The 72089-nt window shown below is 44.1% G+C and overlaps 1 protein-coding gene and 1 pseudogene across 1 annotated transcript; both read left to right on the top strand.

Annotated features, from left to right (window-relative positions):
* The first annotated feature begins 3053 nt into the window (after positions 1-3053).
* On the top strand, positions 3054-55460 carry LOC115136972 (serine/threonine-protein kinase SIK3 homolog). Its single transcript, XM_065024583.1, is given in 26 exon segments — positions 3054-3386; positions 22493-22609; positions 22819-22882; positions 23160-23321; positions 23450-23574; positions 23883-24006; positions 24136-24254; positions 24404-24514; positions 24624-24758; positions 28220-28297; positions 28974-29083; positions 29203-29359; positions 29449-29598; positions 36724-36797; positions 37288-37422; positions 38595-38736; positions 47910-48029; positions 48293-48351; positions 48586-48689; positions 48889-49231; positions 50572-50955; positions 50957-51270; positions 51462-51631; positions 51903-52032; positions 52470-52596; positions 53166-55460. Coding segments are annotated over 25 exon segments (3882 nt in total). The 3' UTR covers positions 52592-52596; positions 53166-55460.
* A 5281-nt stretch (positions 55461-60741) lies between these two features.
* On the top strand, positions 60742-63809 carry LOC115137639 (transmembrane protein 25-like; annotated as a pseudogene).
* Positions 63810-72089: the final 8280 nt, after the last annotated feature.

The raw sequence follows: 72089 nt of genomic DNA on the forward strand, positions 1-72089 counted from the left end.
CAGGAACAAGAAAAGTCACAGGTCCTTCATATTATTCCCATAATCCTGGAACTAATCCTGTAATTATTGGAACTCTGTTCATGCAACACATGACTGACTGAAGCCTGTGTACACAGGCCTTTCCTGAAAGAAATTAAGCCTTGCCTGGATGCAGGATGGGTCTTCCACCAGCAGAGGCACTGTTTCCAACTGAACTGCCATGTCATGATCAAATCACAGGCTTTGTAAAGAATTGATGTAGACGAACAGTGAAATGTTTACATATGGCTCCTTTTCCAAAAATGCAGAATTAAAGATGAAGATTTAAAAAATACAAATAAAAAATAGAAATAGTGATACGAGGAATAAATACACAGTGAATAACGAATAGCAATAACAACTAAAAAATAACATGGCTATATACAGGGAGTATTTTGTATTTTATTAGGATCCCAATTAGCTGTTGCAAAAGCAGCAGTTACTCTTCTATAGCCTACATATCAATACATACCAACAAACTATCGATATCAAATAGGGGAGAGGCGTTGTGCCGTTTATCTGTTTTTTTAAAACCAGGTTTGTTGTTTATTTGAGCAATATGAGATGGAATGGAGTTCCATGCAATAATGGCTCTATATAATACTGTATTTTTTCTTGAATTTGTTCTGGATTTAGGGACTGTGATAAGACGCCTGGTGACTTGTCTGGTGTTCAACCTTCCCAAGTTCTCTCACGTCACCCCGCTCCTCCGCTCTCTCCACTGGCTTCCAGTTGAAGCTCGCATCCGCTACAAGACCATGGTGCTTGCCTACGGAGCTGTGAGGGGAACGGCACCTCAGTACCTCCAGGCTCTGATCAGGCCCTACACCCAAACAAGGGCACTGCGTTCATCCACCTCTGGCCTGCTCGCCTCCCTACCACTGAGGAAGTACAGTTCCCGCGCAGCCCAGTCAAAACTGTTCGCTGCTCTGGCCCCCCAATGGTGGAACAAACTCCCTCACGACGCCAGGACAGCGGAGTCAATCACCACCTTCCGGAGACACCTGAAACCCCACCTCTTTCAGGAATACCTAGGATAGGATAAAGTAATCCTTCTCACCCCCCCCCCTTAAAAGATTTAGATGCACTATTGTAAAGTGGCTGTTCCACTGGATGTCTTAAGGTGAACGCACCAATTTGTAAGTCGCTCTGGATAAGAGCGTCTGCTAAATGACTTAAATGTAATGTAAATGGGTAAGTGTGTGTGTCAGAGCTGTGTGTAAGTTGACTAAGCAAACAATTTGGGATTTTCAACACATTCATGTTTCTTATAAAAAGAAGAATTGATGCAGTCAGTCTCTCCTCAACTCTTAACCAAGAGAGACTGGCATGTATAGTATTTATATCAGCCCTCGTATTACAGTGAAGAGCAAGACGCGCCGCTCTGTTCTGGGCCAGCTGCAGCTTAACTAGGTCTTTCCTTGCAGCATTCGACCACACGACTGGACAATAATCAAGATAAGACCAAAACTAGAGACTGCAGAACTTGCTTTTTGGAGTGTGGTGTCAAAAAAGCAGAGCATCTATAATAGACATTAGCAGGGTATGTGGTGAGTGTGAAAGTGTGTGTTTGTTTGTGTGTGTGTGCATGTTATGTGTATGTATGTGTGTGCATGTTATGTGTGTGTGTGTGTGCATAGAGTCAGTGCAGGAGAGTTACTGCAGAAAAGTGTACGTGTGTGTTTATGTTTATTGACCTGGAGGCAAAACAGAACTATTTCCACTAGATGGGCCAGCTGCAAAGTCAAATTTGGCTATATCGTATAAGTTCATGGTCTTAATATAAGGTTAGAGTTCGGCATTAGGGTTACCAATGTGGTTAGGGTTAAGGTAAGAAATGTTATGACTTTGTCAGCTAGTGATCACTCTGCAGAGCTGCCTCCAGAGCAAGATTCATGACAAGAAATGGCATCCTGTGATAAATTGGTCTACTAGAGACTTGACTGATCAGCATCCTATTGACAGCCCGAATAGGACAACATCTGAAACTAACCCTAACCTTCTTAACCCTTAAACATACTCCTAACCATAAATTAACCAATTCTGAATTTCAACATTGGTTTTCTGGTCAGTCACATCCCCTTAGTTTTTCCAGAAAGAAATAGTTTCATTGATAGGTAATAACAGTGCTGTGTATCTTTGGCAATTTCTCATCTGTTATAATTCATCAGAATAAATATGTTTGTATTATTTTCCTTTCGTTCTTTTTCTTCTTCTTTCTCAACTTATATTTGCTGCCTCTATAGTTTAACCATCAAAGTAGGAGGTAGCCTAGATGTCCAATTGCCATCAAATTCTTATTCTTCTAATTCTTATTATACAACTATGATTTTGTCTTGTGCAAGGAAACATTGTATAATATTGATAAAGGAAATAGATACATTTAGATTCTGGAAAAGGGAATGGCCCTTGTGTGATCTAACATATAAGGTCCCACAGTTGACAGTGCATGTCAGAGCAAACGAGGTTGAAAGTATATTCAGTATATTGAGTTCGTTCCCGTGTTTATTTTACTCAAGCGGGATTGGACGCCTCGCCAAATATTTGACACCCCTGCTGTAGACGATGGATGAGTCATGACATCAAATCAAGTTAAATTGTATTTGTCACATGCGCCGAATACAAAGGTATAACGTTAGACTTTACAGTGAAATGTTTGTTTACGAGCCCTTCCCAAAAATGCAGAGTTATAGGCCTCCAGGTGTAAACGAACAGAACATCATAAGTGTATTGAGTATTATTTTGCAGACAATAAAGTATTTCAGTGTCCATTAGAATGAGTTGAAGTCGAGAGGTTGAATCCATCCAACCATGTGATGTTACACTCGACAGACGTGTGAAACTGCATCGCTATCTTCCCGGTTATAAACACACACAGACTTGTACTAGTGCATAATGCGCAGTTCTGTCGCCAAGACAACCGTTTCTGTGGATGAAGTCATTGTTACGCTGATAGTTGCTATAGTTACAACCTAGAGAGGGCGCTGCGGAGGGGCTATGTACGTAATATGACGTAGGGTGGGGGCGTGCTCGCGATGCGAGATGCGCAAGGCTGGTTGTTGTTCCCGCAGAGAGGCGAGAAGATGGCGGCCGTGTCAAGCGGAGGTGCAGCTGGGTCCGCTGCGGCCGGGATTACGCACTCTACCCGACCGGCCCACGCAGGCATGGGCGCCCAGAACCGAGCACAGCCATCCTCTGGGATCAGCCACTCCAATCGACCGGCCGCGGGGTGCATCACCAACCCCGGCCACCCCTCGTCCGGCAGGCCCCCCCTAGCCCGAGTGGGCTACTACGAAATCGAGCGGACCATCGGCAAGGGAAATTTCGCCGTTGTTAAATTAGCAACACACATCATCACCAAAGCAAAGGTAGGATGATTAATACAAGGCTTTTGAAGGACATCAATTCCAGGTTGTCAACGATTTGTACTAATTTGACTGTTATCGCTGTCACTCTCATCCAGGCTGAAGATTGGGCCTTCGGGCTGAGAGCGAGTAACGTTATAACGGCTAGACCGCTTTTGGTCGCAGTGCGGGGGTGTAAACATGGGGCATCATAAGCAATCATTTGCCTTGTAGTTTTTCACATGATAGAACCAGTTACAATGTAACAAGGGCAGCGGTGGTGACTTGTCTACGGAGATGAGGGTACCGCTGGGATGAAAGAGAGTAGAGGGGCGCTTCGAGCGTGGACTGCGTTCGTTAACTAACCAGCTATTTTTGGCATTATGTATTAGCTAGGTAGAATCACAAGTATCATGGCGTCAGTAGTTTACACGTATCATTTGCAAGCAACTAGATATACATATTTGGGATATTTTGAAGTGAATGCGCCTTTGGCAAGTTAGTTAAGTTGGCTTGGTAGTTAACTAAAATAACAATCCTGCTTGACAGGCAGTAAACATATTACTGGCTGGCCATATCTCATCCCTAAAAATTTGTTCACTTACAACGTATTTTCTCACTGAAAAAGCTCATGTTTTTAATTTTCTCATGGTGTATTTATTTGATTTAGTGGTATATTCAGGGGCTGGTATTTTAGTTTTAGCCTGGTTTATGTGGCATCTCCATTTGAGTATAGGCAGAGGCTATGGGAAAATTTGCAGCCTCCGATATGTCATAGCTTATTGATATCCCTTTGAGTGTGCCTATGCTGTTGCATAGTGTCGGCGTCTGTAGGCAGATGCATTGCTGGTGGATAGTCACTGTCCGCTTGACACTTGTTTTTCATTATTGAAACAAAAAAACAATCATAGTAGTCGCAACTTTTACCTACATATCATTTCTCATCCTTATAGTTGAGAGACCTTAGCATGAACAGTAAACTACTTTTTTTTTAATCCACATTTTGCCTTTACACAAATTACCATTCCATTTTATTTTCCCAGGTATCTTATTGAGAAGTGGTTGCATCCCCCCGCACCTCTCTGATTCAGAGGGGTTTGGGTTAAATGAAAGACACCTTTCAGTTTAATGCATTCAGTTGTACAACTGACTAGGTATCCCCCTTTCCCTTTCAATGTTTTTCTCTCAATAACGACTTGGGTGGCCAAGGAGTAGAGCGGGCCAATTGATAGCCTACCCACTCTGGCCATACTTTTAAGCCTGTGCCAGTGCCACTAAGCTGACTATCTCCTAGTAATAAGACTGGATCTGCAACACGCTCATGGAAGCGAACTGAGGCCAGTCATCAGAGAGGGATAAACAGAAGGCTACCTGTAAGGGAATCACGATTGTAATGTGTGTGTAGAAGACTGAGAACACGTGACTACTTCCATGTGTGTTGTGTGAAGGAGGCTGACTATTCTGATAGATTAGCTCACATGTTGACATGGGACATATTCAAAAACACATTAGGCTGTAGCCTAAGCAGCTTAGGCTAAGCCACAGAACTTGTGAAAATGTATTTATAGGGAACCACATATTAGTGCTTCAAAGTTACTTTTTGAATTTTTTTTAACCTTTATTTAACTAGGCAAGTCAGTTAAGAACAAATTCTTATTTTCAATGACGGCCTAGGAACAGTGGGTTAACTGCCTGTTCAGGGGCAGAACGACAGATTTGTACCTTGTCAGCTCGGGGGTTTGAACTTGCAACCTTTCGGTTACTAGTCCAATGCTCTAACCACTAGGCTACCCTAACGATTCATTGATAAAACACTAACCACTAAAAACTACAATCTCTCCATTATTAGGTTTTTTGTTGAGTGATTCTTTTGCAAAGGGGGACTCCACACAGGCCCTGATATTTTGCATTCTACTGGATTGGTAGAATGGATTGCATTAGTGCAATTTCAAAATGACCCTTTCTAGGCAGAGGTCATTGTGAGAATTTACATTTGATTTCTCTCATTTAATAAATGTATAATTAAATAGGCCATGCTGAATCACAGGGGCAGGTCAACACATGACTGGGCATTTGGCTAGCTGGCTGTTGCTAGCTAGTTTTTCCTGGTTGATGTACATTGGGTTGTTATTTTCCCTGACATGCATATGGTCCTCTTTTTAGCCGGTTCTTTGTAGAATTTTGACCCAGAGTCGTACAAAATTGGGTGTTACTCTACTCCAACGATTAAGGGAAACCAACTAAAAACAAACTAGGTTTTCCTTAACTAATCTCTCGTCGTTTGTCTTTCAAGCACCCACATGGGTTTGTATTTTCCCCATATCCAATAAGGAGGGGACTTGCAGCTTGTGGAGTGTCTCAAATAGAACCAAGTTCTATTTTAGCGCTTGGCCACGCAGACGCTCTTTCACGAGCGTGATTGGTGGGGGTGAAATTATTGAATAACATGTATGTGTACATTTATTTCGTGGCCAGTGTGGTTTCTGTGTAAGTAGCTGCTCCAAGTATGATTGTTTTGGATTTGGCATTAAATGTACCACCACCCAAAACCTTATTTTTTTCCTATTTTTTTTACCCCTCCAATTGCATCTTATGAACCATGACATGCTTCAGGTTCAACTGGTTTGTATGTACAATTTAAATGGGACTTGATAATGTTTTTTTTATTTTTAAGATGCTCAAACATATGAAACCAGTGCCTTGGTGCTGCCGTCTCACCAACTCGAGATTATAAACACTGATATTTCTGGTCATGTCTATGAAATTCAAAGTCCCAAAAAGGGCACATTATGCAACCGAAGAGCTACTGATGTCCCGATTTAAGAGAAATTGCATGATAATGGAATAATAAACAAACAAAGTTGCCTCTTCTAGCTACATCAACAACATTTCTTCTGAATTCAAACAGTAGCCGATCTATTAATTTTGCTCACACGTATTGACATGACACCCTCCCTAGCAGTCAGTTAGCCGACGTAGAAGTGAGCAAATTCAGTATATTTGGACAGATCTTCGCACTGCACACCTTTTCCACCAGCATTAGTCATGCCTAATCACTGGTGTGAAAGACAGGAGCTATAGCTCAATGCTTCGGTCCGCAAAGCCAGTTAGGGAGAAGGGTTTTGTGGAGCCGTGGTGTTAGACTGAGCCAAGCGTCACAGCTATGGAAGAGGGACTGTCTTAGAGCCGTTAAGGCAGACCTGACAGGCTCGGTTCTAGGGTCAACAACAAAACACACACCTGAATAAAAAAAAGTGTTTCTAAACCTAAATGTGTCTATCAGCTGACTAGCTCCCTCCTCATCAGAAGATGGGGCACCTCCTCTTGGCTCCACTACAGTCAGACAGGTATGGCTAAAGAAGGCAGCCGGCGTGCTCTGGCTTGTCTGCGGTGCATCACACCGTCTCCTCATGTTACACTGCATCTATCCAGACTTACTTCTCCCCCTACCGCCGCCGCCTCAGCTTAGATTTGCATCGAGGAGGAGGAGGAGGAGCAGCAGCCGCCGCGATGGCCAGGCAATGTTAGATAACGGGCCTAATGCACGTGTCATGCGGTGATTTCATTTGCATTAATAATTTCACAATTGTGGTGTTGCTGCTTGACCTACCTTCATGTCCCATAGTTATTGGGTTATGCACAGAGAGAATCTGATTCTGTACGCTCATGTTCTTGTTGGTGCGTTCAGTACTAGCCCTAGTGGTCCTAGTCTGTCCTAGGTCTAACTCATGTCATTTAAAAAAAATCCAAAACCAGTAGTTTTTGACAGGCAGTTTCATACTACGTACAGTGCATTCGGAAAGTATTCAGACCCCTTGACTTTTTCTACATTTTGTTGCCTTACAGCCTTATTATAAAATGGATCAAAAATATATAAATGTCCTCATCAATCTATCTAGAAAAAACAGGTTTTTAGAAATATGCCATATCCATTAAAAATAAAAAAACAAAGTATAATTATTCAGACCCTTTGCTATGAGACTCGGGATTGAGTTCATGTGCATCCTGCTTCTGTTGATCATCCTTGATGTTTCTACAACTTGATACCTGTGGTAAATTCAATTGATTGGACATGATTTGGAAAGGCACACAACTGATGATATAACGTCAGACAGTTGACAGTGGATGTCAGAGCAAATACCAAGCCATGAGGTTGAAGGAATTGTCCGTAGAGCTCCGAGACAAGATTGTATCGAGGCACAGATCTGGGGAAGGGTACCAAAAACTGTCTGCCCCAAGAACACAGTGGCCTCCTTCATTCTTAAATGGTTTGAGTTTGGAACCACCAAGACTCTTCCTAAAGCTGGCTGCCCGGCCAAACGGAGCAATTGGGGGAGAAGGTCACTCTGACATCTCTGCAGCACTCTGCAGCACTGAAGAGTGGCCAGACGGAAGCCACACAGTAAAAGGCACATGACAGCCCGCTTGGAGTTTGCCAAAAGGCACCTAAAGAATCAGACCTTGAGAAGCATTTTTCAGTGGCAGGGACTGGGAGACTAGCTGACTGGGGCAAAGGTTCACCTTCCAACAGGACAACGACGCTAACACACAGCCAAGACAACATTTAGGCTTCGGGACAAGTCTCTGAATGTCCTTGTCCTTGATCTAGCAACCTTTAGGTTACTGGCCCAATGCTCTATCCACTAGGCTACCAGCCACCCCATGCTTTTAGCGTCATACCCTAGAAGACGCGGCTGTAATCGCTGCCATTGCTGCTTCAAACAAATTACTGAGTTAAAGGGTCTGAATACTTATGTGATATTTCAGTTTTTTATACAAACCTGTTTTTGCTTTGTCATAATGGATTTTATGTCATAATTATTTTAGAATAAGGCGGTAACGTAACAAAGTTGAAAAAGTCTAGGGGTCTGAATACTTTAGTGTATCTATGTTTGGGCTGTTTGGTAGTAGCTTAGATAGATTATGGTGACTAAACATACTCACTCATATACAGTAGACCAGCCATACTCAACTGGCGGTCTAGACCCAGAACGGGGTTAATACGGACCACGGCTCCAGAGTAAAACTAGGTCAGCTTTCGACCCCTGGTATCATATAAACACACATAAGACATGGATATTTTTTTTTGAATTGCAGGAAATTAGCTTGAATCAGAAAAAATCTCTGGCCCATGCAAAATGTTTAGAATTGTGGGAAATTAGCTTTAAAACTGCCACATTTTCTCTCCGCCAACAACAGAGCTGTGAACAGTTTGGGGTCACGAGGTGGGGGTTTGTTAGTATGCCGATAATTGACGATATCCATCCGAGCCTTTGCCACCTAGGTCTGATACCATTGTCCAAACTCACCCCCTTTTACCACAGAAAGGTTCCTCAGTAAGCATCCCCATAATGGAAACTTTCACCTACATTCAGGTCTTACTGACTGTATGGTTTGGGTCCATGCCTTACAACACTGTATTATCAGCTATATTTAGCCCCTTGACAAATAGCCCCACGGCATCGCCTTCCTGCGTGTGCCAGTCCGGCCAGTCCCCCTCGAGAGTCAGTTGGCAACATTGACGACATGATGCGTCTTTCACAGATACTTACACATTGGAGTCACTTAACTTTAGTGAGTTATCAACGACAGGTGCCCCGGGAATGGTAATTCCATTGGAATCTTGTTGGTATCCATAGAGACATTGGCCATGTGTTGGTGAGAGATGGAGGACTACGGAGACTTGACCCCCTCCATGTATGGAGCTCAGCTGCTGCAAGGGGACCTCAGTCATTGGTTGATATCAAGATCCAATGCAAACTCTTGTCTACAGAAAAACTGTCAGATGGGCTAAACCACCCACATAACCGTGGACATTAAAGCAATAAGGCACTAGACTGTGGTATTGTGAATAGGCTATATCATGATGATACACACGACTGGATCACGAACTCAGCCAATCAGCATCCAGGACTGGAACGACCCATTTTTATCATACAGATTATCCTCTGTGTTGTATCTGTTGGTGTTTTATGCCTCTTTGCTCATCCCGGTTTTGTTTGTTTGCTTTGGTTTTTTAGAAAGACTGCGTCTTCTTGATTTTCTCCATTGTCCATTTAGGGTATTGGCTGCCTCATTGATGAATGAGACCTATTCACAGTTAAAATAGCACGTGCACTCCTGATCCGCACGTACATGAATAGGCCCATAATTTGGTGCACACACTCACTCTACAGTACAGACACATACAGGAACATCTGAACGTAGACTTATGACTTAGCTGAGTCACCCACACACACACACACACACAGAACATTGTCTTTCGCTCTCCCTGGGGGAGTGTGTAAAGCCTGTGGCTCCGCTGTGTGGTTGAAGGGCAGGGAGAGCGTTTTGTTGTTAGCTGGGTGGCAGGTAGCCTAGTGGTTAGAGCAACCGAAAGGTTGCTGGATTGAATCCCTGAGCTGATAAGATAAAAATCTGCCGTTCTGCCCCTGAACAAGGCAGTTAACCCACTGTTCCTAGACTGCCATTGTAAATAAGAATTTGGTCTCAACTGACTTGCCTAGTTAAATAAAGGTTAAAAAATTACTAATAATATGACGATACCACACTGCTCCCCCCCCAGGTCAAAGTCTGAGTCTCTTATTACTGGTAACCTTGCAGCGTTGAACTTTCACCTTGTGTGGTGACCGCCTCCAGATGATGAGAACGTTGAGCAGCAGGGGTGAGGACCTCCCAAATGCAGCGGTGCGTAGTGTTGCCGCTGAAAGGAACACGCAAAGAAAACCAACAACATGGCTTGAATAAAAAAAGATGCAGACTTATTTGTGTGATCATGTGACGCTCACTGCACACGTTAACCTCCACATAAGGGAGCTTGATTGGAGTAGAAGGTCAACCCTCTACAACGGGGAACCCAGTTTGCTAAGCTGATAGAGATGACGTTGTGATGATGATGATGTCATTTCGACCATCTTTAACTGGTGAAAATGTGAATGTTTTTGATCTCAGTGTTGGCAAGTGCCCCCCGCCTCCCCATACTAGAACAATGTCACACTGATCATCTCTTGCTCACGCACAGCAGAATACAGCCACGTGCATGCTTCACGGTCACTCACATGCACATGCTTGTTAGCACTCTGTGCACCCAAACCAACCCTATCCACAATCCCACTCATGCTGACTCATACTGACTGTTATATGTTTAGATGCACTTTGTGTGTGTGTGTGTGGGCTAGGTTTCTATGTAAGAGTATGTTTGAGTGTGTCTGAGGAGGGGGGGGAGGGGGGTTCTTGGTCTAGTCTCCTCTCAGATGAGGACACAGCCCTGGTCTCTGTTGGTTAGCATTGCTCCTGAGCCAAGTGGCTTTGGGCCTGACTGACTAAGGCAGTAAAGATTAAACTTAGACTATCCTCATTGCAGACGGCTGAGATGGTGTCTTTATGGCTGTGTCTTTTTTTTAAAGGCTCTCACCTGTTAGACTACTTACTGGTATCCCACGTGATATTGTTAGAGGTTAGGCTAAATCCACACATGACACCATCACCAATGTGTTACATTTGGTTTGTTAAACTCCTTGTTTTGTTCTTAACTTTTATTAGACTCTTTGAGCCATCATTTTTATTCCATCTTCGATCTCCAGACTGCGTTTATTTTCTTCCATATTTGCCTCTCTGAGCTCTCCGCAGTCATACGCTGTTCTGTAAAACATAAAAGGAATTTAATGACGGCAAAGTCGTCATACCAAACTTGAAAAGTCCTCTTGTCCGCATTCCTTTTGATGTAATTGTCAGCAGCACAGTCGTGTCTTTTAGAGTGCCTTGCCCCAAATAATGTCAGTTTACTGGTCTGCTTGTGTTGGAGGCCTTTCTATCTCTCCTGTTCATGTTGTAGGCCACTTGTCTGTTCCTGGTTGCTAAGTATCAGCAGTGGCGCGGTGCTATGGTTAGGTCAACAGTCGTGTGATCGCGGGGGGCTATATGACACTTCAGCTTAACTGACTCTCTGTATCCATGTCTTTCAATGGAAAATTCCAAGGTAATGCAGGCCAGGCACGTCACTCCTCCAAGTAGATTACTGTAACTATAACTGTACATTATAAAACCAGCCAATAGTTCCAACTACAACTGGCCATTTGAATTGTGTGTGTGAGGAAATGACTTGTGCTAGTCATTCGGATAGCTTGTCCAAACTCCTCTGTGTGCTCAGCTTATCAGGCCAAATTATGTTCTATCAAACATGATGCTGGCACCAGCTTTTATAGGCCAGCATAGCTCTCCCAGTTTTGATTTCGCACCCGATTTCCTTATTTTCAGTCCATTTGCATGGAGATGGACTTGATGTTCCCAACGAATATGGGTTTGTGGCGTGAGACCGGGAGTGTGAACTCAAGGCCTCATGACCTTCCTCCCTCATTTGGGCCTTTCTGTTTTTACTGTATAGTACGTAGTGTGTGTTTTTCAAGTGTCTCCCTGTTCCAGATGTTGTCCATCGTACCCACGATGCGGGGGGGAGTTTACATCAACACAGCTGGATTACTGCCAGAGCAATAATAGCCCAATGAAGCTTAAAATACCACGGAGATGGACATGCACACAGGCCTAGTGAGGAAGATGGACCCACCGCACACACACAGGGTTCAATGTTAGAACACCATGTGCCTGGCTCTTCCTTTTCCTGTCCGCTAGCCGGAAATGGGCCGCAGCTTGCTTTCATATGGTCCCATTCTATTATCTCGGCCAAGAACAGAGAGGGGGAAGAGTAGCTTCAGAAATAACTAGTATTCCCAGAACGCGAAGCCAGCTCACAAGGAGGTTTAGGCTTGTGTAAGAGCAGGTTATCGTCTCATTCTAAACCGATCACCCCATTACACTCATTACACTCATTTATTCATTAGCCTAAAACCTGACGTCGAGCTGACACGTCACAGTTATTGGTAAGAGAAAGCACCGCCAGAATTGGTTAGATCAGCATGGTGTCAAACTCAATTCCTGGAAAGTCGTGCGTTTGCGAGTTTTTGCACCTCCCTTGTACTTGATTAATCAATTAAGGTAATTGATTAGTTAGGAACCCCTCACCTGGTTGTCTAGACCTTAATTAGACACAAAAGGAAATAACAAAAACAAGCAAACACAGAGCCTTCAGAAAGTATTCACACCCCTTGACTTATTCCACATTTTGTTGTGTTACAGCCTGAATTCAAAATGGATTAAAAAAAACTATTCTCAGCCATCTACTCATAATAGCCTATAATTACAAAGTGAAAACATGTTTTTAGAATTTCTTGCTAATTTCTTGAAAATTAATTTACATAAGTATTCACACTAGAGGTCGACCGATTTATGATTTTTCAACTCCGATACCGATTATTGGAGGACCAAAAAAAAGCCGATAACGATTAATCGGACGTAATATATATTTATATATATATATTTATTCATTTATAATGACAATTACAACAATACTAAATGAACAATGAACACTTTATTTATGTGTTATATTAAATTCATCTATTTAGTCTCAAATAAATAATGAACATGTTAAATTTGGTTTAAATAATGCAAAAACACAGTGTTGGAGAAGAAAGCAATATGTGCCATGTAAAAAAAAAAAAAATATTTAAAAAAGCTAGCGATTAAATTCCTTGCTCAGAACATGAGAACAGCTGGTGGTTCCTTTTAACACGAGTTTTCAATATTCCAAGTTAATACGTTTTAGGTTGTTGTTATTATAGGACTATTTCTCTCTATACCATTTGTATTTCATAGACCTTTGACTATTGGATGTTCTTATAAGCACTATAGTATTGCCAGCCTAATCTCGGGAGTTGATAGGCTTGAACACATAAACAGAGCTGTGCTTCAAGCATTGCGAAAAGCTGCTGGCAAACGGAGGAAAGTGCGGTTTGAATGAATGCTTACGAGCCTTGCCGCTGCCTACCACCACCTCAGTCAGACTGCTCTATCAAATATCAAATTATAGACTTAATTATAATATAATAAACACAGAAATACGAGCCTTGGGACATCAATATGGTCAAATCCGGAAATGGTCATTTCGAAAACAAAACCTTAATTCTTTCAGTGAAATACGGAACCGTTCCGTATTTTATCGAACGGGTGGCAACCCTAAGTCTAAATATTGCTGTTACATTGCACAACCTTCAATGTTATGTCATAATTATGTAAAATTCTGGCAAATTATTTACGGTCTTTGTTAGGAAGAAATGGTCACACAGTTCGCAACGAGCTAGGCGACCCAAACTGCTGCATATACCCTGACTCTGCTTACACTGAACGCAAGAGAAGTGACACAATTTCAGGCACCGCATTGATTATATGCAACGCAGGACAAGCTAGTTAAACTAGTCATATCATCAACCATGTGTAGTTAACTAGTGATGATGTTAAGATTGATAGTTTTTTTATAAGATAAGTTTAATGCTAGCTAGCAACTTACCATGGCTCCTTGCTGCCTGCCCTCGCATAACTAGGGGTGGGCAGCCTGCCACGCAGTCTCCTCGTGGATTGCAATATAATCGTCTATAATCGGCGTCCAAAAATGCTGATTAGTGATTGTTAGGAAAACTTCAAATCGGCCCTAATTAATCGGTCGACCTCTAATTCACACCCCTGGGTCAATACATGTTAGAATCACCGTTGGCATCAATTACAGCTGTGAGTCTTTCTGGGTAAGTCTAACAGCTTTGCACACCTGGAATGTTCAATATTTGCCTGATATTCTTTTCAAAATTCTACAAGCTCTGTCAAGTTGATTGTTGATCATTCATAGACAACCGTTTTCAAGTCTTGTCATAGATTCCATGTCGCCGGAGGAGATGGCTGCCGTTTTTCTATTTAGTGTTTTTTTTCTCTCGTTATTTTTAACTTATTTTGTACATAATGTTTCTGCCCCCGTCTCTTATGACCGAAAAGTGCTTATGGATATCAGGACAGCGATTACTCACCTTGTACTGGACAAATATTTTCTTTAAAGAGTCTGACGCAAAGGATTTACTTCAGACACCCAACAAGGCCCAAATCCCAGTCATTCGCATGAAGAAGAGACCGAGATATCAGGGACGTAGGTCGGGTGCCTTGTAAGGATCCGACGGCGTGTGTGTAATCCCTCTCTACCATCAGTCCTATTAGCCAACGTGAAATCATTGAATAACAAATTGGATGTGCTCCGATCAAGATTTTTTTTAAATGGTACCCGCAAAACACGAGTCTCAACATCAACAGTGAAGAGGCGACTCCGGGATGCTGGCCTTCTAGGCAGGATTCCTTTGTTCAGTGTCTGTGTTCTTTTCCACATCTTTTAATATTTTATTTTTAATGGCCAGTCTGAGATATGGCTTTTTCTTCACAACTCTGCCTAGAAGGCCAACATCTTGGAGTCACCTCTTCACTGTTGACGCTGAGACTCGTGTTTTGCGGGTACTATTTAATGAAGCTGCCAGTTGAGGACTTGTGAGGCGTCTGTTTCTCAAACTAGACACTAATGTACTTGTCCTCTTGCTCAGTTGTGCAAGGGGCCTCCATCTCCTCTTTCTATTCTGGTTAGAGCCCGTTTGTGCTGTTCTGTGAAGGGAGTAGTACACAGCATTGTACGAGATCTTCAGTTTCTTATTAATTTCTCACATGGAATAGCCTTCATTTCTGAGAACAAGAATAGACTGACGCTCCAGATAGTCAACTAGTCTAAAGAAGGCCAGTTTTATTGCTTCTTTAATCAGAACAACAGTTTTCAGCTGTGCTAACATACTTACAAAGCGTTTTGTAATGATCAATTAGCCTTTTTAAAATGATAAACTTGGATTCGCTAACACAATTTGCCATTGGAACACAGGAGTGATGGTTGCTGATAATGGGTCTCTGTACGCCTATGTAGATATTCCATAAAGAATCTGCCGTTTCCAGCTACAATAGTCATTTACAACATTAACAATGTCGACACTGTATTTCTGATTAATTTGATGTTATTTCAATGGACAAAAAAAATAGGTTTTCTTTCAAAAACAAGGAAATGTGTAAGTGACCCCAAACTTTTGAACAGTAGTGTGTGTGTATCATATATATATATATATGTGTGTGTGTGTGTGTGTGTATCATATTTGTGTGTGTGTGTGTGTGTATATATATATATATACACACACACACACACACACACACACAGTTGAAGTCGGAAGTTTACATACACCTTAGCCAAATACATTTAAACTCAGTTTTTCACATTTAAAACTTAGTAAAACTTCCCTGTCTTAGATCAGTTAGGATCACCACTTTATTTTAAGAATGTGAATGTCAGAATAATAGTAGAGTGATTTCTTTCAGCTTTCATTTCTTTCATCACATTCCCAGTGGTTCAGAAGTTTACATACACTCAATTAGTATTTGGTAGCATTGCCATTAAGTTGTTTAACTTGGGTCAAATGTTTCGGGTAGCCTTCCACAAGCTTCCCACAATAAGTTGGGTGAATTTTGGCCCATTCCTCGTGACAGAGCTGGTGTAACTGAGTTAGGCTTGTTGGCCTCCTTGGTCACACACGCTTTTTCATTTCTGCCCACAAATTTTCTATAGGATCGAGGTCAGAGCTTTGTGATGGCCACTACAATACCTTGACTTTGTCCTTAAGCCATTTTGCCACAACTTTGGAAGTATGCTTGGGGTCATTGTCCATTTGGAAGACCCATTTGCGACAAAGCTTTAACTTCCTGGCTGATGTCTTGAGATGTTTCTTCAATATATCCACATAATTTTCATGCCTCATTATGCCGTCTATTTTGTGAAGTGCGCCAGTCCCTCCTGCAACAAAACACCCCCACAACATGATGCGGCCACCCCTGTGCTTCACGGTTGGGATGGTGTACTTCGGGTTACAAGCCTCTCGCTTTTTCATCCAAACATAACGATAACCGTTCTATTTTTGTTTCATCACACCAAAGGGCATTTCTCCAAAAAGTACGATCTTTGTCCCCATATGCAGCTGCAAACCGCATTCTGGCTTTTTTATGGTGGTTTTGGAGCAGTGGCTTCTTTCTTGCTGAGCGGCCTTTCAGGTTATGTCGATATAGGACTTGTTTAACTGAGGATATAGATACTTTTGTACCTGTACCCGCCAGCATCTTCACAAGGTCCTTTGCGGTTGTTCTGGGATTGATTTGAACTTTTCGCACCAAAGTACGTTCATCTCTAGGAGACAGAACGCATCTCCTTCCTGAGTGGTATGACGGCTGCATGGTCCCATGGTGTTTATACGTGCGTACTATTGTTTGAACAGAGGAACGTGGTACCTTCAGGCATTTGGAAATTGTTCCTAAGGATGAACCAGATTTATGGAGGTCGACAATTGCTTTTCTGAATTCTTGGCTGATTTCTTTTGATTTTCCCATGATGTCAAACAAAGAATCACTGTTTTTGAAGGTAGGCCTTGAAATACATCCACAGGTACACCTCCAATTGACTCAAATTATGTCAATTAGCCTAACGGAAGCTTCTAAAGCCATGACATAATTTTCTGATTTTTTTTCAAGCTGTTCAAAGGCACAGTCAACTTAGTGTATGTAAACTTCTGACTCACTGGAATTGTGATACAGTGAATTATAAGTGAAATAATCTGTCTGTAAACAATTGTTGGAAAAATTACTTGTTTCATGCACAAAGTAGATGTCCTAATGGACTTGCCAAAACTATAGTGTATGTAAACTCAGAAACATTCACTGTCTTCTTGGTAAGCAACTCCAGTGTAGATTTGTCCTTGTTTAAAGTTATTGTCCTGCTGAAAGGTGAATTAATCTACCAGTGTCTGGTTGAAAGCAGACTGAACCAGCGTTTCCTCTGATTTTGCCTGTGCTTAGCTCCATTCTGTTTTTTTTTTTATCCTGAAAAACTCCCCAGTCCTTAACTCTTAGGGAAGCTGCGAATTTTCGCAGCTTTTTGTTAAAAATCGCGCAACATTTCAGCGCCCTGCTATTCATGCCAGGAATATAGTATATGCATATGATTAGTATGTGTGGATAGAAAACACTCAGACGTTTCTAAAACTGTTTAAATCACGGCTGTGGCTTTAACAGAACGTGCGTTTCATCGAAAAGTGCAGGGAAATCTGTTCACTGAAAATGTAAAAATATATCCTTCCGCGACTTCAAGGAATTGTTCAAAGTGAACCGAATTAAATAGGGCCAAGGTTACAGTTCCTACAGCTTCCACACGTTGTCTAGAGTCTTGTCATTTGATTCGCAATTGATTCTTGGTCTAACCGAATCAAGGGAACTCCCTCCCTCCGGTCTCCGACCGGATGTTTTGATCGAGCTCTCTTCGGACATGTTTTATACACGGACAGCAAAAGAAATTACATCGCCTCCTGATGAATTTTATCGCTTATTAGCGTGTACTAATACCTAAAGTTGCATTAGAACAGCATTTCGAAGTGTTTTGTGAAAGTTTATCGTCGACTTTTTGAATTTTAAAAAATGACGTTACGAAACGCTATTTTTTTCCGTTTATCACACAGTATTCTTAGATCGATATCTAGGCTATATATGGACCGATTTAATCGAAAAAAGACCCTAAATGATGTTTATGGGACATCTAGGAGTGCCAAGAAAGAAGCTCGTCAAAGGTAATGAATGTTTTATATTTTATTTCAGCGTCGTGTTAGGTGACGTTGCAGTATTTTGAGGGTGCATGGTATCAGATAATAGCTTCTCATGCTTTCGCCGAAAAGCATTTTACAAATCTGACTTGGTGGATAGATTCACAACGAGTGTAGCTTTAATTCAGTATATTGTATGTCAATTTTAATGAAAGTTTGAGGTTTAGCAACCTCTATGGGTGGCGCTCTTGAACATTTCCGCTGATTGTGGTCCCCACCTCGGTACCACGTCCTTAAGAAGTTATTAACTTAATGATTACAACCATATCCATAACATGGTGCAGCCACCACTATGCTTGTAAATAGGGAGTGGTACTCCGTAATGTGTTTAATTGAATTTGCCCCAAACATTATACTTTATATTCAGGACAAAAAATGAATTGCTTTGCCACATTTTTTGTAGTATTACTTTTTTGGGTAAGATTATTATATATATTTTTGCAATACAAAGCATACGCGTACAAACAACAACATACAGCACACAAACATCCACAACATAACCCCTGCCCAGAACCAACTGCTCACACCACCATCTCCAGCGCCAGTATCACTCTGTCACATGACCTCAAACCGCACCATTTAGTTTCTGTCTGTAGCCCATGCACCTTCAACATTTAGATAATAAAGCATTTGACCTTTCCATTGTGTTAATGATGGCGAATTTGTTGATGTCCATTTTTTAGGTAAATGTTTTTTCAAGATGATTGAAGAGAAAAGTATTGCCCAAACCCATAGGGTATCTCACTGCACCCTCATGTGCCATGTCTTGAAATATGCAGGAAGACGTATTAGAAGTACATTTACATTGTAATACTTCTGACAGCCAATGTTGTAACTCCGCCCTTAATTGTATGATTTTATAGCATTCCAAGAAGCCATGGGTTATCAGTGTTGCCATGTTCTCGGTTTTCCAGACAAATTGGCCTACTTTGAAAACGATGTCCTGGGTGTTGGGTTTTTAGGCTACTTCTAAATTGCACCATTGCCACCAATGTATTTCTTTTAGAAATATATATATTTCACGGTGACCTGCTGCTGCTGACTATCAGGCTGTGAGTGAGTGAGTGGTGGAGAGGAGGAGGGCCGGAGCAGTGTGTGTGCGTTGAGAGAGTGCTGCAGCTGAGTCACGGAGACAAAGCAGCAAGCGCACACGTCGTGACAACTTTTTTTTTTTACCAGTTGCAGGTAGGCTATTTAGGTCGTTAAGGAGACACCCTTTTTCCATAAAACATATTACCTCGGTAGAACTTATGTAACGGCGACAAAGAATTGGAAAAGGATTTTAGGCGCACAAGCTCTTTAGATCAGTTCGCTCAGAGGTGGTTTAAAATAAACTGCTTTCTAATGTCTACTTTTCTTATGGATAACCGTATCAAGCGAACGGTTTTACTCATGCTCATTTCTAGGGGTTGGAGCGCTGCGCCAGTGGACATTTGAGATGGATGTTGTTCAACTCCACCGCCTGCTTGTGTGGTGGGAAAAAGTGGACAATGAACATGACATTAAATGTTTCGAGGCTAAATTTGCATATTGGCCATCAAGTAGGCCATTAATGTATATTCCATTATAGGCTACTGTAGCCTACCATTTGATATAATATGTTGAAATGACGATATTACTGGAGTCATTGCAAATACATTTTGTGGCACTTGTGTAGCCTACCTGGAACCGGCAAACGGGTTAAATAGCCTATAACTCAGTTTGTTGTTGAAGCCTTGTGTTATTATGCAATTATTAATGGCCTTGTTTAGTTAATTTAAATTGGAAGTTATCAATTGTGATCACTGTCACAGCTCATTCTCCACATTTCTTAATGTCAGTTTCATTGTGAACTTTTCCCTGAAATGAGATGTTGGCCTATCTGGCTGTAGGCTACTTGCATCTAGCTCAGCAAACCATGGCAAAATAGAATTACAATTATAAACCCGGATTCTACTCAGTAGCCTATGCCTTTTGAAATAAATCAATTTAGCAAATAGGCCATTTATAACGGTTTTTAGTGTTAACATTTGACGTCGGGTCACATGATAACGCCAGAAAATAGCCTCACATTTAAGTTCGTCAAAGTGTTTCTTGCACAGAGATTGAGATCCTCTGTCCAATTTACATCAATCAGACTCCCCTGTCATATTTATCTATACATGGGCAATCAGGATTTTATTAACAATTATAAACTGGGTGGTTTGAGCCCTGAATGCTGATTGTTTGAAAGCCATGGTATATCAGACATGTACCAAAATGAAAAAAAAAACGTACTATTTACTGTTCTAATTAAGTTGGTAACCAGTTTATAATAGCAATAAGGCAACTTGGGTTTGTGGTATATGGCCAATATAGGGTACCACGGCTAAGGGCTATGTCATAAGAACAGCTCTAACTGTGCTATATTGGCCATAGACCACACCTCCTCAGGCCTTATTGCTTACTCATAGCAGTCAAAGAAGTTAAATCGTTGATATTCCTTCTTAATTCACTTGATAACGTTACGGGACAAAGGGTTTATTGGATAAATGTGTCAACTCCTTTTTTTCTAAGAGATTGTCCGTTGGATAGGCTCTCTGCAAGGTTTTGTACGTCTTACCTATCATATGAACATCATTTTCTGACTCAAAAAAAGGTTCCCTCAAGATGATTCTGTTGTCCAAAAGATTTCAAATATACATTTCTTGATATTAAACTTTGAAGTTGCGTATATTTTAAAATATCTACATTGGTCAGCCCACAATTGCTTTTCAATTCTGTCATGGAAATACATTTATTTCCTATTACCAATTAATTGACGGTTTCTATGTCTATAGTTTTCCCATGTAGACCAATTTATCTGTGAACTCTGAAAAGCTATCCAAATATTGTTCCATAGGGTTGTTTTTTTAGGGACTGATATTGGTTCTTGTAGAATACGTTCAATTTTCTTCCATATGGTTATGTTTTTAACTTTGAATTTGTTCTTAGACACGTAAAAAATATTCTGAGGATGAGCATGCTCATCTTCAATATGTACCCATTGTTCCTCTTCAGTGTATTTAACTATATGTTGCAAGTAAAATCCCTAGGTGGGAAGTTGATACAATTCCAAGTCTGGAAGGTTAAAACCAGACTCAGGAACAGGTCTTGTATTTTTATTCAATGACATTTATTTGTCCATTTAAAGTCTGTTATGACTAAGTATACTTTTTAAAAGAATGTCTTCGGTGGGGTAATTGGTAGTGCCTTGTTGCAAACAGGATGAATGTTTTGGAATATTTTTGTTCTGTACAGGGTTCCTTCTTTTCACTCTGTCAGTTAGGTTAGTATTGTGGAGTAACTACAATGTGGATCCACCCTCAGTTTTCTCCTATCACAGCCATTCAACTCGGAACTGTTTTAAAGTCACCATTGACCTCATGGTGAAATCCCTGAGTGGTTTCCTCTCCGTCAACTAAGTTGATACACTATCCAGAGTGTAATTAATAACTTCAACATGCTTAAAGGGATATTCAACGTCTGTTTTTCCCCCCTTCAATTTTCCCCATCTACCCAAGGCATTGGAAAACCTCCCTGGTCTTTGTGGTTGAATCTGTGTTTGAAATTCACTGCACGACTGAGGGACCTTGTATGTGCCGGTACAGAGATGAGGTAGTCATTCAAAAATCATGTTAACACTAGTATTGCACACACAGTGAGTTCATGCAACTCATTATGTGACTTGTTAAGAACATGTTTACTCCTGAACTTATTTAGGCTTGTCATAACAAAGGGGTTGACTACTTATCAACTCTATGCTTTTCATTTTTAATGAATTTAGAAAAATATAATTCCACTTTGACATTATGGGCTTATTTAGTTCAATTTAAATTCAGGCTGTAACACGACAAAATGTGGAAAAAGTCAAGGGGGTGTGAATACTTTCTGAAGGCACTGAAGCACTAAAGGAATTGAGTTTTGCACCCCTGGATTATATACATGGACTTGGTATTTTAGTGGCGTTATGTAAATGATCCCCCGCCCTAAGGTCACTGACATCTGAGGCATTGTCTCTATGTCTGATTAGCTGTCGGGTTCAGCTTGGTTGTAGGAGCGTGCCCTCTTTGGGTCTTTGACGAGCGCGAAGCTATTTATAAAACCCATGTATTATATGATGAACCTATTAGGCTAATTCTTAGGATCCTGGCTTTTGCGGATGGTGTGAGATGGGTAGGAGTCTTGGCTTTCTATGTCCCAGTCTTGGTGTCCAAGTGGTTCTTTATCTAAGCCAAAGGAAGTAACTGATTGTTCATATCTGACAATCTTGTCTGAGTTCCAAATTGCACCCTTTTACCAAGACAGTGACCTTTGACTAGAGTCCTTTGAGCCCTGAACAAAGTGAGTGGAGTAAATAGGGAATAGGGTGCCACTTTGTCCCTGATCAGTGCTCTGACTTTGACCTCCTGTTGTTGAGTCGAGTATGGTCACTCGTTGATGAATCATTTCGCTCAAATGGTTTTGGTTTGCTTGAAATGGTTCAATTAATATCTTGTCCTACCCCCACTCCATTGGCTTTCTGTCTCTGTTCAGGTGGCCATCAAAATAGTGGACAAGACCCAGCTGGACGATGAAAACCTGAAGAAGATCTTCAGGGAGGTGCAGATCATGAAGATGCTGAGGCACCCCCACATCATTCGTCTCTACCAGGTCAGTAGATCCAAAGCTCCGGGGTGGAGTTTGCAGATCTAGGGTCAGCATCCCCTCCCCCAACCACAACCTTTACCATTTGTATGGACAAAGCAAATCTGACCCAAGATCAGTGTCTATCACCGGATCCACACCGCTGATACCTTGTGTTTAGTATTGTTGACTGCAGCGGTTATATTGTCAATGCAAATGTCTGTCCGTGTCATCAGGTGATGGAGAATGAGAAGATGATCTACCTAGTAACAGAGTATGCCAGTGGTGGGGAGATTTTCGGTAAGTTTCTTTTGTAGTGAGCTAGTGTCTTTTTTTGTATGCTCACATTGTCACATTTGACCTCTCCTCCTGCGTCCAATTGTATGGCTTTGCTACCTATGTCAATGGCTCTGACTAGTGACGATCTGTTTCTCTGTGATCCTGGGTTTGACGTCGTCATTGTTTCAGTGTTGATTTATGATGTGAAGTGGTGGAGCTCGGGGAAAGGCAAAGCAAACCTCCTCCTTTCAAAGGAAAATGAACTGAATTCGAACTTTGACCTCTGACCTGTCTTCAGACCACCTGGTGGCCCACGGCAGGATGGCGGAGAAGGACGCTCGGCGGAAGTTCAAGCAGATCGTGGCGGCCGTCCACTTTTGCCACTGCCGCAACATCGTCCACCGAGACCTGAAGGCCGAAAACCTGCTCCTGGACCACAACCTCAACATCAAGATTGCAGGTATAGTACAGTGTGTGTGTGTTCGAGTGTGTGTATTTTTTCCACTGGATTTTTAGGAGTGACCAGGTTGATTTTCCCTGACCCCCCCCCCTTTCTGTACTTCCCTGCTCCTCCTCTGTCCGTGGTAGATTTTGGCTTCAGTAACCTGTTCTCCCGAGGCCAGCTGCTAAAGACCTGGTGTGGAAGTCCTCCCTATGCAGCCCCAGAGCTCTTCGAAGGGAAGGAGTACGACGGACCCAAAGTGGATATCTGGGTCAGTAACCTAGTCTTAGCAATCCTAGTTCCTATAAGGAACAACCACAGCTGCCCCTCATAGCATATCGTGGACCATGGCTAGGTCCCAATTCTCTTGCACACTTCCCGGCATGGATTTAACAGTGGTGGACTGCCCCTCCAGCCAAATACTTACACCCCAATCCAGTGCTTTCAAATCAATGACAGGGGAGTGTGCATGTGCCCACTTTTGAGAAAGGGTGGAGAATCTCACCTATGAGGATTACTTCTCATCCTTCTTTTCCCCCATTTCTTTCACTCTCCCTCTATCTCTCTCTCTCTGTGTAGAGTTTGGGTGTGGTGCTGTATGTTCTGGTGTGCGGTGCCTTGCCTTTTGACGGCAGCACCCTTCAGAACCTGAGGGCCCGGGTGCTGAGTGGGAAGTTCCGCATCCCCTTCTTCATGTCCACAGGTGAGACCTGATGCCAGTACTAATACCTTGTAAGGTGAAACAATGATGTCTTCTACAGGGTCTGACTGGCTGCTATGAAGTGTGTCGCTAGCGTCAGTGTTGCTTCTGCCCTTGTGTTCTGTCTGACAGACTGTGAGTACCTGATCCGACACATGCTGGTGCTGGAGCCCAGTAGGCGCCTCTCCATGGAGCAGATCTGTAAGAACAAGTGGATGAAGCAGGGAGACCCCGACCCAGAGTTTGAGAGGGTGAGTTCCCAAACTCTTGGTCCATCGAGCTGCTTTTGGATGATCTGGCAAGTCATCTCTGGTCTCCATGAAGAATGGACCCAGCGTTTTAATGTATTTTCTCTCCCTGTCTCTCTCACTCGTTCTCTCTCGCTCTCTTTCTCTCTCAGTTGATCGTGGAATGTGAGCAGGTGAAGTCTGAGCGGGAGACAGAGCTCATTAACGAGCAGGTGCTGATGGCCATGTCTGAGATGGGACTGGATCGCGAGCGCACGCTCCAGGTGGGACCAACACACATTAGACACATTGTTGCAGTGGACAAACGCTGTAGTGCATATGAAATGCCATTGGCTTACCTCTGCCTTGGCTTGTTTCACCCTGTCTCTCCAGTCTCTGCACACTGATGCGTACGATCACTACAGCGCCATCTACAGCCTGCTCTCTGACCGCCTGAAGAAACACAAGACCCTGCGCATGGCCCCGCCAACGCCCCGCCCCATTGTCTACCCTCTCAACGCTGTACAGGTAACCTTTGCCCCTCAGATCTACAGATTCTAAGGAATCGGATTGGTTACTAAGATTATATGAAACAGATACCATATCATGGTTAAATTAGGTTTCTTTTTTTGGGGGGGGGGGTTAGAAATATGTCATGTGTGGAGCAAACTGGCCTAATATTTAGTTTACTTAATAAAAATACAAAATAAATAAATGGTTATTTCCCTTCTCCACTTTGCATCGGCTCACTCTCGCTCCTTGCTCCAGTATCCTCTGCCAGTCACTACTTTTCCTCAGATGCCAACGTACGTCAGTGAATGGGGAAGCCTTCCAAGAGAGGAATTGCAATGTCTCGTTGCAGCCAAGGACCCATCACTGACATTATATAGCAATGTTTTAACTAAGTTGGATTGTTGTCTTTGATGACGAACGAACTGAGTAGACGGCTTGAGAAGGAAAGAAATGCTGCGGTTTAAACAAATACCAACCCGGAGAGTGGGACAAGCGGCATAGCTGCTCTACTACCAACAACGTTACCGGTCAAGCCCAATTGTTTAAATATTTAACTAAACCCGTGCCGTCTGAGGTGAAGAGTAGGGTGGCAGATATGTGCGCAAAAGACCTCCGGCCATTTAATCTGGTTTGGGGCAAAGGTTTCGAAATTGTGGCCCAAAGGCCAGATCTATGAATTCATCCGACTCTGGGTAAGTAGAAGGCTGCCTTCATTGCCAAAACCTCGTAATGTGGTTGTTATTATCAGCTGTGTGTGCAGGCAACTGTCTCGTGAGCGCTGAGCAACAGCCAAACGGAGCAGTTGCTATGGCTACTCACACGCAGAGCGGCGGGGGGACAGACAGACAAGCAGCAAACGGGAGGAAGTTCTTTCTTATTTCTGCACTTAAAAATGAGCCCGGACTGGAGTGATTTTTATCAGGACGGGACAGGAAAGTTCCGAGGTTATGGGACAGGAAAGTTCCGGGGTTATAGAACTGTTGCGGGATCAGAACAGTATAGAAAAGAATTGACAAGACTGGACAGGAATTAATTTTCACTCCCTTGTCAACCTTTAAAAGACAGAAGCGAACGTGACTACTAAGTACACTGAATTCAGAGCTCACACTTGTTTAACCTATGTGAGAGATTTGTGACTTTTCATATTTAGTAATTTAGTGTTTTAGTGATTAATACGTTACTGTCATCTCCAAGATTTTGAGGGTATTTAAAAAAATATTTGTAGTCAAAAATGCTTGATTTTGCCGTATCCCATTCTGACATTTTGCATGGCAATATGCAATGATTTTGTCCAATTTAGAGCGGAAATGCACTGACAATGGGAAAAAAAAATGTTGACTCATTGCTTGATTGAGCCATATTATGTGGTGATTGGTTGAAAATGCAAGGCCTATTTTTGTACTATGGTGGTCAGTTTTATGCAAAAATATTGTGATGATTTGACTGTTTTATGTGGAAATAGTGCAGTGATTGGTCAAATTGTCATGCCCTCGCATAATATGCGGCCAATTGTTGACTAAATAAATATATAAAAATGGAATCCTGGAGGGACTAACTTTATTACTTTAGTGGTCCTCTGTTGCTCAGTCGGTAGAGCATGACACTTGAAACACCAGGATAGTGGATTCAATTCCTGGGTCCACCCCTATATAAAATGTATGAACGCATGCAAGTGCCTTCAGAAAGTATTCACACCCCTTGACTTTTTCCACATTTTACTGTGTTACAAAGTGGGATTAAAATGGATTTAATTTACATCATTTTTTTGTCAACAATTTACACACAATACTCGGTCAAAGTGGAAGGAAATGATAAAATGTGTAAAAAATAAGAAAAACATAAGAAAATGCTAATATATCTTTATTAGATATGTACTCAAAACCCTGAGTTAGAATCACATTTAGCAGCGATTACAGCTGTGAGTCTTTCTGGGAATGTCACTAAGAGCTTTCCACACCTGGATAGTGAATATTGCTGAATATTTTTTTTTTTTTAAGTAATATATAAAAAAAAAAAAAATTCTTCAAGCTGTTGATCATTGCTAGACAACCATTTTCAGGTATTGCCATAACTTAAATCTGCTTGAAATCTAACTGTAACTCGGCCACATTCACCGTCTTCTTGGTAAAAACAACTCCAGTGTATATTTGGCCTTGTGTTTTAGGTTATTGTGCTGCTGAAAGGGGAATTCATCTCTCAGTGTCTGGTGGAAAGCAGACAACCAGTTTGTCCTCTAGGATTTTGCCTGTGCTTAGTTCCATTCGGTTTCTTTTTTTATCCTGAAAAACTCCCCAGTCCTTAACAATTACAAGCATATCCACAATATGATGCAGCCACCACTATGCCTGAAAATATGTGGAGTGGTACTCACTAATATGTTTGGGGAAAATCCAATACAACACTTTGTATTCAGGACAAAAAGTGAATTGCTTTGCCACATTTTTTGCAGTATTACTTTAGTGCCTTGTTGCAAATAAGATACATGTTTTGGAATATTTGTATTCTGTACAGGCTTCCTTCTTTTCACTCTGTCAATTAGGTTAGTATGGTGGAGTAACTACAACGTTGTTGAGCCATCTTCAGTTTTCTCCTATCACAGCCATTAAACTCAGTTACTGTTTTAAAGTCTTCATTGGCCTCATGTTAAATCCCTGAGCGGTTTCCTACCTCTCCAACAACTGAGTTGGGAAGGATGCCTGTATCTTTAGTGACTGGGTGTATTGATACACCATTTTAAAGTGTAATTAATAGCTTCACCATGCTCACAGTGATATCCAATGTCTGCCAATAAGTTCCCTTTGCGTATCATTGGAAAACCACCCTGGTCTTTGTGGTTGAATCTGTGTTTGACATTCACTGCTCGACTGAGGGACCTTACAGATAATTGTAAATGTTGGGTACAGAGATGTGGTATTCGTTCAAAGATAATGCTAAACACTATTATTGCACTCACATTGAGTCCTTGTGACTTGTTAAGCACATTTTTACTCCTGAACTTATTTAGGCTTTTCATAAAAAAACGGGTTGAATACTTATTGATTCAATGCATTTCGTCTTTTTATTTTTTATGAATTTGTAAAAATGTCAAACATAATTCTACTTTGACATTATAGGGTGGGCCAGTGGCAAGAAATAGTTCAGACTGTAACACAACAACATTTGGAAAAGTCAAGGGGTGCGAATACTTTCTGAATACTTTCTGAATACTTTCTGAAGGCTCTGTGTGTGGCTTTGGATAAAAGCGTCTGCTAATTGGCATATTATTGTAAAAAGGCACGTTTTGAAAGAAGGATGCCTGTGAGTGACAATCCTCATTTCCATATGTTATGTTGAGGTGAACTGAGTGACCCACATCCACTTAGCAGCAGGCCAGAGCAGATTGCGAGCCAATCAGTTCAATCCTTGAGTAACCTCACCTGTGTGTGTGCGTCGTGTGTGTGTGTGTGCGTGCGTGCGTGCATGTCCTTTTCCTGCAGACGGATCAGCAGGGTAATCCTGTTAGCATGAATGTCCCACACGTCCAGCTGATCAACCCAGAGAACCAGATCGTTGAGGTTAGTGAGTCCACCCACATCCATTACACAATCCTGCAATGCAGCTGGTCTAGTGACACTGACATGCTGGCCTGTTTGCTATTATCGCTTTAAGCTTAGCCTCCTAGCACACTTCTTTAAGGTTCAATGACATTCTGGGTAACAATTAAGTACCTCACTGCGATTTGTTTTCAATTTAAAATAGCCACAAAAAAAAAATCTAAAATAGCTACAAAGAGCAATTTCTCAAGCAAGAATTTTGCTTGGACTGTGGTCTGATTGGGGAGGGGAAAACTAGCTATTGGCAGAGAGGTTTGGAGCTCTTTTTATGATATTAACAAATTTACCAGGCAGGCCTAGACTCTATCCCACTAAAACACACTGAAATTTCAGGCTTTTTTTCCAAACCGCTCTTACACTTAAAGGGCATTATCATAATTTTCACAATTTCACAGTATTATTCCAGTCTCATAGTGTGGAAGTATATTAAACTGCACTGGGACTTTTTAATTTGGGAACATTGTATCTAGGCAGCACAGCAATTGTTTTGTAATATCCTACACTAATATATCCCTGTGATTTATATATATCCAACTCTGAATAAACCAGACACACAGGCATACACATACCACATACACAAATGTAGAAACAAATGCATTTTTACACATACAGATATTGTTTGTCGTTTGCTGTGTAGCCGGACGGAAACATGGCCCTGGACAGTGATGACGCCGAGGAGCCGTCTCCAGAGGCCATGGCTCGCTACCTGTCCATGAGGCGTCACACTGTGGGCGTCCCAGACCCCAGGTACTGGATACACCTTGTCTGTCCGTCCGTTTTGTCTGTCTCCCTGGCTGTTTGGCTGTCTCTGTCTTGCCATCTGTGTGTGCTTGCATCTCCTTACTGACGGTGTTCTTCTCTATCAGGACTGAGATGCAGGAGGACCTGCAGAAGCTGCCCCCTGGGTTCCCCCGTGTGGCCCCGCAGCCCCCCTTCCCCATGCCCCCCACCATGGGCCACATGCACACACTGATGCCCATCCAGAACCCACACCTGCAGCCCACACAGCAGCTGGAATACAAGGTGAGGGATCGGAAGGGATGTGTGTGTGTTTGGTATGACAGAGTATAGTTACATAGTCCTGACACCTCTCCCTCTCTCTGTCCCTCCAGGAGCAGTCCCTGCTGCAGCCCCCCACCCTGCAGCTGCTGAATGGCATGGGACCCCTGGGCCGTAGGGCCTCGGACGGCGGGGCCAACATCCAGCTGCACGCCCAGCTACTGAAGAGGCCACGTGGACAGTCCCCTCTGGTTGCCAACCCTGTGAGTCCCTGCCCCTCCCCCCAACCCCCAATGTGTGTTTGTGTTTAAGAGCCAGAACTTCATTCAAATATATGTGTATTTGATTATTTGTTATTTAATACTTATTTTCTATGTATAATGTAAATATAAATAAATAATATAGCCGGAATCAACTATTTACAGTACCAGCCATAAGTTTGGGACACACCTACTCATTCCAGGGTTTTCTTTATTTTTACTATTTTCTACTTTGTAGAATAATAGTGAAGACATCAAAACTATGAAATAACACACATGGAATCATGTAGTAACCAAAAAAGCGTTAAACAATTCAAAATATATGTTATATTATATGTTTCATTCTCTCAACCAGCCTCAATCTACCTCAATCATGAGGTAGTCACCTGTAATGCATTTCAATTAACTGTGTTAAGTCATTTGTGGGTTTTCGTTCCTTCTTAATGTGTTTGAGCCAATCAATTGTGTTGTGACAAGGTAGGGGTGGTATACAGAAGATAGCCCTATTTGATAAACAGCTCAAATAAGCAAAGAGAAACGACAGTCCATCATTACTTTAAGACATGAAGGTCTGTCAATGGGGAACATTTCAAGAACTTTGAAAGTTTCTTCAAGTGCAGTCGCAAAAACCATCAAGCGCTATGATGAAACTGGCTCTCAATAGGACCGCCACAGGAATGGAAGACCCAGAGTTACCTATGCTGCAGTGGATAAGTTCATTAGATTTACCAGCCTCAGAAATTGCAGCCCAAGTAAATGCTTCACAGAGTTCAAGTAACAGACACATCTCAACATCCAACTGTTCAAAGGAGACTGTGTGAATCAGGCCTTCATGATCGAATTACTACGAAGAAACCACTACTAAAGGACACCAATAAGAATAAGAGACTTGCTTCTGCCAAGAACATGTGGAAATCTGTGCTTTGGTTTGATGAGTCTAAATGTGTGATTTGTGGTTACAACTGCCATGCCTTTGTGAGAAGGAGAGTAGGTGAATGGATGAACACCACATTGTTTGGTTCCCACCGTGAAGCATCGAGTAGGTGGTGTGATGGTGTTGGGGTACTTGTTGGTGACACTGTCAGTGATTTTATTTAGAATTCAAGGCACACTTAACCAGCATAGCTGCCACAGAATTCTGCAGCGATACTCCATCACATCTGGTTTGCGCTTAGTTGGACGATCATTTGTTTTTCATCAGGACAATGACCCAACACACCTCCAGGCTGTGTAAGGGCTATTTGACCAAGAAGGAGAGTGCTGAATCAGATGACCTGGCCTCCACAATCAATCAAATGTATTTATAAAGCCCTTCTTACATCAGCTGATGTCACAAAGTGCTGTACAGAACCCAGCCTAAAACCCCAAACAGCAAGCAATGCAGGTGTAGAAGCACGGTGGCTAAGAAAAACTACCTAGAAAGGCCGGAACCAAGGAAGAAACCTAGAGAGTCTAGTGAACAGGTCTGGGTTCCATAGCTGCAGGCAGAACAGTTAAAACTGGAGCAGCAGCACGACCAGGTGGACTGGGGACAGCAAGGAGTCATCAGACCAGGTCGTCCTCGTAGGGCTCAGGTCCTCAGAGAGCGAGAGATAATTAGAGAAAGCATACTTAAATTCACACAGGACACCGGATAAGACAGGAGAAATACTCCAGATATAACAAACTGACCCTAGCCCCCGAGACACAAACTATTGCAGCATAAATACTGGAGGCTGAGACGGGAGGGGTCGGGAGACACTGTGGCCCCGCCCGACGATCCCCCCCTGACAGGCCCAAACAGGCAGGATATAACCCCACCCACTTTGCCAAAGCACAGCCCCCATACCACTAGAGGGATATCTTCAACCACCAACTTACTATCCTGAGGCCGAGTATAGCCCAAGAAGATCTCCCCCACGGCACGAACCCGAGGGGAGGGGCGCTAACCCCGACAGGAAGATCACATCAGTGACTCAACCCACTCAAGTGACGCACCCCTCCTAGTGACGGCATGGAAGGGCACCAGTAAGCCAGTGACCCAGCCCCTGTAATAGGGTTTGAGGCAGAGAATCCCAGTGGAGAGAGGGGAACCGGCCAGACAGAGACACCAAGGGCGGTTCGTTGCTCCAGTGCCTTTCCATTCACCTTCACACTCCTGGGCCAGACTAGACTCAATCATAGGACCTACTGAAGAGATGAGTCTTCAATAAAGACTTAAAGGTTGAGACCGAGTCTGCGTCTCTCCCATGGATAGGCAGACGATTCCATAAAAATGGGGCTCTATAGGAGAAAGCCCTGCCTCCAGCTGTTTGCTTAGAAATTCTAGTGACAGTAACGTACGTGTAGGTATGTACGGCAGGACCAAATCGGAAAGGATGGGTAGGAGCAAGCCCATGTAATGCTTTGTAGGTTAGCAGTAAAACCTTGAAATCAGCCCCAGCCTTATCAGGAAGCCAGTGTAGAGAGGCTAGCACTGGAATAATATGATCAAATTATTTGGTTCTAGTCAAGAGTCTTGCAGCCGTGTTTATCACTAATTTAAGTTTTAGTGCTTTATTCGGGTAGCCGGAAAGTAGAGCATTGCAGTAGTCTAACCTAGAAGTGACAAAAGCACAAATATGTTTTTCTGCATTTTTGGACAAAGTTTCTGATTTTTGCAATGTTACGTAGATGGAAAAAGCTGTCCTTGAAACAGTCTTGATTTGTTCATCAAAAGAGAGATCAGGGTCCAGAGTAACGCCAAGGTCCTTCACAGCTCTATTTGAGACAACTGTACAACCATCAAGATTAATTGTCAGATTCAACAAAAGATCACTTTGTTTTTTGGGACCTAGAACTAACATCTCTATTTTGTCCAAGTTTAGTAGTAGTAGAACATTTGCCGCCATCCACTTACTTATGTTTGAAACACCAACTTCCAGGGAGGGCAATTTTGGGGCTTCACCATGTTTCATCAATGTACAGCTGTGTGTCGTTCGTATAGCAGTGAAAGTTAATAATAAGTTTCCCAATGAGATCAGCAAGAGGTAAAATATATAGGTAAAACAATAGTGGTCCTAAAACGGAGTCTTGAGGAACACCGAAATGTACAGTTGATTTGTCAGGACAAACCATCCACAGAGACAAACTGACATCTTTCCGACTGATAAGATCTAAACCAGGCCAGAACTTGTCCGTGCTGACCAATTTGAGTTTCCAATCTCTCCAAAAGAATGTTATGATCGATGGTATCAAAAACAGCACTAAGGTCTAGGAGAACGAGGACAGATGCAGGTCCTCAGTCTGAAGCCATTAAAAGGTCATTTACCACCTTCACAAGTGCGGTCTCAGTGCTATGATGGGGTCTAGAACCAGACTGAACCGTTTTGTATACATTGTTTGTCTTCAGGAAGGCAGTGAGAATGCTGCACAACAGCTTTTTCTAACATTTTTGAGAGGAATGGGAGATTCGATATAGGCTGGTTTTTTTTATATTTTCTGGGTCAAGGTTTGGCTTTTTCAGGAGAGGATTTATTACTGCCACTTTTAGTGAGTTTGGTACACATCCGGTGGATAGGAAAACGTTTATTATGTTCAACATAGGAGGGCCAAGCACAGGAAACAGGAAACTCTTAAAGACCTAGTAATATTTTACATCAATAGCAGTCAATATTTATCGTCACCTTAATTTAGTCTCATCTGAAAGTTGTAAATTCTTGGTTATCTTCACGAACCCTGGCTAACAAGTTGAATCAGCAATACAAAATTGGGATTCATTATTTATTTTCTAAATACCTAACTAATCACACAGAATTACACATACACATAATTAATCATAACTTGATTACAAATTCCGTCATAAAGGAAAACATCCCTAGCGGGTGGAACATATATGACAGCTTGTTACACAAAAGAAAAGGGTCTGGGTTTGAATGAAAGAGCGGGAAGATTGAGGAACAAGGGGCAAAGCTGTGCTATCGTAAATACAGTATCTTATGCATTCTAAATTACCACCCATTTGGAAAAGGAAAATGCAATAAATATTTACTCTGAGCTGCGCTTCAGTAGGTTGGTGGTAGATGGAAGGCCGTATTGCCCAACCGAGTCCTTTGAAGAATATCTCTGCTGGTTAATTGGATACGTTGTAGTAACGTCGTTGTGTGGTTGACGGGATACTCTGTCTGTTCCTTCCTAACCTGCGTTTGCAGCTGCTGTTGCTAACTCTACGGCTAGGAGGTATCACTTCTGTAGTGAATAAGAGTTCAAAGTTCATACCATTCGCAACCAAAGCTCACGCTGATGTTGGCTTCGTTCTGTAGTTATTATCTGAACCATTCTGACATCGGACCGTCGTCCTCACATCCTCGGAACAGGAAGTTATATTGTCGTCAAGGCTTTATATAGGAGGGGAGAGGAGGGAGTGTTTGAAATGTTTTATAGCCCATGTCCCTTCACAGGGGCGGGCCACTGATTGAGCAGAGCCCTAACCAAATCTCACATTTTAGAAGCTAAAATCGCATTTCATCCCATCACATTCAAACATTTAAATTGAACAACAATTCCATGTGAATCCGATAACTCTGATGTGTAGGCTTTCCACTGTAGAGTTTGTCATTTTATCATTGACGAGATGATGTCTCAGATGACAACCGAACTGACATCATATTCATTAAGTACCACAGCATATGTTCAATTGGTCGGATTACCAGAATATAGTTTATTTCCCCCCACCTTCTGACGTTCCCAGAATCTCTATGTTAACCAAGGTGTTTGCAAATGTAACATCAGTAGGGTAGAGGGAGGAAAAGGGGGGGAAGAGGTATTTATGACTGTCATAAACCCAGGCCAACGTCATGACAGCAGTGAGTAGGTCCGGAGACATGTTGGACAAAACCCGAAAGCTTTTGGAGTGGCTCTGTGGACTTTTCCATGTGAATATTAAAGTCTTTTTAAATTTTATTCGAATTTACCCTGTTTTCTCCCCAATTGTTTAGTAGCTACTATCTTGTCTCATCGCTACAACTCCCGTACGGGCTCGGGAGAGACGAAGGTTGAAAGTCATGCATCCTCCGATACACAACCCAACCAAGCCGCACTGCTTCTTAACACAGCGCGCATCCAACCCGGAAGCCAGCCGCACCAATGTGTCGGAGGAAACACCGTGCACCTGGCAACCTTGGCTAGCGCGCACTGCGCCCGGCCCACCACAGGAGTCGCTGGTGCGCGATGAGACAAGGATATCCCTACCGGCCACGCCTTCCCTAACCTGGACGACGCTAGGCCAATTGTGCGTCGCCCCACGGACCTCCCGTTCGCGGCCGGTTACGACAGAGCCTGGGCGCGAACCCAGAGTCTCTGGTGGCACAGCTGGTGCTGCAGCACAGCGCCCTTATCCACTGCGCCACCCGGGAGGCCCCTTGAATATTAAAGTCACCAAAAATTTGAATATTATCTGCCATGACTACAAGATCCAGTAGGAATTCAGGGAACTCGGTGAGGAACGCTGTATACGGCCCAGGAGACCTGTAAACAGTAGCTATAAAAAGTGATTGATTAGGCTGCATAGATTTCATGACTAGAAGCTCAAAAGACGAAAACAGGCTTTTTTTATGAATTGAAATTTGCTATCGTAAATGTTATCAACACCTGCCTTTGCCTTTGCCACCTGCCAACACCTGCCACATGCCTTTGCGGGATGCACGGGCGATATGGTCACTAGTGTAACCAGGAGGAGAGGCCTCACAGTAAATTGATCAGGCTTAAGCCATGTTTTAGTCAGGCCAGTCACATCAAGATTATGATCAGTGATTAGTTCATTGACTATAACTGCCTTGGAAGTGAGGGATCTAACATTAAGTAGCCCTATTTTGAGATGTGAGATGTCACAATCTCTTTCAATAATGACAGGAATGGAGGAGGTCTTTATTCCAGTGAGATTGCTAAAGCGAACATTGCCATGTTTAGTTTTGCCAAACCTAGATTGAGGCACAGACACAGTCTCAATGGGGATAGCTGAGCTGACTACACTGACTGTGCTAGTGGCAGACTCCACTAAGCTGGCAGGCTGGCTAGCAGCCTGCTGCCTGGCCTGCACCTTATCTCATTGTGGAGCTAGTGGACTTAGAGCCCTGTCTACATTCATAGATAAGATGAGAGCACCCCTTCAGCTAGGGTGAAGTCCGTCACTCCTCAGCAGGCCAGGCTTGGTCCCGTTTGTGGGTGAGTCCCAGAAAGAGCGCCAATTATCTACAAATTCTATCTTTTGGTAGGGGCAGAAAACTGTTTTCAACCAGCGATTGAGATGAGACTCCGCTGTAGAGCTCATCACTCCCCCTAACTGGGAGGGGGCCAGAGACAATTAAAATCACCTGACCTCACCCCAATATAGATGGTTTGGGATGAGTTGGACCGCAGAGTGAAGGAAAAGCAGCCAACAAGTGTTTAGCATATGTGGGAACCCCTTCAAGACTGTTGGAAAATCATTCCAGGTGGAGCTGTTTGAGAGAATGCCATGGGTGTGCAAAGCTGTCATCAATGCAAAGGGTGGCTAATTTGAAGAAATATAAAATATATTTTGATTTGTTTAACACTTTTTTGGTTACTACATGATTCTGTATGTGTTATTTAATAGTTTTGATGTCTTCACTATTATCCTACAATGTAGAAAATAGTAAAAAATAAAGAAAAACCCTTGAATGACTAGGTGTGTCCAAACGTTTGGCTGGTACTGTACATTGGAAGTTTTTGACGTATTTTCAAATGTCCTATTATTTACAAATCCATTATTTCAAATACTTGGTTCAAATGCATGGGAGTATTTATTTGTATTTACACTGTGTATTTGAGTATTTTTAAATACATGCCAGTACTTTCCCAGTGTATTTCCAAATACATTCCAATATACAACTACTTGTTTTTTCAAATTAAAAATATCAAAATAAGTTCTTCCAAATGTCTTTGAAGGTAATTGAAATACCCTAAATTTGAATGCAGGTATGTTAAGAGCATAGTTTTTTTAAGTCCAGTCTACGATGCCATGTTCTGTCAGTGCCAATGTACCTACTCTGTCTACTGAGTTGACAGTGGTTTTATACATCACCCACCTGTTTTCAGAGTTTCGCTGTCCAACATTTTTTTCCCTCATCATGTTCTCTCTCTTCTCTTCAGCACCCAATCCCGGCTGTGGCTCCGGTGGATGAGGAGGGTTCTGACGGGGAACCCGACCAAGAGGCGGTGCAGAGGTAAGCCTGGGAGGGGCACAGGGGCTGGGGGGCTTTGAGGCGTGACTGTAGAAGCGCTAGTGTTCCTGGGTTACTGGGAGTCGAGGTGCAAGTAGGCTGCAGCACTGCTTTCTGCCACCGGGGGACTGGGCCACTGTTGTTCCGGTGCCCCCCCCCCCCCTCTCCATCACGCAACTGGCTTTCATTAGGCAATCAATCAACTCTTCTCCAACTTCTACCAAATCTACCTCTCTAAATATCCTCTTAAAATATGTCTATCTCTCTCATTTCAAATTATGCCGCCAAATTATCTCGCCACGGCTTCGCTTACACTAAGCTTGCTCAAACAATCCAATCCTCAAATTGGAACGGGGGGTTGTGGGAGTTATCTGATATGTGATTCGTCCTGCCTGAAGGAAGGGGAGGGTGGTTTTGCCCCTTCCCCACGCAAGGGCCAATGAGGACAGAGAGCTGACCAGTGCTGCTTCCTGTCTCCCTCCCCGCGGCCCAGGTACTTGGCGAACCGCTCCAAGCGGCACACGACGCACGCGCTCATGAGCACAGCGCACGGCGCTGAGCCACTGGCAGACTCGCAGAGGCCCCAGGGCTCCCGGCAGAGGGGGTGGGTCCCGGAGCAGCACTGCCGGTGAGGGTCCCCACACTGAGGCTGACAGACACCCCAGGCCAGGGGGGGCATGCATGGGCCCCAGCACACAGGGACAGTAATAGAGATAGGGACACGAGCACTAAGATGCACAGACACACATACACCCCCTTCACTATGCATGGGCCCCATCATTCAGCGAGGCAGGGATAGGGGCATGGGAACTTTTAGGGGCATTCACCGAGACACATGTTCTCACTTTATAATGAGGCGAAAGTCCACACCGGGAGGGGGTTATGCATGGTCCCCAGCCAGCACGCAGGAGCAGGGACACCAGTGCACCGTGCAGGTTACACTATCACAGTCACCAGCTTGGAGCACACGACATGAGGACTTCTAGTGATCCAGGGGTAGGCTAGGTAACAGAACAGTTATCAGAGCCTTGCGCCGGGCTCTGAGATCTCCTCCTGAGCTGCAGGTCAGCCATTGGACAGTCTGTTGTGGAGAAGCTGCCGTCTCATTGGATGAGGTCTGTCTGTCTATGTATCAAGCGTCTCAGAGTAGGAGTGCTGATCTAGGATCAGCTCTCCATCTGATTTCATTCATTGTGATATAAACTTCAAAACTGATCCTAAATCAGCACTCCTACTCTGAGACGCTTGATACATATGGCCGGCCGCTGGTCTTCTGATACTGATTGAACACGTTCAACTCTGTTTCGGAGAAACATCTTTATTATTCCAAACGGTTCATTCTACAGCCAGTTTAAGTTAGCCTAGCTATTCTCTGATTTCTCTAGCTTGCTATTCTCGATATAGAAAAAAATAAGATGTTTCGTTTTTGACTGCAGCTGAAGGACGCTTAGATGTTACAGCCAGGTATGGGATTCTCCAAATGATCCTGTCGATCAGGTCTACGTTTGGATTGGGTATGATGACACAGTGGTGCATTCCTGCTGTGTATCCTGTGTTCACGGCTCTAGGATCAGCTCTGTGTTTACAGTGACATTCGGATGCAGAGAGTGCAGACTAGCTCATGTAAATGATTTTTATTTTATTTTTCCATCTGTGTATGACTGTGTGTCTGTGTGTGACTTCACCTCTGTATCCATTTCTGCGACCTCACCTGCGTATCCATTTCTATCTATATCTGGTTCCTGTCTATACATCTGGATCGGTGTGTCTGTATGTGTGCGGCTCTGCGCACCTCCCCAGGTCCAGCTACAAGGACTGTAACACCCTGCACTTGCCCATGGAGCGTTTCTCCCCCGTGAGGCGCTTCTCCGATGGGGCCACCACAATCCAGGCCTTTAAGGCCCACCTGGAGAACAGCAGCCTCATCAGGCAGCTCAAACAGGTACTATACACCCCCACCTGGCTCTGTACACCCCCACCTGGTGTTGTAAACCTACACCTAGGGCTGTTACGGTGACCGTATGTATTACCACAGTCAAATTCCACGTGAGCGTTTAGTCAAGGTAACTAGGCTTGTTGCACAGCATTTCTATGCAACTGTATTTTGAATTATGTTATTTCTTTCTGTATAGACAGGAATAGGCTAATTTGGCAATATATTTGTGGCAATTTAATTAAATTTACTTTAGGGAAATCTTAGCTTCCACTAGCCTTATTGGAGAACTGCCTATGCTAGCATATTAAAAACTTATCCGCATGTAACCTCCATTCGCTATTCGAGTGCAGGCCACAGATGACAAGTTTTCTTTTTTGTGGGCTATTCTAAATCAAAAGTAATTCTACACTCTCGCTGGCACGAGAATAGGCATGAATGATCAGTTCCCAAAGAAAATTGCAGCGCGGCACAAAGTTTTGTACCAATCCCCTTCAAGGAGAATAGATTAAAAGGGAAACATGTAGCCCTTGTAGTCGATAAACTGTATTGATGACCAAATGTTCCGAGACATGAAGACGGTAACTCTAAATATTACAACGTTCCCGTAGAGGAGTCGAATAATAGAACACCCAATACTATCCGTGGTAGGGATTGTAATAACAAAATATATAGGAAAGCAATCAAATACAACAATTGATAAAGAAATAAACCACAACTACACTATACCATTCAAGATGGTAGGGAATGTTGTAAAATAATTAGTATTCAACTTTCTATTTATAGTATTTTATAAATAGATAAGACAGCATTAGACGAAATGATAATTAGCTAAATAGTACATCTTCAAAAATAAGGAACTGGAAACCTAAAAGTACTCAATCAACATGGTAGAGATAAAACACAGAGGACATAGAAGGCACAGTATGTGGGTATGTGCAGGTGTATTGTGGTGGAAGGGCTGGGGTTTGTGTTTGGGAAAAGTGTTAAGTGAGTGAAAAAGGAAAATGGTTGCAAATCCCAGAGCCCATGTGTGTCTGCGAGCAGGGGTTGTGAGAGAGAGCTTTCAATCTTGTGCAGATATGGGATATACATTTTAAAACAAATGTATAAATCTAGTTTATTGATTTGTTGGCCAATCATGATGAGACGGTCCCCAACCCTATATCCTAGACACCCACCTGAGCGACCCATACACTAAGGAGGAGTCCTAATCTGTTTCAAGAGCCTACTGTAACTAGCCTATACGCAGCCAAATCAGAATGATGAATACGGTCGGAGACCCGCTAAAGCGGCGCCGCCCCTGCTCTCTGATGGGTGAGCATAATATACAAAGACTTTCTCCATCAGCTAGGACTTGACATGGGTTAATCAAATCTCCCCATTTTTGCATGCCTTCTCAAACATCTGCAACTGTATTTGCATTTGCACATCAAGTCCTTTCTTGAGTTGGGCTCGAGGATGGAGCAACTGGAACAACATCTGAGCTTGTGGTTGTTTGAGGATGAAACGGTTGAAAAGTGGAGAACAATTGGAGGTTAACTTAATAGCAATGCAGATATCATGGTACAGCTATATGGACACTCAGTCACTATGGTACTTTTTAATGGTAAGTTGACAAACATATATTAGGATAAATTGAATTGCAACTTGTATCTCATTATGGTAAATGGTGAAATAAGTGTAGGCAATTATAATTGTAATGTCTTAGCAGATAATAAGAAAAGACTGTCAGTATTTACCTGGATAAAAGAAAAGTAATATAATATGTATTAACAGGAAACTCCTTCAACAATTTGGTGGGTGGGGGGGTATATTTCTTCCATGGGCAAAGAAACTCGAAAGGGTTGATGATCTTAATCAACACTAATTTAGTAATTTTCAACATTAACAATGTCTACACTGTATTTGAGATCAATGTTATTTTAATGGACAAGAAAATTTGGTTTCTTTCAAAAACAAGGACATTTCTAAGTGACCCCAAACTTTTGAACGATAGTGTGTATGGGGGATACAACCATCCCAGCTCTGTAGATTTTGCTGTGAAGAGACAGGATCATTTGTTTTGGTATTGTCCATATGTAGCTTGTTTTTGGTCGCAGGTCCAGGAATGGCTGAAGAATTGCATATTTACCTGGAGCTAACTGTGCAGGTAGCACTACTGGGTGATTTGAACAGTCATAGTCAATCGATCAATTATATAATAATACTTTTGGCAAAAATGTTATCTTTAATTTAAAGTCGGTCAAACTATGAGAATAGAAATGTTCAGGACTTTTGTGAAACAGCACAGTTTAAAAATATATGGCAAATTGAAATGGAATATATTACTAGGCTATATGTAAAGACCAGATTACATTGAGTAGTCTGATGGGTGAGAATATTGTCAAGTGCTTGTCAAATTGTGACTGAGCGATTGATGAAGTGCGTACAGCCTGCACAAGAAACTGCAGAGCTCAAGCGTTTCATGTGACTTAAAACAAAACGTGTCGCATTATGCAGCCGTAGAATGTGTTAAAAATCAGAACATATAAGCTAATGTTTGCATCACACCTAAAGTGGATTTATTGTGATGGTGTAGGCTATATTACATGGATTTATTAGACTTGTAGATGTTCCAAAGGTCTGCATCAGTGGCTTATAGGTTATGCGTGGAAGCCAGGAGATGCTAAAAATGTTTGTTAATTACGTTCAATTACCTGAGACCGACAGTATACTTACATGACAATCACTGGCTGACAAAATGTCATGAGCGCCACAACCCTACCCCCACCTGGTTTATACGCCCAAACCTAGTACTATAAACCCCCACCTGGTTCTATACACCCCCATTTAATGTGTTCTTCTTTCCTGATTTACCTCTACCTGCTGCTCCTAAGCATAGCCCTGCCTTACCCCGTACCTGCGCCAATGTATCTACCTGCTGCTCCTAAGCATAGCCCTGCCTTACCCCGTACCTGCGCCAATGTATCTACCTGCTGCTCCTAAGCATAGCCCTGCCTTACCCCGTACCTGCGCCAATGTATCTACCTGCTGCTCCTGCCCTGCCTTACCCCGCCGCCAATAATGCCTTACCCCGTACCTGCGCCAATGTATCTACCTGCTGCTCCTAAGCATAGCCCTGCCTTACCTGCAATGCTACCTGCTGCTCCTAAGCATAGCCCTGCCTTACCCCGTACCTGCGCCAATGTATCTACCTGCAGCTCCTAAGCATAGCCCTGCCTTACCCCGTACCTGCGCCAATGTATCTACCTGCTGCTCCTAAGCATAGCCCTGCCTTACCCCGTACCTGCGCCAATGTATCTACCTGCTGCTCCTAAGCATAGCCCTGCCTTACCCCGTACCTGCGCCAATGTATCTACCTGCTGCTCCTAAGCATAGCCCTGCCTTACCCCGTACCTGCGCCAATGTATCTGTACCTGCTGCTCCTAAGCATAGCCCTGCCTTACCCCGTACCTGCGCCAATGTATCTACCTGCTGCTCCTAAGCATAGCCCTGCCTTACCCCGTACCTGCGCCAATGTATCTACCTGCTGCTCCTAAATCTACCTGCTGCTCCTAAGCATAGCCCTGCCTTACCCCGTACCTGCGCCAATGTATCTACCTGCTGCTCCTAAGCATAGGCCTGCCTTACCCCGTACCTGCGCCAATGTATCTACCTGCTGCTCCTAAGCATGCATGCATCCTACATCGGTGCCCGGACTGCCCACAACCCCTGGGGCGCAAGTGTGAATGCCACACAAGCCTCCCTTGACGTTATCCACTCACTTTCCATGTAATTCCTCTTAGTTTGTTTTCCTACACAGTGAAAGGACAGGCGTGCTGGGTTAGATTTAGATCCTGAGCCTCTTTAGACGACATAGATTCAGTGTGAACATCTCCACCTGGTATTGTACTGGTGTTTAATGCCTGGCCCCTGACGTCCTCTAGCGTCATACCAAACAGTCTGGCGTCACTGGAAAGTCTTTTATAAATGCATTCAGTGAAAAGAGCGGGTCTTACCGTGATTCAATTAATTCCTTTGTCACAATACAACCACTTGCGTACGCACGCAGCTAGATGGCTTTCCAAGTGCTTTACTTGGACCCCTGGAGGGTCCAGGTGGTGTGAAACATGGACTGGCTCTTCATTGAGATCCCATCGATTTAATTCTCATTCTGTCACATCCGTGCTGGTCCTTATTTACCCTACCCATCTGATCCTGCTGGTCCTGCCTTACAATGGAACAGGTTGGTACGGGGTATAACCAGTGTAGAGAGAGGGTGCAGACACTAAAACGCATTTTGGTTCTTGTTTAGTCTGTTTACTTAAAGATCCCTCTCTTCCATCCATCTTTTTTTTCCAGAAACCATACCATTTTAGTTTTCCCAGAAACCAGACATTTTTAATTTTCTGCTTTTCATTCAATATTTTTCCATGTAAAGAACAAGTCATCGACGCACTTTTCCGGCTTCATTTTTTTCATCTTTTTTTGTCAATTTTTCCCCCTACATTTTCTCACCTGCACAACTCCAGGGCTGGCTGAACTATATTGAAATATGTAAAGACAAACTTGTATTTTTGGCGTTGATCTGCGGTCTACAATACTTATTTGGGTAAGCCCTGCAGTTCCTAAGCATTGTCCTGCCTTACCCCGTACGCTTCTGTCTCATTTTATCTTCCTTCTGCACCTAAGCGTGCAGGCAGCAGCCTACAGAAATGTCCATGCTGTAGAAGTGTGAACAAGTTTCCATTGATCTCATCCACTTACTCCCACTTAACCTTCAATTAGTTGGATTCCATACACATTTTAAGGACTGATTGTGCAGCGTTGGATTGAGACACTGAATTGTTTTAGCCAAAGAGTCGCTTTGTCATACAGTACGAGTCAAAAGTTTAGACACACCTAGTCATTCAATGTTTTTAACATTTTTGTATTACTATTTTCTACATTGTGGAATAATAGTGAAGACATCACAACTATTAAATAACACATATTGAATCTAGCTTTGTACACTCTTGGCATTCTCTCAACCAACTTCACCTGGAATGCTTTTCCAACAGTCTTGAAGGAGTTCCCACATGCTGAGCACTTGTTGGCTGCTTTTCCTTCATTTTGCGGTCCAACTCATCCCAAACCATCTTAATTGGGTTGAGGTCATGTGATTGTGGAGGCCAGGTCATCTGATTAAGTACTCCATCACTCTCCTTCTTTGTCAAATAGCCCTGGAGCTTGGAGGTGTATTGGATCATTGTCCTGTTGAAAGACAAATGTTAGTCCCACTAAGTGCAAACCAGATGGGATGGCATATTGCTGCAGAATGCTGTAGTAGCCATGCTGGTTAAGTATTCCTTGAATTCTAAATAAATCACAGACAGTGTCACCAGCAAACCTCCATGCTTTACGGTGAGAACCACATATGCAGAGATCATCCGTTCACCTACTGCGTCTCACAAAGACACGGCGTTTGGAACCAAAAATCTCTCATTTGGACTCATCAGACCAAAGGACAGATTTCCACCGGTGTCATTGCTCGTTTCTTGGCCCAAGCAAGTCTCTTCTTCTTATTGGTGTCCTTTTAGTAGTGTTTATTTTGCAGCAATTCGATCACGAAGGCCTGATTTTCATCTTAACAGTTGATCTTGAGATGTGTCTGTTACTTGCACTCTGTGAAGCATTTATTTGGGCTGCAATCTGAGGTGCAGTTTTATATAATGAACTTATCCACGGCAGCAGAGGTAACTTTGGATCTTCCTTTCTTGTGGCGGTCCTATTGAGAGCCAGTTTTATCATAGTGCTTGGTTGTTTTTGCAACTGCACTTGAAGAAACTTTCAACGTTCTTGATGTTCCGCATTGACTGACCTTCATGTCTTAAAGTAATGATGGACTGTCATTTCTCTTTGCTTATTTGAGCTGTTCTTTCCATAATATGGACTTGGTATTTTACCAAATAGGGCTATTTTCTGTATACCACCCCTACCTTGTCACAACACAGCTGATTGTCTCAAACACATTAAGAAGGAAAGTAATTCCACAAATGAACTTTTAAGAAGGCACACCTGCTAATTGAAATGCATTCCAGGTGACAACCTCATGAAGCTGGTTGAGAGAATGCCAAGACAGTACAAAGCTGTCAAGGCAAAGGGTGGCTGCTTTGAAGAATCTCAATTATAAAATAGATTTTGATTTAACAGTTTTTGGGTTATTACGTGATTCCATACATGTTATTTCAAAGTTGTAATGTCTTCACGATTATTCTACAATAGTAAAAATAAAGACAAACCCTGGAATGAGTAGGTGTGTCCGAACTTTTGACTGGTACTGTAGATCCAAGGTGGGGGCACCGAGGGGGGTATCAAGAGGTTAGAGGTCCCTGGCCAGGGTAGGATGGGTATAGAGGGTTTAAAGGCAGGTTGAAGGGGATATTGGGATTGGCCACGGGTGCTGATGTAACTAGTGGTAATTAGGAGTAATCCCATAGACTCAAGTTTCAATGGTGACGTGGTCGGAGTAAACACTAAGCTGCTGGGTTACGGGGGTGAGGCAACACAAAACAAGCTGCCGTTGATGTTGACGGCACCTCTGCCCTCGGTCAGAGCTAGAGTTATCTCGGCACCCAAAACCACTTCAGCTATCCTTGTGCCAGATCTGTTTGTGCTGTCATGTCAACTCTTTGTCATGCCGAAAGGATAGCACAAGCAGATCTGGGACCAGGCTAGATATCAGCTAATCGATTTAACAGTTTAATGTCAAGGCTGGGATGAGAGGTGGCGGAGGGGTCTCCAAGGTCATTGTAACAGTGCACAACAAAGCAATAGCGAAAATAAACATTTGACAATTTTAGAACTGGTCTGTATTATGGAGTCAACAGCGATTTTAGAAGTGTAAGGAAGGACAACATGCCTTATATACAAACCTCATGGACTCTGAAATGTATTCAATTTAATTCAAAAAGCTTTATTGTCCATCAAATGTACATAAGAAGAAAATGGTCTTTTGACATCAAATCTTATTTGCCACATGCGACAAATACAACGGGTGTAGACCTTGCCGTAAAATGCTTACTTACAAGCCCTTAACTCTTATTTTTCTTAATACTGCATTGTTGGTTAAGAAAATATTGACTAAATAAACTAAAGTAAAAGAGCAACAATAAAATAACAGTAACGAGGCTATATACAGGGGGTACCGGTACCAAGTCAATTGTGTGGGGGTACAGATTCGTCGAGGTAATATGTAAAGTTGAAGTCGGAAGTTTACATACACCTTAGCCAAATACATTTAAACTCAGTTTTTCACAATTCCTGACATTTAATCCGAGTAAAAATTCCCTATTTTAGGTCCGTTAGGATCACCACTTCATTTAAGAATGTTACATTTCAGAATAATAGTAGAGAGAATGATTTATTTCAGTTTTTATTTATTTCATCACATTCCCAGTGAGTCAGATGTTTACATACACTCAATTAGTATTTGGTAGCATTGCCTTTTAAATTGATTAATTTAGGTCAAATGTTTCGTGTAGCCTTCCACACGCCTCCCACAATAAGTTGGGTAAATTTGGCCCATTCCTCCTGACAGAGATGGTGTAACAGAGTCAGATTTGTTGGCCTCCTTGCTCGCACATGCTTTTTCAGTTCTGCCCACAAATGTTCTATAGGATCGAGGTCAGGGCTTTGTGATTGCCACTCCAATACCTTGACTTTGTTTTCCTTAAGCCATTTTGCCACAACTTTGGAAGTACGCTTGGGGGTCATTGTCCATTTGGAAGACCCATTTGCGACCAAGCTTTAACTTCCTGACTGATGCCTTGAGATGTTGCTTCAATATATCCACATAATTTTCCATCCTCATAATGCCATCTATTTTGTGAAGTGCACCAATCCATCCTGCAGCAAATCACCCCCACAACATGATGCTGCCACCCCCGTGCTTCACGGTTGGGATGGTCTTCTATGGCTGGCAAGCCTCCCCCTTTTTCCTCCAAACATGACGATGGCCATTATGGCCAAACAGTTTTTTGTTTCATCAGACCAGAGGACATTTCTCCAAAAAGTACGATCTTTGTCCCCATGTGCAGTTGAAAACCGTATTCGTTTTTTTTTAATGGAGGTTTTGGAGCAGTGGTTTCTTCCTTGCTGAGCGGCCTTTCAGGTTATGTCGATATTGGACTCGTTTTACTGTGGATATAGATACTTTTCTACATGTTTCCTCCAGCATCTTCACATGGTCCTTTGCTGTTGTTCTGGGGTTGATTTGCACTTTTCGCACCAAAGTATGTTCATCTCTAGGAGACAGAATGCGTCTCCTTCCTTAGCGACATGATGGTCCCATGGTGTTTATACTGGCACACTATTGTTTGTACAGATGAACTTGGTACCTTCAGGCATTTGGAAATTGCTCCCAAGGATGAGGTCTGTGGAGGTCTGCAATTTTTCTTTTCTGAGGTCTTGGCTGATTTCTTTTGATTTTCCCATGATGTCAAGCAAAGAGGCACTGAGTATGAAGGTAGATCTTGAAATACATCCACAGGTCCACCTCCAATTGACTCAAATGATGTCAATTAGACTATCAGAAGCTTCTAAAGCCATGGCATCGTTTTATGGAATTTTCCAAGCTGTTTAAAGGCACAGTCAACGTAGGTGTATGTAATATTCTGACCCACTGGAATTGTGATACAGTGAATTATAAGTGAAATAATATGTCTAACAATTGTAGGAAAAATTACTTGTCATGCACAAAGCAGATGACCTAACCGACTTGCCAAAACTATAGTTCGTTAACAAGAAATTTGTGGAGGAGTTGAAAAACAAGTTTTAATGACTCCAACCTAAGTGCATGCAAACTTCCGACTTCAACTGTACATGTAGGTAGGGGAAAAGTGACTTTGCATAGATGATAAACAGTGAGTAGCAGCAGCCTAAACGGGGGGGTTCAATGCAAGTAGTCCGGGTCGCCATTTGATTAGCTGGTCAGCGGTCTTATGGCTTTGGGGGTAAAACCTGTTAAGAGGCCCTTTGGATCTGGACTTGGATTGATTTGACCCTCGTTTATCGTTGCATTCTATTGTCATTGGATGGGGCTATTCTGAGTGAACGTGACAGCAAATAATGCTATTCCTTATATTCCGGGTGCCACCGTCTTTCTTTGTGTGGTCTCTAACGACAATATGTTTGTGTGTTTGTGCGCGTATGTGTACCAGGAGTGTGAGCAGCTGCAGAAGATGTACGCTTGCCCCCAGGACGAGAGGCTGCTTGAGCACACACAACAACAGCATTTCCTGTACCAGCAGGAGCAGCAGATTCTACACCAGCAGATACAGGTCACTGTGACACACACCGACATGGACACACACACACACACAGAGAAGCATGGTTTGTATCAGCGGGAGCAGCGTTTTCTACACTAGCAGATGCAAGTCACCATGACCCATGACCCTAGCCTAGACATTTCTGTCCCCATCTCTTCTCTCTCTGAAAGACACCATGAAAGGCTGGTCGATGTGACACAAATACAGTAAACACGTGCCATGATGTGTTCCTAAATTGTTTTTCCATTGTCTGAATCTTTCTCCCCCTTCTGCAGGCCCTGTCTTTGGGACACGGAGAGTGCCAGCCCAGTCACCTTACCCACCAGCTCCAGAGGTGAGAACACCACACACACAACAACTCTGAGCGAGAGACTAATGATAATCATTAGTGACTAAAAACAATAATTTATTTTTAGACACCTTGGTTCAAAATAACCACACTCAATGGCAATTGTCTGCTAAACACATGTAGTGCAGCTCAGAGAAGCTCCACCAACAAGCCAGGCTTTTGTGCCGCTCTATTAATGAGTGTTATTTACATCCCTGTCTGTTCTCTCCCTTCCCTCAGGTTGCGTATCCAGCCCTCCAGTCCACCGCCTACACATGCCAGCAACCACTTGTTCAGACAGCCCAATCAGAGTCCCCCTCCAACAGCGATGATGCAGGGCCATGGTGAGTTCTAACTCCACTTGTCTTTCTTACTTGTCTTACTTGCCTTACTTGTCTTTCTTTATTAGACTAAAGGACGATACAGGTCAATATGACTCAATTGTTAATGATCCCTTATTAGGACGAAGTGATGGTTGAAATAACCCGTTTGTAGGTACAGTAGCTCTCTTCTGACTGACTGATCTCTCCCTCCTTCCCACAGGTGTGCCATCAGCGGTTCAGTACCAGCACGGCCCCGCCCTCTATCAGCCCTCCAGCGGGAGTCCTCCCCCTTGCGGCCTGCGCCCCGTCACCCTGCCTCCGCAGCAGCAGCCCTGCTCCTCCTCCTGTGGCGGGGGTGTACCCATGCCCCAGCAGCAGCCCTGCTCCTCCTCCCGTGGGGGGGGCGTCCCCATGCCCCAGCAGCAAGTGACTATCCAGGTGCAGGAAGTGGAGCTGGGAGGGGGCGGGGCCCAACAGCGCCAGCAGCATGCCTTCCTTTCCACACCGTGCGCCCACCGGGTCCTGGGGAAGCAGCTGAGTGCAGACAACGCCGAGACCCACAGGTGACCCTCACACCGCTGCTCACTTTGTGCCTGAACCGGCATGCCTTTGCACATCTTTTTCTGCCAGCACTTTTCTTCAACTTTCATGTTCTTCAATTCTGTGTTTTGGACTTTCTTTGTGAATTTCATTTTTCTCCCCACCTTTTTTATTTTTCATTTTCATAATGTTCACAGTTATTGTAGATTTCAGTCTCTCATACCTCAGTCAACCCTAGGAAACCATGTTCCTGAAGCCAAAAACTCACTCATAGTACAGTTTTATAAACTGTGTTGCCTGTGGCACCCTATTCCCTATATGGTGAACCATTTTAGACCATGTGCCCTGATCAAAGTACTCTATGTAACAGGGGTGTCAAACATATGGGCCCATCAGCCCATTCAATCCGGTCCTTTTAAAAACAATCTAGACAGTCGGGGATCATAGAAAATCCCAAAAGCGATAGATAGATGCTTATGTTATGTTTTGCACATTTTGACTGTGAGGAAATATAACCGACGTTAGGTGTGGCCCTTGGGACCTCGGGGAAGACTGAATGCGGCCCGCAGGGAAAATTCTTTAGACAGCCCTGCCATTTAGTGACACACAGAGTCTTACACCTGATAGGCTAGTGGACTTCAGACACATCCTTGTGGGTTTTTACATTGAGAAATACCGTTGATAACGGTATTATTATTGATAACCCAAAACAACGTACTTGGCTGAAGAAGAAAAGACGTCACCACCTGAATCCTCCACTGAGATTGGCTGACTAAAATGGACGTAGGTGGTGGGATGACTACTAACGGCAGTAGTGTCACCATACTGTAGGAGCTATAGGCAGCTCTGCACCTACCTGTCTGTGTTGTATTTAGCCAAGCTTGGCAGTTACCTCATCCTTTGATTTTCTTGTCATTTCCTCTGAAACAGCTACAGCATTTGTGTGTATTTTACTGCTTGCACACCCCTCAGTGGACTTGTGACCTTTGAAACCGTACGGGTTTCTGTGCTGATTTTGACCCATAATAGCGGGGTTGCAACCAAAGTGTTGCAGTTAAAAGTGTAGAAGAACATGTCGAACTGTATTGTCACTGTATCACGTAGACATATTTGTGTTTTGTGACATACTCCTCTCATACTGTTCATAAATAACTCCTTTCAGTTCTATACTACTAATAATAAGAACTGTCATGTTTTTCTTGTATAGTTCCTTAATCCAGAATACTATCTCAATGGTGTATTAGTTTTTTTCCTCAAAGAACTCTCTGAGTATTTGCTGGAGTTTGTGTTGGATGGTACATTTGGTTGCAAATGGCATTAGCTGACTATTCTCCCTCTCTTCCCTGGGTCCTTAACTCCCCAGTCGCAGCCTCGGACGGTTCAACACATACGACCAGGCCGCCTTCAACAACCCCCATCTGTTCAGTGAGGGATCTCGGGCCTCGGGGGTGGTGGGTGGCTACAACCCCTACCTCCAGGGGACCTCTCTTAAGGTGCCAGGGATGGAGGCCTACCAGGGTGGGGTGGTCGGTGGGGCCGGAGGCGGGGGCTACGGGAGCCCCTCTGCCCTGCAGCAGGCTCTCCTATCCCCCACCCCCCTGGAGTACCGGCCCCAGCAGCACGTCACCCCCACCCTACAGGGTCTCCTCTCCCCCCGCCACTCCCTGACGGGCCACGCCGACCCCCGCCTGCCCCCCCAGGACCTGGCCTCTTTACTGAAGAGGCAGAGCCCTCGACCGGCACCCCCACGCCCCCAATGTGCCCCAGGACTACGGGGAGATGCTGCTGCGCCAGCTCGGCCAAGGGGAGTCTCTGGAGCCGGGGAGCCCCTACCAACACCTCCTCCAGATCATGCCCCTAGACGTCCAGCCCCCCAGCCTACCCCACTCTGAGAGCATGGAGGAGGATGACCTGCCGCCCGGCTACCATGAGGGCCTCCTGGCCAAGGCCCAAGGCTGTGGGGACGGCCATGACCTACTGGGCCCCCCCCGGGGAGGGACGCCCCCCTACAACTCCCCCACACACAGACACGGCTACATCAGAAGCACCACCACGACCAGAGGTAATGGCCAAGCAGGCTCAACCACAGACGTAGAACCTAGTCATTCTATTTCTGTAGTCTCAAACAGCTTTCACGTCACTGTATGTTAATATTCGCATGCGTTTTACACGCTCTCCTGCTTCGGTCGCACAAGCTACAGTCTACATTGTTAACTTCAGTAATCCCTGCCTCCTTCTCTCCCCCCTTTCCAGACAATGAGCATGTTGACTGCAGGACCCAGGGGCAGCAGGTTATGGAGCAGGGCGGCGTGCCTGACCATAATGGAGTGGGCTACTCCACCAGGGTCCCCCAGGGGGACGGCTATCGGCCCCGGGGCCAGCTACAGCGCCACCACACCATCCAGACCAGCGGCGACGCCTATGTGAGTTTCTCACGGTGCCATAATGTGCTCTGTTTGGGACCATAGAAATAGAATGTACAGAATTTCTCAGCCTCTTATGTAGATCTCAAACGATTGGATAGTTTCAATGGATAGGTCTTAATTTACCTATCAGAGGGCACGATGCACCGTGTTGCTCATACCTATATTTTCAGATCTGTATGGCATGCCTAGGGGTAGGGACGAGGGGTTGATTTGGAATTGAACATTGCGTGCATTTATGAACTTAACGTGTCTTTCTGTACCTCCTCAGGACCAGGCCGAGCCCATGACTGGGATGAGCCTATTGGCTGGCAAGGCTCTGAGCTCCGCCCGCATGTCTGACATCCTCAACCAATCACCTCTGACAGGAAGCCAGCAGCTCCACCAGCGGGAAGAGTCGGGTCAGTGTCACACACACACACACACACCAAATGGGTTAAAGTGAGTGAAACATGGCAGACTCGGTCAAATGTGAACTATTTAAAATAATTTCTATCACATGACTAATGTATAGTGTAATATATGCCATTTTAGCAGATGCTTCTATCCTAAAAACAACTTACAGGGTCAGCCATAGTAATACGCCGCCCCTGAAGCAAATTAGGGTTAAGTGCCTTGCTTAAGGGCACACCGACAGATTTTCACCTCGATGGCTCGGGTATTCGAACCAGCGGCCTTTTGGTTATTGGCCCAACGTCCTAACCGCTAGGCTACCTGCCGCCCAACTGAGCCACGGAGGATCATGCTCATGCACTCACAATACCCTCCAAATACCTGCCTTGAACATGGAGGAGTTCTTCCTTCTGAACGGCTGTGTGTGTGTGTTTTCTCCTGGCAGTATGTGACGTGGAGGGAGAACTCCACGCTGGAGCCTGCTACCCGTCGTCCTGCACCAGCAACATCCTTCACAGCTACAAACCCCCAGACCTTCAGTACAGCATGGAGCAGGCCGGGGTCTAGCACGGGTACGCACATGCACTTAGGCTGCGTCCCAAATGGTGCCCTATTCCTTGTGTAGTGCCCCTACTTTTGACCAGTAGTGCACTATATAGGGAATAGAGAGCTATTTTGGACAACCTTACAGTATGACTCTGTACTCCGTCTACAGTGAGTGAATGTCTTTAGCCAGAATCATGTCAATGGTTGTCCATACTGTTGCCACTGTTTGTTAATGCTGTTTTTAGATCAGCTGTCAGTTAGTTAAACCTTCATTTTGCCAGGCAGTTCATTTTTAGCCTAATTCTCATTCACAGTACTGACTTTGTTGGTCAAGAGGTGAACATGATAAAGCACAGTACTTGAACTATTAGTGCTCCTAGCTAGGGGATATCGAGGGTGAATCTCAATAGTATTACCTTGGTTCCTCACCTCCTCTTTCACCGCCTTCTCGAAGTGCACTGGAGGAGAAGGACCGTGGGGAGGAACCTCAGATCTGCTCTTTCAATGTGTTTTGAGATGAGGGCAAGATGAGGGAAAGACAATTGGGATTCACCCCTAGCGTTAACTCTGTCCCTCTGTGTTCTCTCTCTCCTAGGAGCGTGTCCTGTGTATAAAGGTCCACATCAGCCACCTGTGTTGAGCAGCATCACGCCAAACCGCCATTGTCTGTCTGGAGGGGGCACTCTTTGTCAGTCCTGGGGAGGGCAGGCTGCCTGCAGGCTGCAGTCCGGGGTGGGTGGGAGGGGATTGGCTGGGTGAGGGGAGTGGGTCCAATGCCAGCATTCTGTTCTGCACAGCCATCTAGCAAGCATTGCCATCATTGGCTCTCTCCATTTCTGCTCTTCCATCCGATTGGATAGATTGGGCTCTGCCACCCCCATTCACTTCTTCCTTCCTACCCCTTGTGGTCCCCCTCCCCCAACTGTTGCCATAGCAACACACTCATGCGCCTCAATGTCCCAGGCAGTCATACAGGCAAAATATATAGATCACATAAACATACACGTGCAAACACTCAGCCACAAACCCAAAGTATTCACACCAAGTCTGTGCGTGGGGATTCCTGTGAGGTTCTGTCCGCTCCTCCCTCTCCCCTCCGCTGTATTCCGGTGGACCATTCCGGAGCGGACTGTGATCTCAGATCCTATGAGGCTCTCTCTCAGAATGACCCATTACGTTGGGCTTGCGGGGATGGGTTTGGTTCAGGCTCAGGGGTGCTAAAAAAACAAACATTGGAGCTCAGTGACATCGAGGATTGCACAGCACAACCAGCTCTCCTTTTTACATTTTATTTTCCTGTTCTGTCATTCTTTTTCTTAATTGTTTTTAAAATTAATTTTTACGGCTAATGTTCATCTAGAAGTTATGATCATTATTGTTACTATTATTGTTATTACTGTTTACTGTAAAATAAGTTTTTATTGTTATTATGATTATAATGACAATTATTATTAAAGTAAAAAAAATGTTCTGTGTTGCAAGGAGGACAACATTTTAGTTTTGATTACTTATGTAATTCTGCACTTTCAGTTCAATGCTATCTTTTATTCTTCTCCCTGTTTACCCTCTCATACTGCCTGTTCCTTTTCTCGCTCCCTTGTTCTCTCATGTTTTATGCCCCCCCCCCCCCTGTTCTTCATTCCATCCTTCCTCCCTCTTTTTCCACTCCCCATCGCTCCCCTGCCCCCTCTTGTGACTGTGGCATTGTGGGTAGTTTTAACTGACATTCTTCCCCTTCCTCCTCTGTACAGCGACACCATGTATAGATTGTATCATATTTTTGGGGGGAGGTGTTGGGGAGGCATTTTTATATTGTTATTATTTTGTATTTTTGGATGTCTTCAGATGTCATATTTCTTTTATTTCTTTTATTTGGGGGGGAATATTGAGATTTTTAGCCAAAAGAGTACAGGGAGAAGTCTCCTTCATTGTCATAAAAAAATATTGTTCTTATTGTTTTATTATCGAGACACTTGAAGAGGAGAGTGATTATTTGTGTTACTTTTTATCATTTCAATCATTGTTGCCGTTGCCATTGTTATCGTTCTCTGCTTTTTGGGGGTAGATTTTGCAGGCAAGGGGTTGTAGGGTGGTTCGGTGCTGGGAGTGCAGTAAATGAAATGGAGGGGAACTGTAATATAGCTGACATATCATCCCCATCATCATCATAAGACATTTAGAGGTGGAGAGAGAAAGAACCCTTCTCTCCTCACTCCCCCAATCTGCAGTGGTACCCTCCGTCTCCGACCTCATCGCCCCCCTTATTGGCCGACACACAATGGACATTGCTTCTCCTCCCGACTCTGGCCCCGCTACGGCCACATCTCCAGGAGACTACTACTCCGCGCACATGCTGCCTCCCTTTTCTATCTCTTTCTCGCTCTCTCATTCCCTCCCTTTGTCACATGATCAGCAAGGGAGACCTACTCCAGCCCCAATACTGGATTCAGTCCTCCATCGCTTCAGAAGGAGAGAAATGAGGAACTGACCATAAGCTGAGCGGTCTCGAGTTTTGACCCCAACGCAGTATGTACAGTTCAGATAGTGAGCGTAGGGTTTGGGAGAATGATCCGCCCACCTATCCTCCCCCTTGTCCGCAAGGACTCCCAGTGCATCATGGTCCAGCGAGGGACTGTGTGTGTGTTGCTGATGAGGGACCACCTCCTCGTTTTCTTCTTCCTTATCTGTTTCTGCCTGACTTCCCCCTCATCGTCTGTAAATCACCTCTCTGCTCCTCTCTGTATCCTATGTTCTCTTTTTCTATCCTTTCATTTTTTTTATTTTATTTTTTAGTACAAAAATACTAAAGTGCAACAATGATTAAATAGAATTCCAACCAAACTGAGATGAATTAAATAAATATATATAAATAAATAATTTAAAAAGACAATGTGTTTGGATGATGTTCGATACATTTAAGGAATCTGTAAACCACCTGTGTGGAAGGTTTGCTTGTATTAATGCTTGTCTTTTGCCAGTCTGAATTTCATACTGATTGACTCGATACAAAAGATAGAAGTTATTGTGATGCAGTTGCTTGTAGTTGAGGAGCAGACTTAATGATGGTCAAACATCTTTATGCACTATAACAGGGTTGCTTTCTATTCCAGTTCAATAAAGTCAATTCAGAAAGTAAACAGACACATGGAATTTCAGTTTACTTCCTCAATTGACTGCATTTAAAAATGATCAACCCTGACATATACTCCAGGTTTGACAGTATGTGATACATGGGGCACAAACCTGAAATCCTCATGGTTGAGAAGAATAACTCCACTAGTTGTATTTGTCAGATTTAAGGAAAGGACCTATTTGCCACTGACACAGGAGCACTGTAGGGATGAAAGTGGATCATTGGGTAAGCTATTGATCTACATCCCTCTACCTCGGTGCTGCAGTGCTCTGTGATCATCTTCTTTGGTCTGTCTGTAGAGCTGCACTGCAGTTGCTTTTCAGGCAACGGTAGCTGAGCACAGATCTATGGGAGCCCTGTAGTATGTAATAGGGGAGGGGCAGGCAGGGATGCTGCGATTGGAAGATGGACAAGAATTATGGATACATTTAGTCCCTGTGCCTTAAGACTGACACCTTGCCCCCTCATCACTCTCCTTCCAGCCATCTCGCCCTTTTTCTCTCGCACACCTTGGAATACATGGTTAGTGGCTCATTAAATGACGGATGCATTGCGTAGCTTGTCCCATTTTCCTCTCGCTCCCCCTCTCCCCTTGTTATCTGTGTGGCGACAGCATGACTGCCTGCGTCAGCCACTAAATGCTGATCGTGTGTGTGTAGTTGAGTGAGCCGGGGGGGGTGCCTATATCGTCTCCTCTACTACCCTACCCAGCATGCATGGAGGACCGACAGGCTGAATCATCCAACCACCTTTCTGTCGACTGTGCCAAGGTAACACTAACGTGTGTGTGTGAGAGAGAGAGAAACATAAGAAAGAATGGGGGAAGAAAGATTAGGACTGTTATGTGTTGTTTGTTGGTGTAGCTGAGTTCGAAAGACAGTGCTGTGTGCATTGCTGTGTATGTGTTTGGGTGGGTGGGTCTGTTTAGAGACACTGCATGCATCCCTGCACAGCAGATTAAGTGTGTTGTGCAGAGTCTAGCCCACTCTTGTCCGTTACTCCCTTCAATCCATCGTGCCTGTGCTTGTTATGATGACAAGCTTCCACTCCTCTATTTACTAGACTGATTGCACAATTGTTGATTCGGGGAATACTATTCTCATGCCGTCAGCTTTATATGTCGATGTCATGCTTACATTCCTGCTTTAGTTGAAGGCAGTGACACATTGATCATTTGACTATGACCATCCGTGATTAATAGTATCAGGCGTTTTGTCATTTCTGGTGCCTTTTCACACATTAATTTGCATATGTGTGGTGTGAAATCCCGGACTAATTTTAAACAGGCCTGTGTTTTTAATCTACTGATAGAGGCCTACTCAGAATTTATACTGCAGCTCCTCACAAATCAAATTTGGACAGCCAGCAAATGATTGAATACTTTGGATTCAGGGTCTATTTGTGAGGAGCATAATCAACTCTTGCTCTACCTCTCCTCATCACTGTTCGTTGTGTCTTTATATGCCTATGGTCCCATGTGGCTCAGTTGGGAGAGCATGGCACTTGCCATGCCATTGTTGTGGGTTCGATTCCCACAGGGGACCAAAAACGAAAAAAGTATGGAAATGTATGATCTCACTACTGTACGTTGCTCTGGATAAGAGTGTCCGCTAAATTACTCAAATGTAAAAAATAATTTGAAATGCACTTAGGCTATTTCTGTGTCTTTCATAGACTGTTGTATCCTCTCTGATTGGCTGTTCCTTTGTCTTTTTTTGTAATGGATTGTCCAAGAAGCTACTGCTCCTCTGTTGACGTTCTGTTCACATTAGTTGTTTATCTGTCTCAACTTGTGTTCACCACATTCTCTTTGTCTCTCGTAGGGATCTATCCTCTTTATTCCGGTGTGTTTTTACTGTCTTCGTTCCAGTTTCTTTCCTTCTGTCAGTGTTTTCTTGTCTTTCTAGGGCTAATGTAATTCTTACATGTGTAATTCTTTCTTATGTTTCTCTCGCACTGGGACCCCTAATCTGGTGGTCCCAGCGCGCACGACCCACGTGGAGTTCCAGGTCTCCGGTAGCCTCTGGAACTGCCGATCTGCGGCCAACAAGGCAGAGTTCATCTCAGCCTATGCCTCCCTCCAGTCCCTCGACTTCTTGGCACTGACGGAAACATGGATCACCACAGACAACACCGCTACTCCTACTGCTCTCTCTTCGTCCGCCCACGTGTTCTCGCACACCCCGAGAGCTTCTGGTCAGCGGGGTGGTGGCACCGGGATCCTCATCTCTCCCAAGTGGTCATTCTCTCTTTCTCCCCTTACCCATCTGTCTATCGCCTCCTTTGAATTCCATGCTGTCACAGTTGCCAGCCCTTTCAAGCTTAACATCCTTATCATTTATCGCCCTCCAGGTTCCCTCGGAGAGTTCATCAATGAGCTTGATGCCTTGATAAGCTCCTTTCCTGAGGACGGCTCACCTCTCACAGTTCTGGGCGACTTTAACCTCCCCACGTCTACCTTTGACTCATTCCTCTCTGCCTCCTTCTTTCCACTCCTCTCCTCTTTTGACCTCTCCCTCTCACCTTCCCCCTACTCACAAGGCAGGCAATACGCTCGACCTCATCTTTACTAGATGCTGTTCTTCCACTAACCTCATTGCAACTCCCTCCAAGTCTCCGACCACTACCTTGTATCCTTTTCCCTCTCGCTCTCATCCAACACTTCCCACACTGCCCCTACTCGGATGGTATCGCGCCGTCCCAACCTTCGCTCTCTCTCCCCGCTACTCTCTCCTCTTCCATCCTATCATCTCTTCCCTCTGCTCAAACCTTCTCCAACATATCTCCTGATTCTGCCTCCTCAACCCTCCTCTCCTCCCTTTCTGCATCCTTTGACTCTCTATGTCCCCTATCCTCCAGGCCGGCTCGGTCCTCCCCTCCCGCTCCGTGGCTCGACGACTCATTGCGAGCTCACAGAACAGGGCTCCGGGCAGCCGAGCGGAAATGGAGGAAAACTCGCCTCCCTGCGGACCTGGCATCCTTTCACTCCCTCCTCTCTACATTTTCCTCTTCTGTCGCTGCTGCTAAAGCCACTTTCTACCACTCTAAATTCCAAGCATCTGCCTCTAACCCTAGGAAGCTCTTTGCCACCTTCTCCTCCCTCCTGAATCCCCCTCCCCCTCCTCTCTGCAGATGACTTCGTCAACCATTTTGAAAAGAAGGTCGACGACATCCGATCCTCGTTTGCTAAGTCAAACGACACCGCTGGTTCTGCTCACACTGCCCTACCCTGTGCTCTGACCTCTTTCTCCCCTCTCTCTCCAGATGAAATCTCGCGTCTTGTGACGGCCGGCCGCCCAACAACCTGCCCGCTTGACCCTATCCCCTCCTCTCTTCTCCAGACCATTTCCGGAGACCTTCTCCCTTACCTCACCTCGCTCATCAACTCATCCCTGACCGCTGGCTACGTCCCTTCCGTCTTCAAGAGAGCGAGAGTTGCACCCCTTCTGAAAAAACCTACACTCGATCCCTCCGATGTCAACAACTACAGACCAGTATCCCTTCTTTCTTTTCTCTCCAAAACCCTTGAACGTGCCGTCCTTGGCCAGCTCTCCCGCTATCTCTCTCAGAATGACCTTCTTGATCCAAATCAGTCAGGTTTCAAGACTAGTCATTCAACTGAGACTGCTCTTCTCTGTATCACGGAGGCGCTCCGCACTGCTAAAGCTAACTCTCTCTCCTCTGCTCTCATCCTTCTAGACCTATCGGCTGCCTTCGATACTGTGAATCATCAGATCCTCCTCTCCACCCTCTCCGAGTTGGGCATCTCCGGCGCGGCCCACGCTTGGATTGCGTCCTACCTGACAGGTCGCTCCTACCAGGTGGCGTGGCGAGAATCTGTCTCCTCACCACGTGCTCTCACCACTGGTGTCCCCCAGGGCTCTGTTCTAGGCCCTCTCCTATTCTCGCTATACACCAAGTGCTCTGTCATAACCTCACATGGTCTCTCCTATCATTGCTATGCAGACGATACACAATTAATCTTCTCCTTTCCCCCTTCTGATGACCAGGTGGCGAATCGCATCTCTGCATGTCTGGCAGACATATCAGTGTGGATGACGGATCACCACCTCAAGCTGAACCTCGGCAAGACGGAGCTGCTCTTCCTCCCGGGGAAGGACTGCCCGTTCCATGATCTCGCCATCACGGTTGACAACTCCACTGTGTCCTCCTCCCAGAGCGCTAAGAATCTTGGCGTGATCCTGGACAACACCCTGTCGTTCTCAACTAACATCAAGGCGGTGGCCCGTTCCTGTAGGTTCATGCTCTACAACATCCGCAGAGTACGACCCTGCCTCACACAGGAAGCGGCGCAGGTCCTAATCCAGGCACTTGTCATCTCCCGTCTGGATTACTGCAACTCGCTGTTGGCTGGGCTCCCTGCCTGTGCCATTAAACCCCTACAACTCATCCAGAACGCCGCAGCCCGTCTGGTGTTCAACCTTCCCAAGTTCTCTCTACGTCACCCCGCTCCTCCGCTCTCTCCACTGGCTTCCAGTTGAAGCTCGCATCCGCTACAAGACCATGGTGCTTGCCTACGGAGCTGTGAGGGGAACGGCACCTCAGTACCTCCAGGCTCTGATCAGGCCCTACACCCAAACAAGGGCACTGCGTTCATCCACCTCTGGCCTGCTCGCCTCTCTACCACTGAGGAAGTACAGTTCCCGCTCAGCCCAGTCAAAACTGTTCGCTGCTCTGGCCCCCCAATGGTGGAACAAACTCCCTCACGACGCCAGGACAGCGGAGTCAATCACCACCTTCCGGAGACACCTGAAACCCCACCTCTTTAAGGAATACCTAGGATAGGATAAAGTAATCCTTCTCACCCCCCTTAAAAGATTTAGATGCACTATTGTAAGTGGCTGCTCCACTGGATGTCATAAGGTGAATGCACCAATTTGTAAGTCGCTCTGGATAAGAGCGTCTGCTAAATGACTTAAATGTAAATGTCTTGTTTCTGTCTGTTTGTCCACCTCTGTTTTCCTTGTCATTCTCTTGTCTGTGTAATCCCTCTATTCAGTCACTGGAGAGCAATCACTGTCCTGTCCCGTCCCGTCCGTCTGTCTCTGTCTCAGCAGCTGGGTGTTGGTGGTCCTGTGGACAGGCATGGAGTGTCTGTGTCTGATGCAAGGGCCAGGCACCACTGTCCTGCTGCTACACACTTTGGCTTGGGCATGGACAGGTCAGTAACAAGACTGGATCATGGAAAATATACCACCACACAGTATACTACTGAGTACTTTATGAGTTACAATATATTGATTTAAGGATAAGGATTCTCATGAGAAACAGATGAAAAGTACATTTAAATGGACACTGGGTTTCAAGTGCACATATTTTGAACATATAAACTTCTCTCTACATCCAGGTGCGATCGAACATGATCCCAAGATTGATGGATGGCATCAAGCTGCACTAACACTGAAAGAGAATGTCACCCACAAGTTCAACTGCCAGTCAGAGGGTTGGAATCCTAATGCCCCGCCCCTGCTGACGTGGTATCTCAACGGGAAGCGACAGAGACAGCCGGCAGACAAACGGACACCTGGGCGCCTGGTGATGACATCAGTGGAGGAGTCTGGGCTGCTCAAATCGGACTCCAAGCACAACAGCACCTTCTCTCTGAGAGTCAGGAAGTGGGATACAGAGCTGGTGTGTGCCGCCTCCAGCCCTCGCAGTGGAGAGGGCTACAACTCCACCGTCACCCTCAATGTGCAGTGTCAGGAGGTTCGTTGAATGATCTACTGATGTGTTGTGGGGAATGTGTTTATATGGTTATATCTTGTGGCTGTTAAGGTGTCATAACCAAATACAGTATTAACCCCAGTCCTTCTGCCTACTCAGATCTTCTCATTGAATATCAATATGATCCCACCACTGTAGGTTATTTAGACCCAGTAATATTGAACTGATGTGATGCTCAGTTTCCCTCTATTTGTTATGTTCCCATACCTTTTCTATCCCAGTCCTGCCGGAGATTCTGCGTGTATACGCTCACTACACTGAAACCTCAGACCCTGGCCTCTCCCTGGTTCTCTTTGCCTTGGTACGGTCCAACCCCCCCTGCCCACATCACCTGGGTGGACCAGTCTGGCCAGCTGGTGGCCAACACATCGGACTTCCTCATCCTGGACTCGCGGAGCTACCCATGGCTGACCAATCACACGCTGCAGGTCACCCTGAGCAGTCTATCAGGGAACGCCTCTGTGAACACCAGCAACCGTGTCGTTGCATCTCAGAGCAACCTAACTCTGGCAGGTCGTTATCACTTTGACCCTTTTCTCACTATGGTACCGAACCAGACTGTCTTGCAAAGGGTGGACGCGTAACCAGGCCACCTGAGCATAGCTTGGTTTGGCCCAGCTCGGTTCCACTCAATAGTGTGAAAAGACCCTTTTTCTACTACAGTCCTGTATCTGTATTCTCCAGTGTTCCTCCAGTCCAGAGTGGAGGTGCCGGTGCTGGGCATCCTGACAGGGGGCGCAGTGGGCTTCATTACCCTTCTCATCCTCTGCCTTCTGCACAAGGGCAAGACCGTCATCGGTGAGACAGGGGAGCAAGGAGGGTGGGAGGAACTGTTGTATTTTCATGATTCAATGAATGAGGTACTTTAAGTCTCTGAAAAATGTCTGTGCCTGTCCCTTTTCAGATGAGCCAGTCGAGATTATAATGGTGAAAAAATGGTAACGTACATTATTTGGCTAGTTTATCTGTTGTTTGTGTCAGTTGTCAGCGTAGGTGTGGGTTTAAAATGTGTCTTTCTTTGAATATGAAAAAAAAAGGTAAAGTGGGAGGGAGTATGAAAATGTCTGCATTCACCACTACTGTAAGTTGCTCTGGATAAGAGCGTCTGGTAAAATGTAATACCTACGTATTGTATTCAATGGTATATATTTATGCATGCGCATGCTCCTCTGTTTGTATTTACAGTACAGTATATAAGGCAAGTGTCTGTATAATAATATACTTTACATGTATGTATATGTATTCACTAGGAAACAAACGGAAGCACACTTGCCAAAACGGGGAGGGACATACCTGAACTTATCCAAGAAGAGACTGATTTTCATTGCTTTGGTTTGCAACGGTGTGCACTAATGAATACACCCCATGATTCTTGTTTCAGTGTCGATTCACCTACTAAGATATACCTACCCAGAGAGAACATGTCTCTACCTTCCAACATGCAACTCCAGGACCTCAGCACCCTGCGTAAAGGTAAGACACTACTGCTGAGAGACAGATGCCTCATTAGAACCGAGGTAGAAGTCTCATCAATTGGTGCAAAGCAATTCCAAAACAGGAAACAGAGTGGCCATGTTGGTGCCCTGGGCATTGGCACCTGTCCCGGTGGTCTTCTCCATGACTCCGTCCCATCTGTTATTCTACTTCCTCATCACTGTCACTCTGTAGCACGAGAGGCCGCCAAACACCACCTTGGGGAGAAGATGAGCGAGGAAGAGGAGGATCTGTCTGCTGCCTATGCTGCGAGGGGTAAGACGGGGTTCAGAAGTTTAGGGTTAGCTTACCTGTTGAATGGAAATTAGTTGGCCCACTCCACACTAATGTAATGTTACATATTTTCAGGCTGTTACAAAGGGTGTGTGTGTGTGTGTGTGTAACTATTGTTTGTGTGTATATACCGTGCACCACATATGTCCGTACATTGTTATAAAGTTTGTTGTTGACACCCCCTCCAGGCTTTGCCCGGTACTCCATGGTGGGTGACATCTAATAAGGTGAACAGCAAGAGCAGTGATGAGATCTGGCTCTGACTACTATGCCACAGTCCCACCACTGGGTGGTCAAACCACAGTTCAACCGGCCAATAGGAACCTGTGAACGACTGCCTGTCAGCCAATCTCATCTTCAAAAAGGACCAATAGAGATGCTGAGATGATTACAGGCGGAGACCAGCAAGAGAAACCGATCAGGGAGATGCGATAGGTAGCTATCTCACTCTGGGTTCATCCAGATGAACCTATTACAGCAGGTAATCACATTCCAACTTGATTCAGTGAAAATCAGAAACTCAGAATATCAGGTCCTATGTTAATTGTTTAGTGTATTTCAAGCTGACTTGAATAAATCTGTAGCCTGGTCCTATATCTGTTTGTGCTGTCTCTCTGTTTGGTGTGACAATATGTCATGAACAGATCTGGGACGAGGCTAATAACTCTGACTGCCATGAACTGAATCATCAAAAGGTGCAGTTGTAGAATCAAGTTCATGCATTTAGATGGCTCTAAACACCTAAACTGATGCTCCATGTGGGAAGTATACGGTGGCTCTAAACACCTAAACTGATGCTCAGTGTGGGAAGTATACTGTGGCTCTAAACACCTAAACTGATGCTCAGTGTGGAAAGTATACTGTGGCTCTAAACACCTAAACTGATGCTCAGTGTGGGAAGTATACTGTGGCTCTAAACACCTAAACTGATGCTCAGTGTGGGAAGTATACTGTGGCTCTAAACACCTAAACTGATGCTCCATGTGGGAAGTATACTGTGGCTCTAAACACCTAAACTGATGCTCAGTGTGGGAAGTATACTGTGGCTCTAAACACCTAAACTGATGCTCAGTGTGGGAAGTATACTGTGGCTCTAAACACCTAAACTGATGCTCAGTGTGGGAAGTATACTGTGGCTCTGAACACCTAAACTGATGCTCAGTGTGGGAAGTATACTGTGGCTCTAAACACCTAAACTGATGCTCAGTGTGGGAAGTATACTGTGGCTCTAAACACCTAAACTGATGCTCAGTGTGGGAAGTATACTGTGGCTCTAAACACCTAAACTGATGCTCAGTGTGGGAAGTATACTGTGGCTCTAAACACCTAAACTGATGCTCAGTGTGGGAAGTATACTGTGGCTCTAAACACCTAAACTGATGCTCAGTGTGGGAAGTATAAACTGATGCTCAGTGTGGGAAGTATACTGTGGCTCTAAACACCTAAACTGATGCTCAGTGTGGGAAGTATACTGTGGCTCTAAACACCTAAACTGATGCTCAGTGGCTGTGGCTCTAAACACCTAAACTGATGCTCAGTGTGGGAAGTATACTGTGGCTCTAAACACCTAAACTGATGCTCAGTGTGGGAAGTATACTGTGGCTCTAAACACCTAAACTGATGCTCAGTGTGGGAAGTATACTGTGGCTCTAAACACCTAAACTGATGCTCCATGTGGGAAGTATACTGTGGCTCTAAACACCTAAACTGATGCTCAGTGTGGGAAGTATACTGTGGCTCTAAACACCTAAACTGATGCTCAGTGTGGGAAGTATACTGTGGCTCTAAACACCTAAACTGATGCTCAGTGTGGGAAGTATACTGTGGCTCTAAACACCTAAACTGATGCTCAGTGTGGGAAGTATACTGTACCAGTGTTTTAGATGGCTCTAAACACCTAAACTGATGCTCCATGTGGGGGAAGTATACTGTACCAGTGTTTTAGATGGCTCTAAACACCTAAACTGATGCTCAGTGTGGGAAGTATACTGTACCAGTGTTTTAGATGGCTCCAAACACCTAAACTGATGCTCAGTGTGGGAAGTATACTGTTTCCAGTGTTTAAGATGGTTTACACTGACTGACAACTACCACATCTCTGGTCCTGAACGTCTCTAAAACTAAAACTATTGTATTTGGTACAAATCCTTCCTTGCTAGACCTCAGCTGAATCTGGTAATGAATGGTTTGGCTGTTGAACAAGTTGAGAAGACTAAATTACTTAACGTTACTTTAGATAGTAAACTGTCATGGTCAAAACATATAGATTCAATGGTTGTAAAGATGGGAGAGGTCTGGCCGTAATAAAGAGACGCTCTGCTTTGACACACACTCCAAAAAGCAAGTTCGGCAGTCTCTAGTTTAGTCTTATCTTGATTATTGTCCGGTCGTGTGGTTGAATGCTGCAAGGAAAGACCTAGTTAAGCTGCAGCTGGCCCAGAACAGAGCGGCGCGTCTTGCTCTTCACTGTAATCAGAGGGCTGATATAAATACTATGCTGCCAGTCTCTCTTGGCTAAGAGTTGAGGAGAGACTGACATCACCTCTTCTTTTTATAAAAAACAATGTGTTGAAAATCCCAAAATGTTTGCATAGTCAATTTACACACAGCTCTGACACATACTTACCCACCAGACATGCCACCAGGGGTCTTATCACAGTCCCCAAATCCAGAACAAATTCAAGAAAACGTACAGTATTATATAGAGCCCTTATTGGATGGAACTTCCTTCCATCTCATATTGCTCAAATAAAAAGCAAACATGGTTTCAAAAAATCGATAAAGCAACGCCTCACGGCACAACACCTCACGGCACAACGCCTCTCCCCTATTTGACCTAGATAGTTTGTGTGTATGCATTGATATGTAGGCTGTGTGTGCCTTTAAAAAAATGTATGTAGTTCTGTCCTTGAGCTGTTCTTGTCTATTGATGTTCTGTATTATGTTTTGTGTGGACCCCAGGAAGAGTAGCTGCTGCTTTTGCAACAGCTAATGGGGATCCTAATAACATACCAAATACCAAATCTCCATATACTACAGTCTGTTGATCACATACCATAACCTCCTGTTGCATTACAGAATGCTTCATGTTCTTTGTATATCATAAGAATGTCCAAGACAATTTATGTGAACTGATATTTTTCTATGGATATATACATAAACAATAGATATTTCTCTAAAAGTATATAATGTGTACATGTACATTTGTATTTATGTGTATATGTGTATAAAATACTTCTAATTAAGATTAATATGACTATGGATTTGACTATGGACAGTCAATTCTGCTTTTGCTTTTATTTAACCAGCAGGGGGCACTAATCTTACCCTGTCAAATACCCAGGTTGGAGACTTAAGGAACCAACTGTCTATTGATTTACATATAATGGTCTGTCTTCTTGTCATATTAATGCTGTCATAGGTCAGCTGTGCTTTGCAGGTCTGGACTGGGCATCATCAGGGGGCAGTGCAGGGCTGGCCTTCACTGGTTCTGCTGTAATGGAGCTAGTGTTAGCCCATATCAGTGTGCTGAGCCAGTGGGAGGAAATGCAGCCTTAGGTATAATGGAAATTGTGATGACATTCACATATGACAATTATATCTCAGATTGTGTTCATTTGACACTGATGGTAGGGAATTGATTCTGCTCTATCTTTTATGGTTCTGACATTGCTGTCTGGGTATATGTGATTGTGTGTAATAAGACTGGCCAAAATCAACATTTTGTAAACCGCAATTATTCTAAGAAAAGTGTTTTCTGTCTTACTTGTGGTTAGTGCATCGTTATTTGTGTCGAACATAGGGGTGGTAGTGTTTGAGGCGTAGGGGTGGTAGTGTTTGAGGCGTAGGGGTGGTAGTGTTTGAGGCGTAGGGGTGGTAGTGTTTGAGGCGTAGGGGTGGTAGTGTTTGAGGCGTAGGGGTGGTAGTGTTTGAGGCGTAGGGGTGGTAGTGTTTGAGGCATAGGGGTGGTAGTGTTTGAGGCGTAGGGGTGGTAGTGTTTGAGGCATAGGGGTGGTAGTGTTTGAGGCATAGGGGTGGTACTGTTTGAGGCATAGGGGTGGTACTGTTTGAGGCATTGTGTCTTAGTGCCTGGGTGAGAGTGTAACTGTTCCAGGTGCCAGTTGTAGGTTACAGGGTGTTGTGGTCTACCGTTGCCAAGCAGGAAGCTGTTGTCTCTTTGTCTTCCTCACATGGCTACTCTGCAGAGCAGTAGGGATTTTAGGTTTTCAACAGAATTATTGGAACTAAACTTAAAGATCAGTGATTATTATAATCATGTTTTACTACATCGTAAAATCATACTACATACTAAAACCACTACTCTTACATTATTTTTAGCAATTTACTGTAGGCCCATATGTAATTCTTCGTACCCTTGGTATTAAACATTGGGACATTGTTGTTTCAAAGTGATAGTACTTGCCAAAGCAGCGTGTTGAAGTTGATCTGTGGCGTCACCCATAACTCAACCCGGTCTCATGTTGCTGAGGTATTAAATAGGGACAGACACAGCGCTGGTGTTAATGCAAGATAATCATACACACCACCTCATAGACATAGAGACAGACACACCCCATGAGAAGGTGACATTTTGAAGACTTTTTGAAAACCGACAAGGAAAGGGTAAGTTTTAGGTTTTTGATCCCCTATTCTAAAGACCCTTTTTATTTGTTTTACATTTTTAAGACAGTTTTGGTGGGTAGATCGGGTTTAATATTGCAGATAGATTGTAGCTTCCATCAATGTAATTGTCTGCGTCACTTCCAATCCCCCATATATTTTTTTGGCAAATATATATATATATACACACATATATGTATGTGTGTATGTATAGATTTATGTATGTATATGTATATACACACACACACATATATGTGTATGTGTATGTATATAGTTGAAGTCAGTTTACATACACTTAGGTTGGAGTCATTAACTCGTTTTTCAACTCCTCCACAAATTTCTTGTTAACAAACTATAGTTTTGACAAGTCGGTTAGGACATCTACTGTGCGTGACACAAGTCATTTTTCCAACAATTGTTTACAGACAGATTATTTCACTTATAATTCACTGTATCACAATTCCAGTGGGTCAGAAGTTTACATACACTAAGTTGACTGTGCCTTTAAACAGCTTGGACAATTCCAGAAAATAATTTCATGGCTTTAGAAGCTTCCGTTAGGCTAATTGACATAATTTGAGTCAATTGGAGGTGTACCTGTGGATGTATTTCAAGGCCCACCTTCAAACTCAGTGCCTCTTTGCTTGACATCATGGGAAAATCAAAAGATATCAGCCAAGACCTCAGAAAACAAATTGGAGACCTCCACAAGTCTGGTTCATCCTTGGGAACAATTTCCAAACGCCCGGAGGTACCACGTTCATCTGTACAAACAATAGTATGCAAGTATAAACACCATGGGATCCCGCAGCATTCATACCGCTCAGGAAGGAGACACGTTCTGTCTCCTAGAGATGCATGTACTTCAGTATGAAAAGTGCAAATCAATCCCAGAACAACAGCAAAGGACCTTGTGAAGATGCTGGAGGAAACCGGTACAAAAGTATCGATATCCACAGTAAAACGAGTCCTATATCGACGTAACCAGAAAGGCCGCTCAGCAAGGAATAAGCCACTGCTCCAAAACCGCCATAGAACTGTTTAGCCATAATGACCATCGTTATGTTTGGAGGAAAAAGGGGGAGGCTTGCAAGCCGAAAAACCCCATCCCGTGAAAAACGCCATCCCGTGAAGCACGGGGGTAGCAGCATCATGTTGTGGGGGTGCTTTGCTGCAGGAGAGACTGGTGCACTTCACAAAATAGATGGCATCATGATGTAGGAAAATTATGTGGATATATTGAAGCAACATCTCAAGACATCAGTCAGGACGTTAAAGCTTGGTCGCAAATGGGTCTTCCAAATCGACTATTTTTATTTTATTTTATTTCACCTATATTTAACCAGGTAGGCAAGTTGAGAACAAGTTCTCATTTACAATTGCGACCTGGCCAAGATAAAGCAAAGCAGTTCGACACATACAACAACACAGTTACACATGGAGTAAAACAAACATACAGTCAATAATACAGTAAAAAAAATAAGTCTAAATACAATGTAAGCAAAAGAGGTGAGATAAGGGAGGTAAAGGCAAAAAAAAAGGCCATGGTGACGAAGTAAATACAATATAGCAAGTAAAACACGAATGGTCGATTTGCAGTGAAAGAATGTGCATAGTAGAAATAGAAATAATGTGGTGCAAAAGCGCTAAATAAATAAATACAGTAGGGGGAGAGGTAGTTATTTGGGCTAAATTATAGATGGGCTATGTACAGGTGCAATAATCTGTAAACTGCTCTGACAGCTAGTGAGGGAGATAAGTGTTTCCAGTTTTAGAGATTTTTGTAGTTCGTTCCAGTCATTGGCAGCAGAGAACTGGAAGGAGAGGCCACCAAAGGAAGAATTGGTTTTGGGGGTGACCAGAGAGATATACCTGCTGGAGCGCGTGCTACAGGTGGGTGCTGCTATGGTGACCAGCGAGCTGAGATAAGGGGGGACTTTACCTAGTAGGGTCTTGTAGATGACCTGGAGCCAGTGGGTTTGGCGATGAGTATGAAGCAAGGGCCAGCCAACGAGAGCGTACAGGTCGCAGTGGTGGGTAGTATATGGTGCTTTGGTGACAAAACGGATGGCACTGTGTTAGACTGCATCCAATTTATTGAGTAGGGTATTGGAGGCTATTTTGTAAGTGACATCGCCGAAGTCGAGGATCGGTAGGATGGTCAGTTTTACAAGGGTATGTTTGGCAGCATGAGTGAAGGATGCTTTGTTGCGAAATAGGAAGCCAATTCTAGATTTACCTTTGAATTGGAGATGTTTGATGTGAGTCTGGAAGGAGAGTTTACAGTCTAACCACACACCTAGGTAGTTGTCCACATATTCTAAGTCAGAACCTTCCAGAGTAGTGATGTTGGACGTGTGGGGAAGTGCAAGCAGCGATCGGTTGAAGAGCATGCATTTAGTTTTACTTGTATTTAAGAGCAATTGGAGGCCACGGAAGGAGAGTTGTATGGCATTGAAGCTTGCCTGGAGGGTTGTTAACACAGTGTCCAAAAAAGGGCAAGAAGTATACAGAATGGTGTCGTCTGCGTAGAGGTGGATCAGAGACTCACCAGCAGCAAGAGCGACATCATTGATGTATACAGAGAACCGAGTCGGTCCAAGAATTGAACCCTGTGGCACCCCCATAAAGACTGCCAGAGGCCCAGACAACAGGCCCTCCGATTTGACACACTGAACTCTATCAGAGAAGTAGTTGGTGAACCAGGCGAGGCAATCATTTGAGAAACCAAGGCTATCGAGTCTGCCGATGAGGATGTGGTGATTGACAGAGTCGAAAGTCTTGGCCAGGTCACTGAATACAGCTGCACAGTATTGTTTCTTATCGATGGTGGTTAGGATATCATTTAGGACCTTGAGCGTGGCTGAGCTGCACCCATGACCAGCTCTGAAATCAGATTGCATAGCGGATAAGGTATGGTGGGATTCGAAATGGCTGGTGATCTGTTTGTTGACTTAGCTTTCGAAGACCTTAGAAAGGCAGAGTAGGATAGATATAGGTCTGTAGCAGTTTGGGTCAAGAGTGTCCTCCCCTTTGAAGAGGGGGATGACCGCAGCTGCTTTCCAATCTTTGGGGATCTCAGATGACACAAAAGAGAGGTTGAACAAGCTAGTAATAGGGGTTGCAACAATTTCGGCAGATAATTTTAGAAAGAAAGGGTCCAGACTGTCTAGCACGGCTGTTTTGTAGGGGTCCAGATTTTGCTGCTCTTTCAGAACATCAGCTGACTGGATTTGGGAGAAGGAGAAAAAGGAGAAGGCTTGGGCGAGTTGCTGTGGGGGATGCAGTGTTGTTGACCGGGGTAGGGGTAGCCAGGTGGAAAGCATGGCGAGCCGTAGAAAAATGCTTATTGAAATTCTCAATTATAGTTGATTTATTGGTGGTGACAGTGTTTGAGGTCCTCAGTGCAGTGGGCAGCTGGGAGGGAGGTGTTCTTATTCTCCATGGACTTTACAGTGTCCCAGAACTTTTTTGAGTTTGTGTTGCAGGAAGCAAATTTCTGCTTGAAAAAGCTAGCCTTGGCTTTTCTAACTGCCTGTGTATATTGGTTTCTAGCTTCCCTGAAAAGTTGCATATCACGGGGGCTGTTCGATGCCAACGCCATAGGATGTTTTTGTGTTGGTAAAATTTCTTGAATGGGGCATGCTTATTTAAGATGGCGAGGAAGGCTTTTTTTTTTAAATAACCAGGCATCCTCTACTGACGGGATGAGATAAAAAAAAAAGTAGAATTTCAAATTGCTTGGTTACAGACCTGGATAGTAGGACATAACTCTGCAGCTTATCTTTGCAGTAGATTGCAACACCGCCCCCTTTGGCTGTTCTATCTTGTCTGACAATGTTGTAGTTAGGAATGGAGATTTCAGAATTTTTGGTGAGCTTTCGAAGCCAGGATTCAGACACGGCTAGAACATCCGGGTTGGCAGAGTGTGCTAAAGCAGTGAATAAAATAAATTTAGGGAGGAGGCTTCTAATGTTAACATGCATGAAACCAAGGCTATTACGGTTACAGAAGTCATCAAAAGAGAGCACCTGGGGAATAGGAGTGGAGCTCGGCACTGCAGGGCCTGGATTCACCTCTACATCACCAGAGGAACAGAGGAGGAGTAGGATAAGGGTACGGCTAAAAGCTATGAGAATTGGTCGTCTAGAACGTCCGGAACAGAGAGTAAAATGAGGTTTCTGGGGGCGATAAAATAGCTTCAAGGTATAATGTACAGACAAAGGTATGGTAGGATATGAATACAGTGGAGGT

Source organism: Oncorhynchus nerka, linkage group LG11 (genome assembly GCF_034236695.1).
Source record: "Oncorhynchus nerka isolate Pitt River linkage group LG11, Oner_Uvic_2.0, whole genome shotgun sequence".
Classification (NCBI taxonomy): Eukaryota; Metazoa; Chordata; class Actinopteri; order Salmoniformes; family Salmonidae; genus Oncorhynchus; species Oncorhynchus nerka.